Source organism: Leptopilina boulardi, unplaced genomic scaffold, assembly GCF_019393585.1.
Source record: "Leptopilina boulardi isolate dan_hultmark-lab unplaced genomic scaffold, ZJU_Lbou_2.1 LbouV2_335, whole genome shotgun sequence".
In the NCBI taxonomy this organism is placed as follows: domain Eukaryota; kingdom Metazoa; phylum Arthropoda; class Insecta; order Hymenoptera; family Figitidae; genus Leptopilina; species Leptopilina boulardi.
The window spans coordinates 987,702-1,059,790 of record NW_026137902.1 but is presented as its reverse complement, the minus strand read 5'-3'; the positions used below and the strand labels follow the sequence as shown (position 1 = coordinate 1,059,790).

The window sequence follows — 72,089 nt, the reverse complement described above, 5'->3', positions numbered from 1 at the left end:
CAGCCGCCCACCAATTAATCTTGATTAATTTAAAATTTCAATTTCGACTGGCAATTTGCACAATTTCACAATTGGACGCTTAAGAATACTATTAGCCGTTATAACAGTTACGACCCTAACCTTTCCGTCTGCACCGCGGTGCGATTTTACAATTTTTCCCAAACGAGGCGAGTTGGAGTCACAAATTAGAACAACGTCGTTGATTTTTAAATTCTCAGTATCACAGGTCCATTTTGTTCTCTGTTGCAATGAAGTGAAATATTCTTGTTTCTAGCAAATTCAAAAATCTTGGGTAATACGCTGGTTTACCTGCCACCGATTTAATTGATTCATGGGAACTTCTTGATGTCAGGATCAGGCAAGTTGGTGAGCGGTTCCCCGATTAGGAAATGAGCTGGCGTTAAAGGCTGTAAATCAAATAGCGTTGAAGGCAATGAATACAAAGGTCGTGAGTTTATGCAAGCTTCGATTTGCTCCAGAACGGTGCATAATTCCTCGAACGTGAGAAGAGTCAATCCGATCATTCGTTTCAAATTGAATTTACATGATTTCACTCCCGCCTCCCAAAGTCCTCCCATGTGTGGAGCTAAAGGTGGAATGAAACTCCAATCTATTTTCCGAACGCTGCAAAAGTCATTGATGGAATTATGAGACTCAGTTTCTAGCAACTGGTATAATTCCAGCAACTCATTATTTGCTCCCTGAAAATTCGTGGCATTGTGGCTAAACAATTACGTTGGACAACCACGTCTCCCTACGAAACGCCGAAGAGTGACAATAAATTATTCAGCTGTAAGGTCGCCAACAACCTCCAGATGAATGGCCTTGGTTGAAAAGCAATCAAACACGGCGATGTAGGACTTGTTGGTCTTCCTTCCTCGACCCTTGTTTACGAGTGTGGTTATAGGCCCAGCAAAGTCGACCCCTGAAACTGAAAATGCTCGCTGAGGCTTCACTCTATCTGGTGGTAAGTCACCCATGATTTGAGTAAGATGCTTAGGATTATTGCGAAAACAACGAGTGCACTTATTCACAGTTGATCGTGCAAAATTTTTCCCACGAATGGGCCAAAATTTTTCGCGAATTGAATAGAGCAGTGCATGAGGACCGGCATGCGCGAGTTGATGATGCTCTCTTTTAAACAACAGCTGGTTAACTCTGTTATTGCTCGGTAGGTCAATGGAGTGCTTTACATCATATTCTCACGGAAGAGTGGCTCAATCTGCCGCCCAACCTGATCAATCCTGAAACGTCAAGAAAAGGTTTTAAACACGATAATGGACTCTTAATATTGATTTTACCTTCGGACTTCAGATCCTGAATCTCCTTGCAAAAATGAATGTTCTAGATGTTCTTCAGAATGCACTGTCTCGATTGAGAAATTTCAGCAACTAAAAGCTCTGAAAAGGCTCGATTGGACGAATCTTTACGGAAGTTTGATATAAATCTCAGGCAATAGGCTATTACCCTTTCGATTTTAGTTAATGAAGAGAAATGATTAATGACTTTATCAAGATAGAGGATGGAATTTTGAAAGCAATGAGTTATTGTGGTTCTGATTTTAATTCTGATCGGATTATTTCAAGGTCTTGTACAGAAAGATTAAAGTTTGTGGGCATCATTGACAAATATTTAGAAGAGTCTGATATTATTGAATGTCCTGATCACCATAAGGAATTGTCTTTTAGCTTTTCGAAACTCGTACCTCGCGATACCAAATCGGCAGGATTATCCTCGCCTTTGATGTGATGCCAATGAGAGGCAGATATTGATGCAGTTATTTTCGTCACTCGATTTAAAACGAACGTTTTTTTGTTTGTTGATGTCTACTGAAATCCACGCAAGAACTATTGTTGAATCAGTCCAAGCGTTAAGTGAATGAATTTTAATCCGTAGAGTATTTTTTACCTTGGTCACCAATCTCACCAACAAGACTGCACCACAAATTTCGAAAGTCTTCACAGCACCAATATCGTCGACGATTTTGCGCGAAATCGTTGACTCACTGGACTCACTTAAAAAAGAAATTAATTCTTTTTTATTAGATCGCCATTTATGCAACTCTAATTTTCCATTAATTAACAAATTTTGGAGTTCATTGATCAACGACTTCGCCTCGGGTAAACTATCAACACCTGTCAGAATCCTTTCGAACATGAAGACAAGTCAAAGCAGAAGCAACTGACGAATTCATCGATCGATTTCCATTAGTTTTTGACGTAACTGGACCCGATACGATCCAACCTAGTTTTGTGTTCTGCAAGATAGGCAAATTCGTTCCAAGCTCAATTTTTCCTTCATCTAGCAACTAAACGAAAAACTCTCCGCCAAGAAGCATATTAATGTGACCAGGGTCAGAGAAAATTGGATCTGCTAATTTTACTGAATTTGAAACTGATAATGCTCTTGTATCGACAGGGGCACTAGGTAAATCTTTTGTTATTTTTGGGACCACAAGGCATTGAACATTTAATTGACAATTTGTAACACGAGAATTTAACGTTATTTCGCAACTATGAGTTATTTTGCATGACATGTTATTTAATCCCGAGATTGATTTACCAAATTCTAAAAGCTTTGTTCCCGTTTTATTGCATGCTGAGATAGTAATGTTTGCCTCACTTGCGCTGTCTAAAAGTACGCGTAATTGGTGGACGGAACCGTTTACGTGTTTTACATTGACGATTGCGGTAGACAATAAAATATACTTATCTATCCCTGAATTGACGATATGATGAACTGCTGGAATGTTCGCCTGGTTGACTTCATTGTTCACCGTGGGTTCCTTTGATAAATCCGTTTTTTTGACCGATGTGTGACACAAGGTATTGTGCCGACCTCCACAATCACGGCAAGAGCTATATTTGCATGACTTCACGAAGTGATCGTTCGTCAAGCAATTCAAACAAAGTTTGAGTCGCTTGGCTTCAAGAATCCTTTTTTCGGCACTAAGGTTTAAAAATTCCTCGCACGAATAGATGAAATGTGGACCCTGGCACATGTAGCACCTTCCACCCGCTTGAGATGTTGAGACAAAAGCAACTGGTCTGTTGGCTTGATTTCCCTTGCGTATTTTTGATGATTCTGTCGAATTGTTGATTTTGACTTTGGAGTTTGACGCTGCGTCTTAAGTAATAAATCCACTGGATGATGCTCTTCTGTCCAACAGTTGACATCGTCGTTGAAGGAAATCTATCATTATATAAACAGACACTTCTTCCTTTCCCTCGAGAAATTCCTCCCAATGACGTCTTGTTAGTTTGTCAATTTTCTCTTCTATCATGTACAACAATAGATCGTCCCACTTGTCAGTTGGGAGTTTAATGCGTTTCAAAACTCTAAGATGTTTTTGTATGTTTTGTATGTGATCTATCAAGTTTTGAATCCCAGTAGATGATTCGACGTCAACCTGTGGTATCTCGAACAAGCATTGTATGTGACGTTTGCAAATAGTTTTGTCGTTGTCAAAACGATCGTTTAACAATTTCCAAGCGACTTCACAGTTTGTCACGGAAATCTCAATCGTTATTTTTGCTGCGGCTCCTGATAGGGCACTGATCAGATACTGGTGTTTTTGCACATTTGGCAATTCGCTCTCGTGAATTAATGTTCTGAAAGTGTCCGAGAATCGCTTCCAATTCTCAATCTTGCCGTCAAAATTAGGTAAGTTTATGACGGGCAATCTTACGTGAGAACTTGAATTTGAGGTTGAAAGTCTCTCATTGGTTGATTGATTTGAAATTTGTAGAAGAATCTCTGCTTGTTGTTGAAGCATCCGTTCTAACGCACTCGCACCTGTATTGACGTTTTCACTTGTTGTTTGGCGTGGCTTTAACAACTCTTGCCATCGCATTAGCAAAACCTTCACTTCTGCATATTGAGATTCGAACTTGTCTTCTTCAGTTGCATCTTCGCTTAATAATTCATACTTATCATTGCACTCACGAATATGTTACATGAAATCTTGAAATTCTTGTCCAAATGCGTCGACTTTATCTAGCCGCAACAATATGTGTTCGTCCTCGGGTCGAATCTTTTTGGTCCTTACATCCTCGACAAAAGTAGACATACGTGTCAACCTTCTTATCACGTATCCTCTCCTGCCCCAAAGCTTATCGATATTCATTGTAAATGATATAAAATTGAAATGTACACAACACTTGAAACACTTTTGCAACGTTTAAATAAATAACACTCGATTGACTTTTACCCAATTGTTCCTTTTACACTGTTAACGAATAAAACAAAAGACAAAGATGGCCGCTAATCGACGATTGATGCGTTCATAAAATATACTTGAATTTCTAGACAAATTGGATTTTGCGCATCTCTTGTCAGATCCGGCTCGAAGGACAAATGTACAGGATAATAATTGAACTCGTATTCTAAACTAAAACAATTTATTTACTATAAAAAGAAATTATATCAAACAAAAATGATTACAGTGGTTTCTTGGTGAACTTTATCGAAATACTACCACACTTAGTCGAGTTCTCATGCAGCTTCGTTTGCGATACCACGAGGCGATGATCTACACTAATCTCAAATAGTACAAAATTCAAATTGAATACACGTACAGAGATATTCAGAAATTTTACTAATAGAAAGTGGTAGTAGTCTATAAACAATTTGCTTCAGTCTACAATTGAATGCATACTTTGAGTAACATCAATGTTTCTTTAGCTTCTAACAGAATTTTAGTAACTATCGATTGTAAAATTAAATAACAGTAAGAAATAAGAAAGATTATAAAGTATTTAGAAAATTTGCTTTATGGAGAGTGGTATCAGTCTATAAACAATTTGCATTATTCAACAAGTAAATGCTTACTTTGAGTACCATTAATGTTTCTTTTGCTTTTATCAGAATTTTAGTAACTGTCTATTGATAAAGAAATTAAACAGACTAAAACGAATATGGTCAGAAGATTTTTTGAATATTTTTTACTGAAAGTAGTAACCGAATATAAACAATTTACATAAGTCAATAAATAAATGCAAACTTTGAGTACCATCAATGTTTCTTTTGCTTCTATCAGAATTTTAGAAACTAGCGATTGATTAGGGTTTTAAACAGGGTGAAATGAATTTAACGTATTAAGAAAATTTGTTTCATGGAAAGTGGTTGCAGTCTATAAACATTTTGCTTATTTAAGAAGTAAATGCATACTTTGGGTACCATCAATGTTTCTTTTGCTTCTATCAGAATTTTAGTAACTAGCGATTGATTAGGGAATTTAAAAGGGTAAAATGATTATGGTCAGAAGATTATTAGAATTTTTGTTACTAAAAGTAGTAGCTGAATATAAACAATTTATATAAGTCAACAATTAAATGCATACATTAGGTACCATCAATGTTTCTTTTGCTTCTGCCAAAATTTCAGTTACTAGCGATTTATTAGGGTATTAAACAGGGTGAAATGAATATGATAGGAAAATTATTAAAATTTCTGTTACTGAAAGTAGTAACCGAATATAAAGAATTTTTATAAGTCAACCATTATATGCATACTTTGGGTACCTACAATTGTTCTTTTACTTCTGTCAGAATTTCAATAACTGGCAATTAATTAGGGTTTTAAACAAGGTGAAATAAATTTAACATATTAAGAAAATTTGTTTCATGGAAAGTGGTAGCAGTCTATAAACAATTTGCTTATTCAAGAAGTAAATGCATACTTTGGGTACCATCAATGTTTCTTTTTCTTCTGTCAGAATTTCAGTAACTGGCTATTGATTAGGGAATTTAAAAGGGTAAAATGATTTTGGTCAGAAGATTATTAGAAATTTTGTTACTAGAAGTAGTAGCCGAATATAAACAATTTATATATGTCAACAATTAAATGCATACTTTGGGTACCATCAATGTTTCTTTTGCTTCTGTCAGAATTTCAGTAACTGGCAATTGATTAGGGTTTTAAACATGGTGAAATGAATTTAACGTATTAAGAAAATTTGTTTCATGGAAAGTGGTAACAGTCTATAAACAATTTGCATATTCAAGAAGTAAATACATACTTTGAGTACCATCAATGTTTCTTTTCCTTCTGTCGGAATTTCAGTAACTGGCAATTGATTAGGGTTTTAAACAGGGTGAAATGAATTTAACGTATTAAGAAAATTTGTTTCATGGAAAGTGGTAACAGTCTATAAACAATTTGCATATTCAAGAAGTAAATGCATACTTTGGGTACCATCAATGTATCTTTTCCTTCTGTCAGAATTTCAGTAACTGGCAATTGATTAGGGTTTTAAACAGGGTGAATTGAATTTAACGTATTAAAAAAATTTGTTTCATGGAAAGTGGTAACAGTCTATAAACAATTTGCATATTCAAGAAGTAAATACATACTTTGGGTACCATCAATGTTTCTTTTCCTTCTGTCAGAATTTCAGTAACTGGCGATTATTAAATTAATTAACAGTAAGTAATAATGAGAAGGATTATAACGTATTATGAAATTTTGTCTCATGGAAAGTAGTAGCCGAATATAAACAATTTATATAAGTCAACAATTAAATGCATACTTTGGGTACCATCAATTTTTCATTTGCTTCTGTCAGAATTTAAGTAACTGGCAATTGATTAGGGTTTTAAACAGGGTGAAATGAATTTAACGTATTAAGAAAATTTGTTTCATGGAAAGTGGTAGCAGTCTATAAACAATTTGCTTACTCAAGAAGTAAATGCATACTTTGGGTACCATCAATGTTTCTTTTCCTTCTGTCAGAATTTCAGTAACTGGCTATTGATTAGGGAATTTAGAAGGGTAAAATGATTTTGGTCAGAAGATTATTAGAAATTTTGTTACTAGAAGTAGTAGCCGAATATAAACAATTTATATATGTCAACAATTAAATGCATACTTTGGGTACCATCAATTTTTCTTTTGCTTCTGTCAGAATTTCAGTAACTGGCAATTGATTAGGGTTTTAAACATGGTGAAATGAATTTAACGTATTAAGAAAATTTGTTTCATGGAAAGTGGTAACAGTCTATAAACAATTTGCATATTCAAGAAGTAAATACATACTTTGAGTACCATCAATGTTTCTTTTCCTTCTGTCGGAATTTCAGTAACTGGCAGATGATTAGGGTTTTAAACAGGGTGAAATGAATTTAACGTATTAAGAAAATTTGTTTCATGGAAAGTGGTAACAGTCTATAAACAATTTGCATATTTAAGAAGTAATTGCATACTTTGGGTACCATCAATCTTTCTTTTGCTTCTGCCAGAATTACAGTAACTGGCTATTGATTAGGGTTTTTAACAGGGTGAAATAAATATAATAAGAAAATTATTAGAATTTCTGTTACTGGAAGTAGTAACCGAATATAATAACAATTTACATGAGTCAACAATTAAATGCATACTTTGAGTACCATAATGTATCATTTTCTTCTATCAGAATTTTGGTAACTTGCGATTATTAAATGAATTTACAGTATGTAATAATGAAAAGGAATATAACGTATTAAGAAAATTTGTTTCATGGAAAGTGGTAGCAGTCTATAAACACTATGCTTATTCAACAAGTAAATGCATACTTTGGGTACCATGAATGTTTCTTTTGCTTCTGTCAGAACTTCGGTAAGTGGCAATTGATTAAGGTTTTAAACGGGGCAATATGAATTTAACGTATTAATAAAATTTCTCTTATGGAAAGTTGTAGCCGTCTATAAACACTTTGCTTATTCAACAAGTAAATGCATACTTTGGATACTATCAATGTTTCTTTTGCTTCTGTCAGAATTTCAGTAACTGGCTATTGACTAGGGTTTTAAACAGGGCAAAATGAATTTAACGTATTAAAAAATTTGTTTCATCGAAAGTGGTAGCAATCTATAAACAATTTGCTTATTCAAGAATAAAATGCATACTTTGAGTACCATCAATGTTTCTTTTGCTTCTATCAGAATTTTAGAAACTAGAGATTGATTAGGGAATTTAAAAGTTTAAAATGATTATGGTCAGAAGATTATTAGAATTTTTGTCACTAAAAGTAGTAGCTGAATATAAACAATTTATATAAGTCAACAATTAAATGCATACTTTAGGTACGATCAATGTTTCTTTTGCTTATGCCAAACTTTCAGTTACTAGCGATTTATTAGGGTATTAAAGAGGGTGAAATGAATATGATAGGAAAATTATTAAAATTTCTGTTACTGAAAGTAGTAACCGAATATAAACAATTTTTATAAGTCAACCATTAAATGCATACTTTGAGTACCATCAATGTTTCTTTTCCTTCTGTCAGAATTTCAGTAACTGGCTATTGATTAGGGAATTTAGAAGGGTAAAATGATTTTGGTCAGAAGATTATTAGAAATTTTGTTACTAGAAGTAGTAGCCGAATATAAACAATTTATTTATGTCAACAATTAAATGCATACTTTGGGTACCATCAATTTTTCTTTTGCTTCTGTCAGAATTTCAGTAACTGGCAATTGATTAGGGTTTTAAACATGGTGAAATAAATTTAACGTATTAAGAAAATTTGATTCATAGAAAGTGGTAACAGTCTATAAACAATTTGCATATTCAAGAAGTAAATACATACTTTGAATACCATCAATGTTTCTTTTCCTTCTGTCGGAATTTCAGTAACTGGCAATTGATTAGGGTTTTAAACAGGGTGAAATGAATTTAACGCATTAAGAAAATTTGTTTCATGGAAAGTGGTAACAATCTATAAACAATTTGCATATTCAAGAAGTAAATACATACTTTGGGTACCATCAATGTTTCTTTTCCTTCTGTCAGAATTTTAGTAACTGGCAATTGATTAGGGTTTTAAACAGGGTGAAATGAATTTAACGTATTAAGAAAATTTGTTTCATGGAAAGTGGTAACAGTCTATTAACAATTTGCATATTTAAGAAGTAATTGCATACTTTGGGTACCATCAATGTTTCTTTTCCTTCTGTCAGAATTTCAGTAACTGGCTATTGATTAGGGAATTTAACAGGGTGAAATGAATTTAACGTATTAAGAAAATTTGTTTCATGGAAAGTGGTAACAGTTTATTAACAATTTGCATATTTAAGAAGTAATTGCATACTTTGGTTACCATCAATCTTTCTTTTGCTTCTGCCAGAATTACAGTAACTGGCAATTGATTAGGGTTTTAAACAGGGTGAAATGAATTTAACGTATTAAGAAAATTTGTTTCATGGAAAGTGGTAACAGTCTATAAACAATTTGCATATTCAAGAAGTAAATACATACTTTGGGTACCATCAATGTTTCTTTTCCTTCTGTCAGAATTTCAGTAACTGGCAATTGATTAGGGTTTTAAACAGGGTGAAATGAATTTAACGTATTAAGAAAATCTGTTTCATGGAAAGTGGTAACAGTCTATAAACAATTTGCTTATTCAAGATGTAAATACATACTTTGGGTACCATCAATTTTTCTTTTGCTTCTGTCAGAATTTCAGTAACTGGCAATTGATTAGGGTTTTAAACAGGGTGAAATGAATTTAACGTATTAAGAAAATTTGTTTCATGGAAAGTGGTAACAGTCTATTAACAATTTGCATATTTAAGAAGTAATTGCATACTTTGGGTACCATCAATGTTTCTTTTCCTCCTGTCAGAATTTCAGTAACTGGCTATTGATTAGGGAATTCAACAGGGTAAAATGATTTGGGTCAGAACATTATTAGAATTTTTGTTACTAGAAGTAGTAGCCGAATATAAACAATTTATATATGTGAACAATTAAATGCATACTTTGGGTACCATCAATTTTTCTTTTGCTTCTGTCAGAATTTCAGTAACTGGCAATTGATTAGGGTTTTAAACAAGGTGAAATGAATTTAACGTATTAAGAAAATTTGTTTCATGGAAAGTGGTAACAGTCTATAAACAATTTGCATATTCAAGAAGTAAATACATACTTTGAGTACCATCAATGTTTCTTTTTCTTCTGTCGGAATTTCAGTAACTGGCAATTGATTAGGGTTTTAAACAGGGTGAAATGAATTTAACGTATTAAGAAAATTTGTTTCATGGAAAGTGGTAACAGTCTATAAACAATTTGCATATTCAAGAAGTAAATACATACTTTGGGTACCATCAATGTTTCTTTTCCTTCTGTCAGAATTTCAGTAACTGGCAATTGATTAGGGTTTTAAACAGGGTGAAATGAATTTAACGTATTAAGAAAATTTGTTTCATGGAAAGTGGTAACAGTCTATTAACAATTTGCATATTTAAGAAGTAATTGCATACTTTGGGTACCATCAATGTTTCTTTTCCTTCTGTCAGAATTTCAGTAACTGGCTATTGATTAGAGAATTTAGAAGGGTAAAATGATTTTGGTCAAAAGATTATTAGAAATTTTGTTACTAGAAGTAGTAGCCGAATATAAACAATTTATTTATGTCAACAATTAAATGCATACTTTGGGTACCATCAATTTTTCTTTTGCTTCTGTCAGAATTTCAGTAACTGGCAATTGATTAGGGTTTTAAACATGGTGAAATGAATTTAACGTATTAAGAAAATTTAATTCATGGAAAGTGGTAACAGTCTATAAACAATTTGCATATTCAAGAAGTAAATACATACTTTGAGTACCATCAATGTTTCTTTTCCTTCTGTCGGAATTTCAGTAACTGGCAGATGATTAGGGTTTTAAACAGGGTGAAATGAATTTAACGTATTAAGAAAATTTGTTTCATGGAAAGTGGTAACAGTCTATAAACAATTTGCATATTCAAGAAGTAAATACATACTTTGGGTACCATCAATGTTTCTTTTCCTTCTGTCAGAATTTCAGTAACTGGCAATTGATTAGGGTTTTAAACAGGGTGAAATGAATTTAACGTATTAAGAAAATTTGTTTCATGGAAAGTGGTAACAGTCTATTAACAATTTGCATATTTAAGAAGTAATTGCATACTTTGGGTACCATCAATCTTTCTTTTGCTTCTGCCAGAATTACAGTAACTGGCTATTGATTAGGGTTTTTAACAGGGTGAAATAAATATGATAAGAAAATTATTAGAATTTCTGTTACTGGAAGTAGTAAACGAATATAATAACAATTTACATGAGTCAACAATTAAATGCATACTTTGAGTACCATAATGTATCATTTCCTTCTATCAGAATTTTGGTAACTTGCGATTATTAAATGAATTTACAGTATGTAATAATGAAAAGGAATATAACGTATTAAGAAAATTTGTTTCATGGAAAGTGGTAGCAGTCTATAAACACTATGCTTATTCAACAAGTAAATGCATACTTTGGGTACCATGAATGTTTCTTTTGCTTCTGTCAGAACTTCAGTAAGTGGCAATTGATTAGGGTTTTAAACGGGGTGAAATGAATTTAACGTATTAAGAAAATTTGTTTCATGGAAAGTGGTAACAGTCTATTAACAACTTGCATATTTAAGAAGTAATTGCATACTTTGGTTACCATCAATCTTTCTTTTGCTTCTGCCAGAATTACAGTAACTGGCAATTGATTAGGGTTTTAAACAGGGTGAAATGAATTTAACTTATTAAGAAAATTTGTTTCATGGAAAGTGGTAACAGTCTATAAACAATTTGCATATTCAAGAAGTAAATACATACTTTGGGTACCATCAATGTTTCTTTTCCTTCTGTCAGAATTTCAGTAACTGGCAATTGATTAGGGTTTTAAATAGGGTAAAATGAATTTAACGTATTAAGAAAATCTGTTTCATGGAAAGTGGTAACAGTCTATAAACAATTTGCATATTCAAGAAGTAAATACATACTTTGGGTACCATCAATGTTTCTTTTCCTTCTGTCAGAATTTCAGTAACTGGCAATTGATTAGGGTTTTAAACAGGGTGAAATGAATTTAACGTATTAAGAAAATTTGTTTCATGGAAAGTGGTAACAGTCTGTTAACAATTTGCATATTTAAGAAGTAATTGCATACTTTGGGTACCATCAATGTTTCTTTTCCTTCTGTCAGAATTTCAGTAACTGGCTATTGATTAGAGAATTTAGAAGGGTAAAATGATTTTGGTCAAAAGATTATTAGAAATTTTGTTACTAGAAGTAGTAGCCGAATATAAACAATTTATTTATGTCAACAATTAAATGCATACTTTGGGTACCATCAATTTTTCTTTTGCTTCTGTCAGAATTTCAGTAACTGGCAATTGATTAGGGTTTTAAACATGGTGAAATAAATTTAACGTATTAAGAAAATTTGATTCATGGAAAGTGGTAACAATCTATAAACAATTTGCATATTCAAGAAGTAAATACATACTTTGAATACCATCAATGTTTCTTTTCCTTCTGTCGGAATTTCAGTAACTGGCAATTGATTAGGGTTTTAAACAGGGTGAAATGAATTTAACGTATTAAGAAAATTTGTTTCATGGAAAGTGGTAACAGTCTATTAACAATTAGCATATTTAAGAAGTAATTGCATACTTTGGGTACCATCAATCTTTCTTTTGCTTCTGCCAGAATTACAGTAACTGGCTATTGATTAGGGTTTTTAACAGGGTGAAATAAATATGATAAGAAAATTATTAGAATTTCTGTTACTGGAAGTAGTAAACGAATATAATAACAATTTACATGAGTCAACAATTAAATGCATACTTTGAGTACCATAATGTATCATTTCCTTCTATCAGAATTTTGGTAACTTGCGATTATTAAATGAATTTACAGTATGTAATAATGAAAAGGAATATAACGTATTAAGAAAATTTGTTTCATGGAAAGTGGTAGCAGTCTATAAACACTATGCTTATTCAACAAGTAAATGCATACTTTGGGTACCATGAATGTTTCTTTTGCTTCTGTCAGAACTTCAGTAAGTGGCAATTGATTAGGGTTTTAAACGGGGTGAAATGAATTTAACGTATTAAGAAAATTTGTTTCATGGAAAGTGGTAACAGTCTATTAACAATTTGCATATTTAAGAAGTAATTGCATACTTTGGTTACCATCAATCTTTCTTTTGCTTCTGCCAGAATTACAGTAACTGGCAATTGATTAGGGTTTTAAACAGGGTGAAATGAATTTAACGTATTAAGAAAATTTGTTTCATGGAAAGTGGTAACAGTCTATAAACAATTTGCATATTCAAGAAGTAAATACATACTTTGGGTACCATCAATTTTTCTTTTGCTTCTGTCAGAATTTCAGTAACTGGCAATTGATTAGGGTTTTAAACAGGGTGAAATGAATTTAACGTATTAAGAAAATTTGTTTCATGGAAAGTGGTAACAGTCTATTAACAATTTGCATATTTAAGAAGTAATTGCATACTTTGGGTACCATCAATGTTTCTTTTCCTCCTGTCAGAATTTCAGTAACTGGCTATTGATTAGGGAATTTAACAGGGTAAAATGATTTTGGTCAGAAGATTATTAGAATTTTTGTTACTAGAAGTAGTAGCCGAATATAAACAATTTATATATGTGAACAATTAAATGCATATTTTGGGTACCATCAATTTTTCTTTTGCTTCTGTCAGAATTTCAATAACTGGCAATTAATTAGGGTTTTAAACAAGGTGAAATAAATTTAACGTATTAAGAAAATTTGTTTCATGGAAAGTGGTAGCAGTCTATAAACATTTTGCTTATTCAAGAAGTAAATACATACTTTGAGTACCATCAATGTTTCTTTTCCTTCTGTCGGAATTTCAGTAACTGGCAATTGATTAGGGTTTTAAACAGGGTGAAATGAATTTAACGTATTAAGAAAATTTGTTTCATGGAAAGTGGTAACAGTCTATAAACAATTTGCATATTCAAGAAGTAAATACATACTTTAGGTACCATCAATGTTTCTTTTCCTTCTGTCAGAATTTCAGTAACTGGCAATTGATTAGGGTTTTAAACAGGGTGAAATGAATTTAACGTATTAAGAAAATTTGTTTCATGGAAAGTGGTAACAGTCTATTAACAATTTGCATATTTAAGAAGTAATTGCATACTTTGGGTACCATCAATGCTTCTTTTCCTTCTGTCAGAATTTCAGTAACTGGCTATTGATTAGAGAATTTAGAAGGGTAAAATGATTTTGGTCAAAAGATTATTAGAAATTTTGTTACTAGAAGTAGTAGCCGAATATAAACAATTTATTTATGTCAACAATTAAATGCATACTTTGGGTACCATCAATTTTTCTTTTGCTTCTGTCAGAATTTCAGTAACTGGCAATTGATTAGGGTTTTAAACATGGTGAAATAAATTTAACGTATTAAGAAAATTTGATTCATGGAAAGTGGTAACAATCTATAAACAATTTGCATATTCAAGAAGTAAATACATACTTTGAATACCATCAATGTTTCTTTTCCTTCTGTCGGAATTTCAGTAACTGGCAATTGATTAGGGTTTTAAACAGGGTGAAATGAATTTAACGTATTAAGAAAATTTGTTTCATGGAAAGTGGTAACAGTCTATTAACAATTAGCATATTTAAGAAGTAATTGCATACTTTGGGTACCATCAATCTTTCTTTTGCTTCTGCCAGAATTACAGTAACTGGCTATTGATTAGGGTTTTTAACAGGGTGAAATAAATATGATAAGAAAATTATTAGAATTTCTGTTACTGGAAGTAGTAAACGAATATAATAACAATTTACATGAGTCAACAATTAAATGCATACTTTGAGTACCATAATGTATCATTTCCTTCTATCAGAATTTTGGTAACTTGCGATTATTAAATGAATTTACAGTATGTAATAATGAAAAGGAATATAACGTATTAAGAAAATTTGTTTCATGGAAAGTGGTAGCAGTCTATAAACACTATGCTTATTCAACAAGTAAATGCATACTTTGGGTACCATGAATGTTTCTTTTGCTTCTGTCAGAACTTCAGTAAGTGGCAATTGATTAGGGTTTTAAACGGGGTGAAATGAATTTAACGTATTAAGAAAATTTGTTTCATGGAAAGTGGTAACAGTCTATTAACAATTTGCATATTTAAGAAGTAATTGCATACTTTGGTTACCATCAATCTTTCTTTTGCTTCTGCCAGAATTACAGTAACTGGCAATTGATTAGGGTTTTAAACAGGGTGAAATGAATTTAACGTATTAAGAAAATTTGTTTCATGGAAAGTGGTAACAGTCTATAAACAATTTGCATATTCAAGAAGTAAATACATACTTTGGGTACCATCAATTTTTCTTTTGCTTCTGTCAGAATTTCAGTAACTGGCAATTGATTAGGGTTTTAAACAGGGTGAAATGAATTTAACGTATTAAGAAAATTTGTTTCATGGAAAGTGGTAACAGTCTATTAACAATTTGCATATTTAAGAAGTAATTGCATACTTTGGGTACCATCAATGTTTCTTTTCCTCCTGTCAGAATTTCAGTAACTGGCTATTGATTAGGGAATTTAACAGGGTAAAATGATTTTGGTCAGAAGATTATTAGAATTTTTGTTACTAGAAGTAGTAGCCGAATATAAACAATTTATATATGTGAACAATTAAATGCATATTTTGGGTACCATCAATTTTTCTTTTGCTTCTGTCAGAATTTCAATAACTGGCAATTAATTAGGGTTTTAAACAAGGTGAAATAAATTTAACGTATTAAGAAAATTTGTTTCATGGAAAGTGGTAGCAGTCTATAAACATTTTGCTTATTCAAGAAGTAAATACATACTTTGAGTACCATCAATGTTTCTTTTCCTTCTGTCGGAATTTCAGTAACTGGCAATTGATTAGGGTTTTAAACAGGGTGAAATGAATTTAACGTATTAAGAAAATTTGTTTCATGGAAAGTGGTAACAGTCTATAAACAATTTGCATATTCAAGAAGTAAATACATACTTTAGGTACCATCAATGTTTCTTTTCCTTCTGTCAGAATTTCAGTAACTGGCAATTGATTAGGGTTTTAAACAGGGTGAAATGAATTTAACGTATTAAGAAAATTTGTTTCATGGAAAGTGGTAACAGTCTATTAACAATTTGCATATTTAAGAAGTAATTGCATACTTTGGGTACCATCAATGCTTCTTTTCCTTCTGTCAGAATTTCAGTAACTGGCTATTGATTAGAGAATTTAGAAGGGTAAAATGATTTTGGTCAAAAGATTATTAGAAATTTTGTTACTAGAAGTAGTAGCCGAATATAAACAATTTATTTATGTCAACAATTAAATGCATACTTTGGGTACCATCAATTTTTCTTTTGCTTCTGTCAGAATTTCAGTAACTGGCAATTGATTAGGGTTTTAAACATGGTGAAATAAATTTAACGTATTAAGAAAATTTGATTCATGGAAAGTGGTAACAATCTATAAACAATTTGCATATTCAAGAAGTAAATACATACTTTGAATACCATCAATGTTTCTTTTCCTTCTGTCGGAATTTCAGTAACTGGCAATTGATTAGGGTTTTAAACAGGGTGAAATGAATTTAACGTATTAAGAAAATTTGTTTCATGGAAAGTGGTAACAGTCTATTAACAATTAGCATATTTAAGAAGTAATTGCATACTTTGGGTACCATCAATCTTTCTTTTGCTTCTGCCAGAATTACAGTAACTGGCTATTGATTAGGGTCTTTAACAGGGTGAAATAAATATGATAAGAAAATTATTAGAATTTCTGTTACTGGAAGTAGTAAACGAATATAATAACAATTTACATGAGTCAACAATTAAATGCATACTTTGAGTACCATAATGTATCATTTCCTTCTATCAGAATTTTGGTAACTTGCGATTATTAAATGAATTTACAGTATGTAATAATGAAAAGGAATATAACGTATTAAGAAAATTTGTTTCATGGAAAGTGGTAGCAGTCTATAAACAATTTGCATATTTAAGAAGTAATTGCATACTTTGAATACCATCAATGTTTCTTTTCCTTCTGTCGGAATTTCAGTAACTGGCAATTGATTAGGGTTTTAAACAGGGTGAAATGAATTTAACGTATTAAGAAAATTTGTTTCATGGAAAGTGGTAACAGTCTATAAACAATTTGCATATTCAAGAAGTAAATACATACTTTGGGTACCATCAATGTTTCTTTTCCTTCTGTCAGAATTTCAGTAACTGGCAATTGATTAGGGTTTTAAACAGGGTGAAATTAATTTAACGTATTAAGAAAATTTGTTTCATGGAAAGTGGTAACAGTCTATTAACAATTAGCATATTTAAGAAGTAATTGCATACTTTGGGTACCATCAATCTTTCTTTTGCTTCTGCCAGAATTACAGTAACTGGCTATTGATTAGGGTTTTTAACAGGGTGAAATAAATATGATAAGAAAATTATTAGAATTTCTGTTACTGGAAGTAGTAAACGAATATAATAACAATTTACATGAGTCAACAATTAAATGCATACTTTGAGTACCATAATGTATCATTTCCTTCTATCAGAATTTTGGTAACTTGCGATTATTAAATGAATTTACAGTATGTAATAATGAAAAGGAATATAACGTATTAAGAAAATTTGTTTCATGGAAAGTGGTAGCAGTCTATTAACAATTTGCATATTTAAGAAGTAATTGCATACTTTGGTTACCATCAATCTTTCTTTTGCTTCTGCCAGAATTACAGTAACTGGCAATTGATTAGGGTTTTAAACAGGGTGAAATGAATTTAACGTATTAAGAAAATTTGTTTCATGGAAAGTGGTAACAGTCTATAAACAATTTGCATATTCAAGAAGTAAATATATACTTTGGGTACCATCAATGTTTCTTTTCCTTCTGTCAGAATTTCAGTAACTGGCAATTGATTAGGGTTTTAAATAGGGTGAAATGAATTTAACGTATTAAGAAAATCTATTTCATGGAAAGTGGTAACAGTCTATAAACAATTTGCATATTCAAGAAGTAAATACATACTTTGGGTACCATCAATGTTTCTTTTCCTTCTGTCAGAATTTCAGTAACTGGCAATTGATTAGGGTTTTAAACAGGGTGAAATGAATTTAACGTATTAAGAAAATTTGTTTCATGGAAAGTGGTAGCAGTCTATAAACAATTTGCTTATTCAAGAAGTAAATGCATATTTTGGGTACCATCAATGTTTCTTTTCCTTCTGTCAGAATTTCAGTAACTGGCTATTGATTAGGAAATTTAACAGGGTAAAATGATTTTGGTCAGAGAATTATTAGAATTTTTGTTACTAGAAGTAGTAGCCGAATATAAACAATTTATATATGTCAACAAGTAAATGCATACTTTGGGTACCATCAATTTTTCTTTTGCTTCTGTCAGAATTTCAGTAACTGGCAATTGATTAGGGTTTTAATCAGGGTGAATTGAATTTAACGTATTAAAAAAATTTGTTTCATGGAAAGTGGTAACAGTCTATAAACAATTTGCATATTCAAGAAGTAAATACATACTTTGGGTACCATCAATGTTTCTTTTCCTTCTGTCAGAATTTCAGTAACTGGCGATTATTAAATTAATTAACAGTAAGTAATAATGAGAAGGATTATAACGTATTATGAAATTTTGTTTCATGGAAAGTAGTAGCCGAATATAAACAATTTATATATGTCAACAAGTAAATGCATACTTTGGGTACCATCAATGTTTCTTTTCATTCTGTCAGAATTTTAGTATCTGGCTATTGTTTAGAATATTAAATAGGGTGAAATGAATATAATAAGAAAATTATTAGAATATCTGTAACTGAAAATAGTAACCGTATATAAACAATTTACATATGTCAACAATTAAGTGCATACTTTGAGTACCATCAATGTTTCTTTTGCTTCTGTCAGAATTTCAGTAACTGGCAATTGATTAGGGTTTTAAACAGGGTAAAATGAATTTAACGAATTAAAAAAATTTTTTCTCATGGAAAGTGGTAGCATTCTATAAACAATTTGTTTATTTAACATGTTATTGCATACTTTGGGTACCATCTATGGTTCTTTTGCTTCTATCAGAATTTTATTAACTAGCGATTGAATTGGGTATTAAACAGGGTGAAATGAGTATAGGAAGAAAATTATTAGAATTTTTGTTACTGAAAGTAGTAACCGAAAATAAACAATTTTTATAAGTCAACAATAAAATGCATACTTTGGGTACCATCATGTATCATTTCCTTCTATCAGAATTGTGGTAACTAGCGATTATTAAATTAATTAACAGTAACTAATAATGAGAAGGATTATAACGTAATAAGAAAATTTGTTTCATTGAAAGTGGTAGCAGTCTATAAACAATTCGGTTATTTAACAAGTAAATTTATACTTTGGGTACCATCATGTATCATTTCCTTCTATCAGAATTGTGGTAACTAGCGATTATTAAATTAATTAAAAGTAAGTAATAATGAAAAGGATTATAACGTATTAAAAAAAATTTTCTCATGAAAAGTGGTAGCATTCTATAAACAATTTGCTTATTTAACAAGTAAATGCATACTTTGGGTACCATCAATGTTTCTTTTGCTTCTGTCAGAATTTTAGTAAACGGCTATTGATTAGGGTTTCAAACAGGGTAAAATGAATTTAACCTATTAAGAATATTTGTTTTATGGAAAGTGGTAGCAGTCTATAAACAATTTGCTTATTCCAGAAGTAAATGCATACTTTCGGTACCATCAATGTTTCTTTTCCTTCTGACAGAATTTCAGTAACTGGCTATTGATTAAGGAATTTAATAAGGTAAAATGATTTTGGTCAAAAGATTATTAGAATTTTTGTTACTAGAAGTAGTAGCCGTATATAAACAATTTACATATGTCAACAATTAAGTGCATACTTTGAGTACCATCAATGTTTCTTTTGCTTCTGTCAGAATTTTATTAACTAGCGATTGATTAGGGAATTTAACGGGGGAAAATGATTATGGTCAGAAGAATATTAGAATTTTTGTTACTAAAAGTAGTAGCTGAATATAAACAATTTATATAAATTAACAATTAAATGCATACTTTAGGTACCATCAATGTTTCTTTTGCTTCTGTCAGAATTTCAGTATCCAGCGATTGATTAGGGTATTAAACAGGGTGAAATGAATATGATAGGAAAATTATTAGAATTTCTGTTACTGAAAGTAGTAACCGAATATAAACAATTTTTATAAGTCAACCATTAAATTCATACTTTGAGTACCATCATGTATCATTTCCTTCTATCAGAATTGTGGTAACTAGCGATTATTAAATTAATTAACAGTAAGTAATAATGAGAAGGATTATAACGTATTAAAAAAAATTTTCTCATGGAAAGTGGTAGCATTCTATAAACAATTTGCTTATTTAACAAGTAAATGCATACTTTGGGTACCATCAATGTTTCTTTTCCTTCTGACAGAATTTCGGTAACTGGCTATTGATTAGGGAATTTAACAAGGTAAAATGATTAAGGTCAGAAGATTATTAGAATTTTCGTTACTAGAAGTAGTAGCCGCATATAAACAATTTACATATGTGAACAATTAAGTGCATATTTTGAGTACCATCAATGTTTCTTTTGCTTCTGTCAGAATTTCAGTAACTGGCAATTGATTAGGGTTGTAAACAGGGTGAAATAAATTTAACTTATTAAGAAAATTTGTTTCATGGAAAGTGGTAACAGTCTATAAACAATTTACGAATGTCAACAATTAAGTGCATACTCTGAGTACCATCAATGTTTCTTTTGCTTCTATCAGAATTTTATTAACTAGCGATTGATTAGGGAATTTAACAGGGTAAAATGATTATTGTCAGAAGATTATTAGAATTTTTGTTACTAAAAGTAGTAGCTTAATATAAACAATTTATATAAGACAACAATTAAATGCATACTTTGGGGAACATCAATGTTTCTTTTGCTTCTATCAGAATTTTATTAACTAGCGATTGATTAGGGAATTTAACAGGGTAAAATGATTATGGTCAGAAGAATAGTAGAATTTTTGTTACTAAAAGTAGTAGCTGAATATAAACAATTTATATAAATTAACAATTAAATGCATACTTTAGGTACCATCAAAGTTTCTTTTGCTTCTATTAGAATTTTATTAACTAGCGATTGATTAGGGTATTAAACAGGGTAAAATGAGTATAGTAAGAAAATTATTAGAATTTTTGTTACTGAAAGTAGTAACCGAAAATAAACAATTTTTATAAGTCAACAATAAAATGCATACTTTGGGTACCATCATGTATCATTTCCTTCTATCAGATTTTTAATAAGTAGCGATTGATTAGGGAATTTAACAGGGGATAATGATTATGGTCAGAAGAATATTAGAATTTCTGTAACTGAAAGTAGTAACCGAATATAAACAATTTTTATAAGTCAACCATTAAATGCATACTTTGAGTACCATAATGTATCATTTCCTTCTCTCAGAATTGTGGTAACTAGCGATTATTAAATTAATTAACAGTAAGTAATAATGAGAAGGATTATAACGTATTAAAAAAATTTTCTCATGGAAAGAGGTAGCATTTTATAAACAATTTGCTTATTTAACAAGTAAATGCATACTTTGGGTACCATCAAAGTTTCTTTTGCTTCTGTCAGAATTTCAGTAACTGGCAATTGATTAGGGTTTTAAACAGGGTGAAATGAGTTTAACGTATTAAGAAAATTTGTTTCATGGAAAGTGGTAACAGTCTATTAACAATTTGTACATTTAAGAAGTAAATGCATACTTAGGGAACCATCAATGTTTCTTTTGCTTCTATCAGAATTTTAGTAACTAGCGATTGATTAGGGAATTTAACAGGGTAAAATGATTATTGTCAGAAGATGATTAGAATTTTTGTAACTAAAAGTAGTAGCTGAATATAAACAATTTATATAAGACAACAAATAAATGCATACTTTGGGTACCATCAATGGTTCTTTTGCTTCTATCAGAATTTTATTAACCAGCGATTGATTTAGGTATTAAACAGGGTGAAATGAGTATAGTAAGAAAATTATTAGCATTTTTGTTACAGAAAGTAGTAACCGAAAATAAACAATTTTTATAAGTCAACAATAAAATGCATACTTTGGGTACCGTCATGTATCACTTCCTTCCATCAGAATTGTGGTAACTAGCGATTATTAAATTAATTAACAGTAAGTATTAATGAGAAGGATTATAACGTATTAAAAAAATTTTCTCATGGAAAGAGGTAGCATTTTATAAACAATTTGCTTATTTAACAAATAAATGCATACTTTGGGTACCATCAATGTTTCTTTTCCTTCTGTCAGAATTTCAGTAACTGGCTATTGTTTAGAATATTAAATAGGTGGAAATGAATATGATAAGAAAATTATTAGAATATCTGTAACTGAAAGTAGTAACCGTATATAAACAATTTACATATGTGAACAATTAAGTGCATACTTTGAGTACCATCAATGTTTCTTTTGCTTCTGTCAGAATTTTAGTAACTGGCAATTGATTAGGGTTTTAAACAGGGTAAAATGAATTTAACGTATTAAGAAAATTTGTTTCATGGAAAGTGTAACAGTCTATTAACAGTTTGCATATTTAAGAAGTAAATGCATACTTTGTGTACCATCAATGTTACTTTTGCTTCTATCAGAATTTTAGTCACTAGCGATTGATTAGGGATTTTAACAGGGGAAAATGATTATGGTCAGAAGAATATTAGAATTTTTGTTACTAAAAGTAGTAGCTGAATATAAACAATTTATATAAGACAACAATCAAATGCATACTTTGGGTACCATCAATGGTTCTTTTGCTTCTATCAGAATTTTATTAACCAGCGATTGATTTAGGTATTAAACAGGGTGAAATGAGTATAGTAAGAAAATTATTAGCATTTTTGTTACAGATAGTAGTAACCGAAAATAAACAATTTTTATAAGTCAACAATAAAATGCATACTTTGGGTACCGTCATGTATCACTTCCTTCCATCAGAATTGTGGTAACTAGCGATTATTAAATTAATTAACAGTAAGTATTAATGAGAAGGATTATAACGTATTAAAAAAATTTTCTCATGGAAAGAGGTAGCATTTTATAAACAATTTGCTTATTTAACAAATAAATGCATACTTTGGGTACCATCAATGTTTCTTTTCCTTCTGTCAGAATTTCAGTAACTGGCTATTGTTTAGAATATTAAATAGGTGGAAATGAATATGATAAGAAAATTATTAGAATATCTGTAACTGAAAGTAGTAACCGTATATAAACAATTTACATATGTGAACAATTAAGTGCATACTTTGAGTACCATCAATGTTTCTTTTGCTTCTGTCAGAATTTTAGTAACTGGCAATTGATTAGGGTTTTAAACAGGGTAAAATGAATTTAACGTATTAAGAAAATTTGTTTCATGGAAAGTGTAACAGTCTATTAACAGTTTGCATATTTAAGAAGTAAATGCATACTTTGTGTACCATCAATGTTACTTTTGCTTCTATCAGAATTTTAGTCACTAGCGATTGATTAGGGATTTTAACAGGGGAAAATGATTATGGTCAGAAGAATATTAGAATTTTTGTTACTAAAAGTAGTAGCTGAATATAAACAATTTTTATAAGTCAACCATTAAATGCATACTTTGAGTACCATAATGTTTTATTTCCTTCTATCAGAATTTTGGTAACTAGGGAATATTCAATTAATTAACAGTATGTAAAAATAAAAAGGAATATAACGTAGTAAGAAAATTTTGTCTTCTAGAAAGTGGTAGCCGTCTATAAACAATTTGCTAATTCAAGAAGTAAATGCATAATTTTGTAACCATCAATGTTTCTTTTGCTTCTATCAGAGTTTTAGAAACTAGGGATTGATTAGGGAATTTAACAAGGTAAAATGATTTTGGTCAGAAGATTATTAGAATTTTTGTTACTAGATGAAGTAGCCGAATATAAACAATTTATATATGTCAACAATTAAATGCATACTTAGGTACCATCAATGTTTCTTTTGCTTCTGCCAGAATTTCAGTAACTGGCTATTGATTAGGGTTTTAAAGAGGGTGAAATGAATTTAACGTATCAAGAAAATTTGTATTATGGAAAGTGGTAGCAGTCTATAAACAATTTGCCTATTCAAAACGTACATGCATACTTTGGGTACCATCAATGTTTGTTTTCCTTCTGTCAGAATTTCAGTAACTGGCTATTGATTAGAATATTAAACAGGGTGAAATGAATATGATAAGAAAATTATTAGAATTTCTGTAACTGAAAGTAGTAACCGTATATAAACAATTTACATATATCAACAATTAAATGCATACTTTGAGTACCATCATGTATCATTTCCTTCTATCAGAATTTTGGTAACTAGTGATTGATTAGGGAATTTAACAGGGTAAAATGATTATGGTCAGAAGAATATTAGAATTTTTGTTACTAAAAGTAGTAACCGAATATAAACAATTTTTATAAGTCAACCATTAAATGCATACTTTGAGTACCATCAATGTTTCTTTTGCTTTTATCTGAATTTTATAATCAGGCGATTGTTAATGTAATTAACAACTATTAATTACGGAACTTAACAGGTAAAATAAATATGGTCAAATGATTATTAGAACTTTTGTTACTAAAAGTAGTGGCCGAATCTAACAATTTATATATGTCAACCCTTAAATGCATACTTTAAGTACCATCAATGTTTCTTTTGATTTTAACTGAATTTTAGTAACTTTTGATTGATTAGGGCATTAGTCAGGGTAAAATGATTATAGTCAGAAGATTATTAGAACTTTGTTACTAAAAGTAGTAGCCGAATATAAACAATATATATAAGTCATCCATTAAATGCATACACTACCGTCCGAAATTGTGCGAACTCTGCTTTTTCAACAACTATAAAATTGTTCAAATCTTCAAAAATATTAAAACTAACATTTTTTCCTCTTTATTTTATTAAAGCTAATAAAATTCTAAAAGAAATGACACCTTGACAAAGAGAATATGTTAATTTTTCAATTAGATATCTAAGAAAAACCCAATTTTCAATGTTTTTACTATTTTTTTTATTTCTCTGGCAAAAATTAATATTTTTAAACGTTCTTAGGCTCATTGAAATCGTATTTTGTTATGCAATTTAAATTATATAAAACAATTCATGTACACATTCTTCCCTAGCGTATGCAAACCGTGAAAGTTGGCTCATAAAATGTCAAAAAATTTAAATTTAATTATACAATAAAATATAATGTTTTAAAATCAAGTAAATATATCATTCTAAACTTCTCTGATTTATGTAAATAAATTTAAGATTTATACATTTTACTGATCATTTTTTGTCATATAAATATTAATCACAATTTTTTGACATTTTATGAGCCAACTTTCACGGTTTGCATACGCTAGGGAAGAATGTGTACATGAATTTTTTTATATAATTTGAATTGCATAACAAAATACGATTTCAATGAGCCTAAGAACGTTTAAAAATATTAATTTTTGCCAGAGAAATAAAAAAAATAGTAAAAACATTGAAAATTGGGTTTTTCTTAGATATCTAATTGAAAAATTAACATATTCTCTTTGTCAAGGTGTCATTTCTTTCAGAATTTTATTAGCTTTAATAAAATAAAGAGGAAAAAATGTTAGTTTTAATATTTTTGAAGATTTGAACAATTTTATAGTTGTTGAAAAAGCAGAGTTCGCACAATTTCGGACGGTAGTGTACTTTAAGTACCATCAATTTTTTTTTAAATTCTATTAGAAATTTTCTTACCATCGGTTGTTAATGTAATTAACAGGATGTAATGAGTAAGAATATAAGTTATTCAGAAAATTTGCTTTACGGAAAATAGTAGCAGTCTATAAACAATTTTTCAATCAAGTTAAATAAAATCACAATTTAAAAATTCATTCACATTTTTCTTTTCCTTTACAATAAATTACGCATACGCACAATTTTAACTAATACTTTAATCTTTCTGGTTTTTTACTAATTCGTCCGCTTTTCGTCGTTACAATTTTATCTAAACCAGAATGATCATCATTTAAATTAACACTCTCAATGCTCTTATTGGAATTTTCTTTTGCTTCCAATAAGTTGTCCATTCGCTCGATCAACGGCACGCATTCGTTTAAATCCCTGACAAATTCATCGCTCGCAGATAATTCTAACGAGTAAATTCTCTGTACTGGTCGTTTGAATAACCCATTTTTTGTTTTAATTAAACAAACTCTAACTTGTCCGTCACAACCCTCGATAATTTCATCATTTCGCCCGAGAGGCCAATCCATCCTTTTCTGGTTATCGCTACCAATCAAAACAACATCTCCTGTTTTGATTTTTCGCGTCTCTTTCTTACCGCCTCGTAACAACAGCTGACTCAAATACTCGACTCGAAAACGTTCTCTCAGATCTTTCAAAGTCTGTTGTCGGTGTCTCAATTTTTTATTTAATTTTTCTTTAGAGAGCACATCTAAATCTGGAACTCCTATTTCTCGCGTTTCTTGTAAAAACATCGACGGACTGAGTGTTTTTAAATCGTTCGCATCGTCCGAAACGTAAGTTAAGGGTCGCCAATTTATGATTGCTTTTGCATCGCACAGGGCAGTCGTTAAGCTTTCATAAAAGAGACAAGCTCTGCCCAGAACCTTTTTCAATATGGTTTTCATAACCCCCACCAACCTCCCCACCAAGGAGCTGCTGTCGGATTAAAATGCCATTCGATTTCCAGCGCTGAAATATATCTACAAATTTTCTCCCACTTTATAGTTTTCAACGCGTTAGCTTTTCCACAAAAATTCGTTCCATTGTCACTATATATATTTTGAGGCCTCCCCCATCTTGCGATAAATCGTCGAAGACATTCTATGAATTCTTCTGTTGATAGGGAAGATGCAAGTTCCAAATGAACCGCTCGGTACACGGCGCACGGGAAAATACAAATCCAGCCCTTTTTCCACCTTTTATAAAAACTGGTCCCTCAAAATCTATCCCTGTTGACTCAAACGCTACCGCGTGGCAGACTCGATTTGTTGGAAGGGGAGGGGATTCACATTCAACGCGCTTGACTTTTTGCTGTTGACATACGACGCAACTAGACGTAATAGTTATGATTTGTCGCAGCGAGATTATCCAGAATTTTTCCCTCAAGGTATTCATTACAAATTGTGTCTCCATATGACCACATCTTTCGTGTGTCTCGAATTAATAAATTTACAATGTCATGTCTATCTAAAACTATCGAACATAAGAACAAATTAGAATCGTCGCGATTAACTATTCCGGTTTTGAGAATGATTAGGCCTTCATCATTTCTCAAAGTCCTGAATGACGACAATTTGTCTTTACCCGGTCTATCAAACATGACTTTTTGCAAATGTTTAAGCAAATTTCTTTCTGCTTCTTTAATTTCTCGAAAAGATTTTTTGCTTCAACCAACGTATGTGGTATTTGTGAGATTTCTTTATTTTCTCGCCATTGTTCTAAAATTGCTCTTCGATTTCGTAAAAATCTACGCATCCAGGCAATAAATCTCACGAGCATTGTAAAGGAGGAAAACAATGTACTCGCTTTTAAATCCAACTCTTTCGTGGCTATCGTATTCACTATAGCGCTTTTCTTGATTTCACTACAGATCTCCCCCTCATTAACACTATTCTCCCCGGAAGGCCAGTTAATTTTGCTCTCGCGCAACCAACCTGGCCCCTCCCACCACTTGGAATCTCGTAACTGGGAAGGAGAACACCCGCGTGATGGCAAATCAACAGGGTTCATACTACTCGGTACGTATTTCCAATCATTGACGTCGCTCAAGGTTCTAATTTCTTTAAATCGATTTTGTACGAATGTTCCCCACTGCGTATCTCGCTTCAGATAAGCCAAAACAGTGGTGCAATCGGACTAAAAATTGATCTTTTCGATAGGACGAGTCAAAGATTTTGCGATTGAATTCACGAGCCTAGCAGTTATTGATGCCGCCATTAACTATAGACGAGGTATTGAGGATTTTTCAGGTGCTATTCGACTTATGCTTATTAGACTTAGCGCCCAACAATTGAACTCCTATTGAATTTTCAGTAACAATACGCGCGAATACAACTGCAGCATAAGCTAGTTTGCTAGCATCTCCGAAAGCGTGTAAGGACAAACTTCCTTCCCCAATTTCTCGACTGATTTCAATCTCTTTTGTTAATGGCATATCCATCACATCAGGATTAATTTAAATCGTATCTTTACTCTTATTCCAAAAAATTCCTAAAACAAGTGCTACTTTATTTTCCGAAATTTCTCCTGAATTTTCCCATCCACGCAATTCAAACCCACCCGCAGCCATGACAGCAGTGGCTTCTTTCCTAAAAACTTGCAATTCTTCTAAAGAATCTACGCTTGTTACGCAGTTATCGACGTATAATGAATCTTTCAATTTTTTAACTGATTTTTGCGTCCTTAAAATTCATCGCCAGATTGCACTTTTTGCAGAGATCGATCCAGTAGTAACGCAATAACCGCTGATAACAAAAAAGGACTACTGGATAGACCAAACACTACGCGGCAATGACAGAACACAACGATTTTTCCATCTACTTCCCACAGAAAACACAAGTGATCTCTGTCAGACTCATTAACTTCAACTTGCAAAAACGCGCCTTTTATATCTGAGATAACGCCCACTTTTCTCTCTCGAAATCTATTTAACGCGGACGGGACAAGTTCCATTAGATAGGGACCTTTTTCTAAACAATCATTTAATGATGGATGCCCTTTTTTCTTAGCTGATGTGTCAAATACCGGTCTAATTTTTGTTGTACTGTTCATTTTTATGACAGGTAGGTGTGAAAGGTAATGGCCTATATGGGAAACATCTTTTTCGGAAATTTTCTCAATTATGTTTTCTGCTAACCACGTTTCAAAAACTTCGCTATAAGCACGAAGTAAACCTGGATTATTCAATTTCTTTACAGTCTTTACTAAACGTTGACGTTCGATGTACAAATTCGTTGGTATATATAATTCTCCTTCCACGGTAATCTAACTTGGTACCGCCCCTTAGGCACGGTGTGCCTTAACCAGACTCAACCCAAAAGTCTTTGCTCAGTAAAAAGTCTTTTTTCTCGTGAAAGTATATGGAAAATAGAAACTTTTCTCACAAAAATCGAAAAGAAGTTTATTATTGTATTACAGTATCAGACGTGGATCCAGGGGGCACATATACATGCCCCCCCCAAAAAAACATAGTGGGTAGTTTAGGGGTTAAAACCTCCACCCCCGTGAAATTTTGAATTTCTTTGACAAATCTAAGCAAACATAAAATCTTTTCTGAAACTTTTTTTTTCTTACACCCCTGAAACAAACAAATGAACTTATAATAATTATCAATTATAATATAATTGATAGTTACAATAATAACTATCAAGGCCTCGATGGCTCTGCGGTTAGTGCGTTAGGTTCGTAATATGCGTTTAGCGTTAAGTTAGGGTCTTAGAATCTCGGCGTCGGTTAGGATTTTTTAAAATATGCGAGTTGTGCGTTCAATTGCGTTTAAGGCAGGGAAAAAAATCATGTATGTGGAATCTACAGAAATTAAAAAGTAACACTAATTTAAACTTAATAAATTTAATAAATTTTTTTTTATATTATTTTTTTTAATTTAATGATGGAATCCAATATTGGATCGAGGTTAAATTTCAGTATCGGGCCAATCTCGAATTCCAATGTTGTAACAGTGTAGGAAAATAGTATCGGTCCGATCTTACATTCTAACACCTTTCGATACCGAAACAGTACCGAATATCAGGATCGAGACGACATTGGTATGTCGAAATCCGACATCGGTCCGATACTGATCCGGTATCAGAACCCTTCTTGGGTTCATATTGTATGCGAGTGTGAATTAAGAAAATATTAAAAATGTCTAAAGATCATGGGTTTACGCATGCACTGTATAAAGTATTAAAGAATTTTAACTGTTTGAAAGAGGGAGCGATTATAACCCACTTTTAATGTATCACTTTTACTTAACCCATATAGGACCGAACAAACTGTTCGACTAGTCAAACACTATTTTTTACATTGCAAATAAAATATTAGAATATCGTACATTATTATGCAACTACATTTTTAACATCGACAAGTAGTTTACTTTCAAATTTTTAAAGAACAAAAATTAATAAACAATTACAATAATTATGCCACTTACATTTGTAAGTGCGACTGGAATTGTAGTGTTTGACTAGTGGAACAGCTGTCCGATATGGGTTAAACAAATGATTGTACCATATTAAAAATATCAATATTCCTTGATTTGGTAAAAAGAAAATTCCCACCTTCCAGATAATTGCTATTTTAAACACGGTAAGTTTACGTTCGGCAATAAGAATTTTCCCATCTGCTGTAATGTCTCAGTCATTAGTTTTTTTGCTACATTAAAAGTTAGTACTATTATTACCTACATTGAAAGTGTTAAAATCATCGGAGATTTGATAATTATTTAGAATGGGAAAATTACAAAATTCTATGTTTTTCATTTTAGATTCTGTATTTTTGCCGCATTATAAGAACTGCTATTACCAACGATTTTGTAGATTAAAATCTCTATCAGTGATAGTGAAAAAAAATTCAGGAAAATTCCCTTATGACTTTTTACAGTGAGATGAAAGTCGTTTAAAAGTGAATTTATTATGCTTTTGCAAGATAAAAGAGATGTTTCCATTAACGGAAACACTAAAATTTTAGTCCTATAATATTTTCTTAATTCACACTCGTATACAAAACGATTATTATTTCGTTGGGAAAATAAATTTGACAAACAGAGAAGTTGTCAAAAAAAATTATTATAAGTTCATTTGTTTGTTTCAAGGGCGTAAGAAAAAAAAAGTTTTAGAAAAGATTTTATGTTTGCTTAGATTTGTTAAAGAAATTCAAAATTTCACGGGGGTGGAGGTTTTAACCCCAAAACTACCCACTATGTTTTTGGGGGGGCATGTATATGTGCCCCCTGGATCCACGTCTGATACTGTAATACAATAATAAACTTCTTTTCGCTATTTTCATTAAAAAAAATGTACTTTTAATGGCGAAAATATTCAATGGGACCGTTCTTAAAAACGGCTCCACAGATTATTTTGATTTTTGTGAGAAAAGTTTCTATTTTCCATATACTTTCACGAGAAAAAAGAATTTTTACTGAGCAAAGACTTTTGGGTTGAGTCTGGTTAAGGCACACCGTGCAGGAGTAAACTTAGATGTGCTCACTATAAATTTCCGTACGTTTTCGTTACGCTTCGTTTCACATTCGTTTTCAATAGGATCTGTAATACCGAGTATGTCTAATCGCCATAACTCGGATGGATTCGCCTCTTGACCAAGTAGCGTCGTTAACATATTAACTGTCTCCGACAACAGATTTTCATTTTTTTTATTTCTGAGACCGCATGGGGTGATTCTTATAGGTTTTTCGACGCTGAACACGAATCCGTAATCAGAATTGCTCCATCACCCTAGGTTTTCGAGAAATTTGACCTTGAAAATTGAAAAAATGCCGTTTTTAGGGTACTTTTTGATTTTTTATTACGGTACCAAAATTTTTTCTGAGGTTTTCATGATATGCATATGAAAGCTGATATCCTCCTTAACATTTTCCAATTTTGATCTTTCAAAAATATTTTTTTTTGGATGAGTTATCCTCATTCGAAATTCGCGTTGCAACGTGAATCGGGATCACAGTGCAGGAGGCGTATTAAAAAATGGTCCAAAATTCAAATGTATTTTAAATGGTCTGAAACTTGTTACTTGGAGGTTTTCGGGGTCGCTGATTACGAATTTGAGGTCAGTTTTCGAAAAGTCAAAATGGCGGATCCAATGTGGCGGACGACTTTTTCTAAACTCGATCGAAATGGCCTGTAACTTGTTACTCGGGGGTTTTTGGGGTAGCTGATTAAAAATTCGAGGTCCGTTTTTGAAAATTCAAAATGGCGGATCCAATATGGCAGAGGACTTCTTCAAAACTCGATCCAAATGGCCTGTAAGTGATTATTAAGGAGTTTTTGGGGTTAGATATAAATATAAATAAAAACAAATAAATCAAAGTTTCGCAAAAATTAGTGAGCAAAAAAAGTCGTCCGCCATATTGGATCCGCCATTTTGAATTTTCAAAAACGGACATCGAATTCGTAATCAGCGACCCCGAAAACCCCCGAGTAACAAGTTACAGGCCATTTAAAATACATTTGGATTTTGGATTATTTTATACGCCTCCTGCACTGTGATCCCGTTTCACGTTGCAACGCGAATTTCAAATGAGGATAACTCATCCAAAAAAAAATATTTTTGAAAGATCAAAATTGGAAAATGTTAAGGAGGATATCAGCTTTCATATGCATATCATGAAAACCTCAGAAAAAATTTTGGTACCGTAATAAAAAATCAAAAAGTACCCTAAAAACGGCATTTTTTCAATTTTCAAGGTCAAATTTCTCGAAAACCTAGGGTGATGGAGCAATTCTGATTACGGATTCGTGTTCAGCGTCGAAAAACCTATAAGAATCACCCCATGCGGTCTCAGAAATAAAAATGCTGTTGCACTGTGTAATTTTCCGGCAATATCAGCCCCAATGAGTACATCGATAGAACACCTTTGGTACCCCGCGTCAGTTAAATGAATGTTTTCTTTACGTAAGTCATTAAGCCAGGATTCTTTTTTTATGGATGGTATTGTCTCACAAATTGTTTCCTGACTCAGTACAGAAAAATTACATGCATACTTTTTATCTAAATTTTTTACTTTTATTTTAAATATATCATGCTTTTTTGCTTTTGAGGTAACCCCTCCAAACAATGAATGTGACACTTCAATCTCTGCGTGAGGTGTGTATCCCAACTTTTTCACTATATCTGCTCGAATGTATGAACGTTGCGAGGCTGTATCAATAATTTCTTTAACTATCATTTCACCCGAGTCAGAATACACTAATACACGGAGAGTTTGCAGATACACTTCAGGCGCAGCACAAATTGTGGCCAAAACATTTTCAACTTCTCGCTTACTGTCATCTTTTGAAACTAAATTGTCTTTAGATGATAAACCTGGACATAATAGTAATTCGTGACGTCTAGAACACCAATTACATTTTACTTTTACCCGACACCATTTCGCGGAATGACCTCGCCTCAGACAAACAAAACAATCACCTTCTTTCTTAACATATTCTTTTCTTTCACTCAAATCCATTTTTCGTGAAACCTCACATTCTTTACTCTCATGAGCAGACTTACAAAAAATACACGATACCTGTTTACATTTCTAATAATTTGGTCAGCTTGTCCCTTGTCATATTATGCCCCTCATTTTCTATGGTGCGATACTGCCCATTGCGCTGCCAAGCACGTAGAATTTCTTCCGGGAGAGCAGACTCAACCAGCGGATATAACATTGACGCACATTTCTCCGTCGTTACTCTTAGAGTGTCTAGAGCACGGATGTATGCTTCCAATTTATCATAGTTTGCAGAAAGTGTTGCCTTTGGACCTCCTTTAAGTTCATTTTGGAGAACCAATCCCAACAGTTCACGAACATAATATTTAACTACAATATCGTCTTGGCCGAATCGACTCTTGAGACTTGCTATCGCCTTATCATAGTTGTCAGCTGTTGGGGGGAAACTGCGAACCAGTTCACGTGCCCTCGAATCCGGTGATGTAGCTTGAATGAGATATTGAAATTTATCCTCACGCCTAATTGAGTTGTCTTCGTGGATCTTTTTGAAAATACTCCAGAACAACAGCCACTCTTTAACATGACACTTAAATTTTGGTAACTCAATTTGTGGTAACTTCAATGACCCCTTAGTTGCTCCGGGCAAGTTGTCTGATAACACGGATTGGATGTTTTCAGTTCGTACTTCCTGTAAATCATCAGCCATCATTTTTGCATTCAGAAATGCCACAGTGTATTCGTCTACATCTTCTAATTCTTTGGCGATTTCATCTTCAGTGGCCTCTGATTCGAAGAGAAATTTGTTGCAAATAGCGTACACCGCTTCCAACTCCTTCGTCTTGGTTTGTAACAACTGAAATGCCACCATATTGTCATCTCGAGAGCACGTGCCTTTGAGTTTGGCCGAAAACGAATTGTATGTTTTCGTAAAGGCCATACCCAGACTCTTCCTTTGTCGCATTGCTGCTTCCATTTTTTAGTTTTCACTCACTCACAGTTCACTTGTGTGTACACTTTATCAATAATCCCGAATTTAAGAATGTCCGGTCACGGTCGCCAATTGTTCAGGATTCTAAGCACTAATTAATAAAACGCAACAAAACACTGTTTAGTACATAATAGAGAAAAACCAAATTTATTAAATTATTTAAAATACTTGTCCAATATTAAACATATAAAACAGTCTGTCACGACTTCCATTAAGGATCGAAAAAAGGGAAGCCGTTCCGGACAGTTCCGAGTCGTCGTTATCTCTACTCAAAGACCTCTCTCACTTCTCCATGCTATAATTCTTTACTCTTACAAATAACTACAGAAGTCACTGAATACTTCCTGAAATTTTTAAATTATATAACTTTCTAACAGTAGTATCCGAATCTAATAATTTATATAAGTCAACCATTAAATGCATACTTTGAGAACCATCAAAGTTTCTTTTGCTTCTATCAGAATTTTAGTAACTGGCGATTATTAAATTAATTAACAGTATGTAAAAACGAAAAGGAATATAACGTATTAAGAAAATTTGTTTCATGGAAAGTGGTAGCAGTCTATAAACAATTTGCTTATTCAACAAATAAATACATACTTTGGGTACCATAAATGTTTCTTTTTCTTCTATCAGAATTTTAGTAACCTTCGATTGATTAGGGAATTAAATAGGTAAAATGAATATGGTCAGAAGATTATTAGAATTTATGTTACTGAAAGTAGTAGCCGAATAAAACAATTTATATAAGTCAGCCATTATATGCATACTTTAAGTACCATCAATGTCTCTTTTGCTTCTATCAGAATTACAGTAACTAGCGATTAATTAGGGAATTTAACAGGTAAAATGAATATGGTCAGAAGATTATTAGAACTTTTGTTACTGAAAGTAGTAGCCGAATATAAACAATTTATACAAGTTAACCATTAAATGCATACTTTAAGTACCATCAATGTTTCGTTTGCTTCTATCAGAATTTTAGTAACTAGCAATTGATTAGGGAATTATACAGGGTAAAATGAATGTGGTTAGAAGATTATTAGAATTTTTGTTACTCAAAATTGTAGCAGTCTATAAACAATTTGCTTATTCAACAAGTAAATTCAAACTTTGGGTACCAACAGTGTTTCTTTTGCTTCTATAAGAATTTTAGTAACTTGCGATTGATTAGGGCATTAAACAGGGTAAAATGATTATAGTCAGAAAATTCTTAGAATTTTTGTAGCTAAAAGTAGTAGACGAATATAAACAATTTACGTAAGTCAACCATTAAATGATTACTTTCAGTACCATTAATGTTTCTTTTGCTTTTATCTGAATTTTAGTATCTAGCGATTGTTGCTGTAATTAACACGATGTAATGAGTTAGAATAGAAGTTATTCAGAAAATTTGCTTTATGGAAAATAGTATCAGTCTATAAACAATTTGCTTATTCAACAAATAAATACATACTTTGGGTACCACCAATGTCTCATTTGCTTCTATCAGAGTTTTACGAACTATCAATTGATTAATGAAATATACAAAGTAAAATGAATATGGTCTGAAGATTATTAGAACTTTTGTTACTGAAAGTAGTAGCCGAATCTAACAATTCATATAAGTCAACCATGAAATGCAAACTTTGAGTACCATCAATGTTTCTGTTGCTTTTATCTGAATTTTAGTATCTAGCGATTGTTAATGTAATTAACAACTATTAATTACGGAACTTAACAGGTAAAATGAATATGGTCAGATGATTATTAGAACTTTTGTTACTAAAAGTAGTGGCCGAATCTAACAATTTATATAAGTCCAACCCTTAAATGCATACTTTAAGTACCATCAATGTTTCTTTTGATTTTAACTGAATTTTAGTAACGTCTGATTGATTAGGGCATTAGTCAGGGTAAAATGATTATAGTCAGAAGATTATTAGAATTTTTGTAACTGAAAGTAGTAGACGAATATAAACAATTTATATAAGTCAACCATTAAATGCATACTTTAAGTACCATATATTTTTATTTTTATTATATCAGAATTTTTGTTACCATCGGTTGTTAATGTAATTAACAGGATGTAATGAGTAAGAATATAAGTTGTTCAGAAAATTTGCTTTATGGAAAATGGTAGCAGTCTACAAACAATTTGCATTATTCAATAAGTAAATGCATACTTTTGGTACCATCAATTTTTCTTTTGCTTCTTTTAGTATTTTAGTAACTGTCTAATGATTAATGAATTAAACCTGGTGAAATAAATATGGTCAGAAGATTATTAGAATTTTTGTTACTGGAAGTTGCAGCAGTCTATAAACAATTTGCTTATTCAACAAGTAAATGCATACTTTGGGTACCATTAATGTTTCTTTTGCTTTTTTTAGAATTTTACTAACTAGCGATTGATTAGGGAATTAAACAGGGTAAATTGAATATGGTCAGAAGATTATCATAATTTTTGTTACTAAAAGTAGTAGCCGAAGATAAACAATTTATATAAGTCAACCATTAAGTGCATACTTTGAGTACCATCAATGTTTTTTTTGATTTTATCAGAATACAGATGTGACTAATTGTCACTGGTCAAGTGCAGTAAAGCCAAGATCAATCTCCAAGGAAAAATCTTCTTTCTCCCTATTTACTTTATTAACCCTTGAGAGGGAAACCCTTATAAATGCACATTTTGAAGATCTTTTTTACAAAAGAGTAGTAAAGTTTATTGAATTGAAATAAAGCATACTTTAAAGTGTTTAATATAAGCTATGTAAAAAATTTTTTAAATAAAAATAGTGAAAAATGGCGGCGTTACAGGCGTTTAAAGTTGGATCTTTGGTTTTTTCGCCATGCAGTCTGCAGGTCTCAAATCTCCACCAAAATTAAGAAATGAAATTTTTACCTTTAAACTACACAAATACGCTTTGCATGACGAAGAGAAAATTAATTTTTTTTTAAATTCGGGTTCATTTAAAAAAAAACATTTCTTTTAAACAATCTACCAAAAAAATTGTTAAAATTTTTTTTAAAAAAGTAGCTCGTCATGTAAAAGCCAGTAAGTTAAAGAAGATTTCTTGTTAGTTTCATGAAAATAGGTGAAATATTTTCTGAGCTGCATTGCACGGCACGCGAACACGTTTTAGTTGTGTTTTAACTATTGCCTTGAAGACGTTATGTATTGGAAAATATCTATTGCACTAAAACCAAGATTTACTATCACTTTCTCATGTAAAATTAACATGAAATTCGTTTAGAATTTCTTCGATTTTCGGGCAAATTATTTTTTCCTGTCATGGATATTTACAACTAACTTTATAAAAGCGTTAGAAGTCAATTTCTCTAAAACTGTGCATACAAGTAATCCATCGAAAAAAATTGACCCCTATTTTTTAGTTTTTCCCCAAAAAACAGTTTTAAAAATAGTAAAAACCTGTATAAGTTTTATACTTAAAACGTTATAGCTAAAAATAAAAAAGGAGTGTTTACAACTATCTGGAGCCTACCTATCTCAGCAAACGATTTTGGAATTATGTTAAAACAACTTTCTTAAAATTGTGCACCCAGTTGGCAAAAAACCATGTTCGTTCTAAAAACGTTTTAAGGACATATTGTTTGATAAAATTGTGCTCAAAATATGAGTTTGGTATATAAAATTGAAATTTACTTATAAAATGTTTATAACTTATAATCAAAACATACATTGTACATATGAAAGATGTACAAAGCAACGTATGTTTTGAGGGCATTATCGATTAACAGATTTTTATGTCCGCAAGTGTAACATACTTTATGGACATATTGATTGATAAAATGGTACTCAAAATATGCGTTTGGTATATAAAGTTGAAATTTACTTATGAAATGTTTATATAACTTATAATCAAAACATACGTTATACATATGAAAGATGTACAAATAGAACGTATGAGTTGAGGACATTATCGATTAACAGATTTTTATGTCCTCAAATGTAACACATACTTTATGGACATATTGATTGATAAAATGGTGCTCTAAATATGCGTTGGTAAATAAAATTAAAATTTACTTGTTAAATGTTTATATAACTTATACTCAAAACATACGTTGAATATATGAAAGATGTACAAATAAAACGTATGATTTGAGGACATTATCGATTCACAAATTTTTATGTTCTTAAATCTAACGCATACTTTAAGGACATATTGATTGATAAAATGGTGCTTAAATGATGTGGTTTGTGTATAAATTCGACCTCAAACTATGCAGAATTTATATAACTTGTTCCTCAAAACATGCGTTGTATATATGAAAGACGTATAAGTGCAACGTTTGATTTGAGGACATTATCTATTCTCAAATTTTTATATTCGCAAATGTAACGCATACTTTAAGGACATATTGATTCTTAAAATTGTACTTAAATCATGCGTTGTAAATATGAAAGACGTCTAAGTGCAACGCATACTTTAAGGACATATTGATTCTTAAAATTGTACTTAAATCATGCGTTGTACATATGAAAGACGTCTAAGTGCAACGCATGATTTGAGGACATTATCTATTTACAAATTTATGTCTTTTAATGTAACGCATACTTTGAGGACAGATGGTTTCTTAAAATTGTACTCAAATCATGCGGTGGTTATATATTTTGGTACTTAAATCATGCGTTGCGTATATAATTTGGTTCTCAAAACATGCATTGTACATATAAAAGACGTACATGTACAACGCATGATTTGAGAACATTGCGATATACACAATTTTTGTGTCCTCAAAATATGCTTTGCATACTTTATTGTCGATTTAAACTTATTAATTTTGAGTGTATATCAATAATTTTTTAATGCTTTTGCTATTTAGGGCATCAGGAACCTATATATACACGAAAAAACATGGGTCCCCAAATCATGCTTTGTACATATATATATATATATATATATATATATATCCTGTCTGTTCAGAGGTTATACTGTCGCTGCCATATTGGCCATCACTAATAAACACGATTTTCAAGAATGTTTTAAAAATAATTTTATGCAAAATTTTTTATTTTTGGGAGCACAGCGGAATTCTATAGGCCCTCCTCTATCATCCCATACAAGTTTCATCCCAAAATATTAATTTTCTTAAGAGAAAATTCGAAAGTTGGAAGACGCATTTTGGGGTGGATTTCTCCCACATGGCCTTAAAAGGTTTATTTCAATTTTTCCGAATAATTATTTCACCCACAGGTACATTTTTAGGGTTTCGTGGCCCATGGCCGAAAGCCTTATAGTTTCACTTTGGCGTCCGTCTGTCCGTAGTATATTTTGGGGCACCACAGCTCCCAAAATCAAATTTTAGGGCACAGATCCCAAATTAAAATTTTGGGGCACTACAGATCCCAAATTAAAATTTTGGGGCCCCACAGATCCCAAATTAAACTTTTGGGGCACCACAGATCCCAAATTCGAATTTTGTGGCACCATAGCTCCCAAATTCGAATTTTTGGGCCCCACAGATCCCAAATTCGAATTTTGGGCAAACATAGCTTACAAATTCGAATTTTGGGGCACCACAGATCCCAAATTCAAATTTTGGGGCACCATAGCTCCCAAATTCAAATTTTGGGGCCCCACAGATCCCAAATCTCCATTTACTGAATGGACATTTTCCCGAATGGACATTACATGAATTGACCTGTCTCAGTAATTGACATGTCCCAATAGTTGACATGTCCATATAGTTGACATGTCCCAGTAGTTGACATGTCCCTATAGTTGACATGTCCAAGAGTTGACATGTCTTAATAGTGGACATTATCGAATGGACATTTTACCTAATGTTTTTGTTTGTGAATCAAAAAAGATAAATGATAGAAGAAAGACCTCCACTCCACAGCCACTCTTTCTTTTTTCTTTCATTTACCTTTTTGAATTTTGATTTTGCCAATTTTTGATTTTCTTCGAATGCCATTTTTTTAAAATTTTGCGGTAAAGTTTTTGTTTGTCAATCAAAAGAGATTAATGATAGAAGAAAGACCTCCACTCCACAGCCACTCTTTCTTTTTTCTTTCATTTACCTTTTTTATCAATTTTGATTTTTGACAATTTTTGATTTTCTTTGATTGCCATTTTTTAATAATTTTGCAATTAATTTTTTTTTATAATAAAAATTTTGCTAAATAAATAAAATTTATAAAATAAATTTTATTATTTATTTTTAAATTATTTATTTTTGATTTATTTTTTTTTAATTAAAATTTAAAACGCCACGAAACCCTAGATGTAGGCGCAATTGCGCCTAGTTCTTTTCCTATTTTTTATTTATTTTATGAATAAAATTGCTTTATAATTGAAAAAAGGATTAAAATTTTCTGCCTATTTTTTTCTGGTTTAACAAACAACATTTTAATATAAAGAAATTAATAAAATATTAGGTTTATTTCAATATTTACGAATTATTATTTTACCCACAGACATATTTTCAATTTACAAAAAAAATGAAATTATGAGAGTAAGAATTTATGAAACGTGTCACATAAAATTGAAAAAATTTATTTTTTGTTGAAATGTTATTTTTTTATAGTGTTTTATATGCACAATCACCCCCTAAAACGATTTTGCAAAAAAAAAATTTTTTGTTATTAACAATTTAATATTTTTGACCATTTTAAAAAAAAATTAATTTCAAAGAAATTTATTGATCGATTTTAGTGATTTTCAAAATTCCTTTGGAACTTCCATTTCTTATATCCAATACTACAATTTTACAAAATTATAGACAATCCAAAGACCCCTTGCAAATCGTGATATTTCTGACGTAGTCTTACCCAATAGTAAAATTAATAATAATATGTAAACCCAAATTTGAAACATTCTTTTTGAAACAACATTTGAAAATTATAATTTAATAATAAAATGAATTTTTCCACAGATTTTGTAGAATAGAATACCTACATTAGAGTTCTAGCGGAACGTAGCGCGGCGCCTGTCACTGACTACGTACTACATGCGCCATGCGCGATGTCAAAAATGTTTAAATAAACCAATTGTCGAATGCGTGCCATTTTTTTCTTGACGGAATATTATTCAGAAGGGTTTTAAGTATATGAAGCTATTTTTTCATTTTGAAATTCGATTGTTTTCATGGTTTTTTACTATTTGTTTATAAATAAACAACTTTTTGCAATAAAAATCAATATTTTTGCACCAAAAAAATATCAATAAAAGTATGGTTCAAGACAAGAAAAATGCCGTTTAGATCACTAAAATCCATCAATAAATTTCTTTAAAATTAATTTTTTTAAAAAAATGGTCAAAAATATTAAATTGTTAATAACAAAAATTTTTTTTTTGCAAAAAGAAGAAAAATAACTTTTTAACGAAAAATAAATTTTTTCAGGTTTAGGTAGCACGTTTCAGAATTTCTACTCATGAGCATAATTTTTTCTAGTTTAACAAGCCCCATTTCATATGAAGAAGTTAACAAAATATTTTTAATAGGTTTATTTCAATATTTACAAATTATTATTTCACCCACAGACATATTTGTAACTAATTTTTTGAACAAAAAATTAAAATTGGGGGATTAATTTCAATAGTAAATCCAAGAAAATTGCGACCTTTTAATGCAAATGCTCAAAAAATGAAGTGCTGTTTTCGCAGTTTTTAGTTATAAAAAATTATAAACAATTAAATTCTTAAGATTTTAATAATAATTATTCCACTGGAGTGCATTTTTCAGTAACATACGTGCAAACAACAAAGGTTAAAATGTCAATTACATTATTTGCAATCAGGGGCATTGTAAAAAATTACAAATTTTACAATCCGCCTTTGTGCCCTTTGGGAACAATAAATAATTGTTTAAAAACTCTTACAAAAAAATATTATAGTGACATGACTATTCTTCATTGTTTGCAAAATTTTAAAAACAATTTTTTTTATTTATGATTTAAAAGCTCGCGGGTAAGTTATGCATCATGGACACAGTTAGGTAACTTGGTTTTGGTTGGTTGACTTTTTATCTACATAAATGGCGAAACAACCTGTGTGATTAGATCAAGCTTAAGCTTTAATGCTCTCTGCTTTGCTTTCATGTGCTGCATTGCGATATTGTACTGTATTTTACTGTGATATTGCTCTTGTTGAGATATTGATTTTGAAACAAAAAACTCTTTAGTGCCGGAATTTGTGTAAAGTGTGATAAGAAAAGTTTTAACGATCGTGAGTTTTCCAATTTTTAGTGTAAGTGGGTGAGTGGTGCCTGTTGCGGATCTTATTCGGCGTGGGTCGCAGTCAGTTGGTGGGAACGGGACTACTACTGCCCTAACCTTACTTTCTGGACAACGGAAAACTCGCACACAATGTAAGTTCTTTTATGATGTCTTATTTTTATTTTATCGTGAATTTTTTTATATTATACAACTTATTTCTACAAAATCAAAAATTTTCCATACGAGCTGCATGATTAAAAATCAATTAGTTAGATCTTTTAATTTCATAACTTTTATTATTTATAATAATTTTTTAAATGAATTTTCAATTTTCAAATTTTGCCAAATTTTTTTTCTAATTTTTACCTCACAGTATTTTTAGATGCCTAACTATTTTTTATCAAATTTTTTTTTACACAACTTTTTTTGTTAAAAACATTCTAAAAATAATGAAATAATAATTATATAGTAAATCGATTGTTCTGCCTCAATAGAAAAAGGCTTGATTGTTTTTTAATAAAACTGACATTTTATTATTAAGAGTGAAGGAGAATAATTTTGATATTGATTTTACCCTTAATTAACACATTTATTTAATTTCAAAGACAAAATACATGGAGTAAGTTTCTGACAAAATTAAATCTCTACGTCTATTCTTTTCGGAAGTCGACCGAGTTCTGATCTCAGGTCCTGTTTAGGTACAGGGCCCTTACTCGAAGTACAGGCTAAATTTGGCAACGTCGCATTTAGATTTTGAAAAAGTGAAAGTGGCAACGTTGGAATTTGAAGATAGAAGGATAAATTTTGTACATAGATTTTGAGAAATAGTACAAATTGCCTATTGCCATCTTGACCGTTCTACTCAGGTACCTAGGGTTATAACCCAGTACCGCAATAAAATCATTTTCTCTACATACCGAAGATTTTGAAAGATTCAGAGGCTTACAAACTAACATTTTACTAAAAATATTTGTTCGAGAAATATTCGTTTTAAAATGTTTGTATTAAAAAGAATGACAAAAATATTTTTAATTGTTAAATATTGTTACTACGTAACATTCTGCCCCCCTTTGAATGCGTAGCTTTCAAAGAAATAACAATGTTTTTTAATGTCACTAACCACCACTGAAACACATTTGTTTTGTCTCTAATTGTTATAAATTGGTAGTGGATAGACACTTTTTAGCGAACGCTTATATACTCCAGTTGAACCTTGAACATTCACTGTTCGAATAATGCCATCTTGCCCTGGGAAGATAGCGGATATTCGGCCAAGTCTCCATGACAAGGGCGGCAAGTTGTCCTCCTTAAGCACGACAAGTGTGCCTATTTTGATGTCGTCTTGGTTTGAAGCTGCCTTCCATTTCGAGCGGGAGATTAGCTCATTGAGATATTCTTTGCTCCATCTATCCCAAAAATGATGACGCAGCTGCTGAGCGTGTTCCCAGCAATTCAGACGGTTTGCCGAAACATTTCGCAAATCTTTGTGTGGAAAAGTTGTCATGGGTGCCCCAATCAAAAAGTGACCAGGAGTCAGAGGAAGGAGATCATTTGGATCGGAAGAAAGTGGTGTAAGAGGTCTTGAATTGAGTATAGCTTCAATTTCAACTACATATGTATGTAGTTGTTCATAAGTTAAAAGAGTGTTGCCTGCGATGCTTGTGAAATGCTTTTTGAACGATTTCACCGCAGCTTCCCAGAGACCTCCAAAATGAGGTGTCCGGGGTGGAATAAAATACCAGCTAATCTTTTTCTGAACTAAAAAAGTTTTGAACTCTTCACCTTCTTCAAGAGTCTGAATTTCTTTATATAATTCTTTTAATTCGTTTTTAGCTCCAATGAAATTGGTAGCATTGTCAGAGGAGATGGTATGTGCCAACCCTCTCCGAGCAAATAATCGCTTCAAACAATTCAGAAAGGCCTCGGTAGTCAAATCACTTGCCAATTCCAAATGAACTGCCTTAGTGGCCATGCAAACAAAGACGCATACATATGTTTTTACTTTAGTTAGATTTCGATGACGTCGTTCTTTTATGAAGAACGGTCCGCAATAGTCAACCCCCACATTTAAAAATGGACGAGAGGAAGACAATCTGTTATGGGGTAAATTTCCCATTATATAATTGAGTTCTCGCGTTTTCGCTCGAAAACATTGAACGCATTGTTTGATTGTGTGCCTAGTAGCGTTGCGACCGTCAATAGGCCAGAATTTCTCTCTAACCCCGTACAGAGTAGCATTAGTCCCTGCATGCATGCGTGAAATGTGCTCGTCTCGAATAATAAGCTTTGTTAAAGCATGATTTTTCGGGAGGACTATAGGATGTTTTTGACTGTAGGATAGATCAGATTGGGAAAGCCTTCCGCCTACCTTTATCAAATTTGATTCAAAAAATGGATGTAGACTCACAAGACTACTTTTTGGATGAATGTTTTCCTGTTTTGAAAGAGCTTGAAATTCGCGTGGAAATGATTCTTGTTGCGCGAGTGAAATTAGTTTTTCGAGCGCTGCGTCGTATTCATCGAGGGATATTTTACCTGTGATTTTATTGCTATCCTTTTTGCGCTTGACTATTGATAACCATCGGAGACAGTACGCCATAACGTTTACGCAGGTTCTCAACTTACTGTGGTTTCGAACAATATTGCTGGGCCCATGAGTCTCTCCCTTTGCGATCAGAGAGATTGGTGAGGGAGTTTTGACTTCAGGTATGTCTCGTTTTTCCAACTTAAACACAGGCCAGCAATTTTCGTCTTGGCTTAACCACGCAGGACCTTGAATCCATTGCCTGTTATTCACAAACTCAAGAGGAGCTTGGCCTCGAGAAATTATGTCAGCAGGATTGTCTTGCGTGGGTACATGTCTCCAATCGTGATTTTGAGAATTAGATTGAATCTCAGAAATTCTATTAGCCACAAATGTTTTTAACTTATAGGATGGAGTATTTATCCAATTAAGCACAATTGTTGAATCAGACCAAAAGAATTTTTTATTGATTTGAAACTGAAATGCTTCGACTGTTGATTTGTACAACTTTATTAATAGATTTGCTGCACACAATTCAAGTCGAGGTAAGGTGGTAGCTTTTAAAGGGGCCACCTTAGATTTTGCACAGATAAGAGCACAATGGTGCTGTCCTTGGCTATTAGTAACCCTGAAATAAAGACATGCCCCATAGGCCTTTTCACTGGCATCAGCGAAACCATGGATTTGAAGTTCAGTGTGATCAGGAGATAAGATATATCGTTTGAATTTTATCTCGTTTAAACATTGTAATTGGTTTCTGTAATTATTCCAGAAATTTTGAATGTCTAATGAGACCGGAGTGTCCCATGAAAGTTTTTCTTTCCAGAGATGCTGTATAAGAATTTTTGCGGACACAATTACTGGAGCAACCAAACCATATGGATCATAAATCGTGGAAGCTTCAGACAAAATAGACCTTTTTGTGGCAAGTCCTTTTGTTGAAGAGAAATTTACTGCATAAAAAATTGAATCACTAGATGGGTGCCAATGCAATCCCAATGCTTTTACTGATTTTGTAGGATCTAGAGACATAAAATCTTCTGGATTACTATTTGCTAAATCGTTAATTAGATCAGGGTGATTTGATGTCCATTTTCGTAAATTGAACCCACCGCGATTAAGAAGAACAATTAAGTCATCTCGTAATTCACGCGCTTCTTCTAATGTTTGCCTACCAGTTTGAAGGTCATCGACGTAAAAGTCATCTTTTAGAACTTCTGAGGCGATTGGAAAGTTTTTGGACTCGTCTTCTGCGAGTTGAGAAAGAGTGCGAGTTGCTAAAAAGGGAGCGCAGGAGGTTCCGAAGGTGACTGTTTTCAATCTATAGATTTTGATTGGCTCTTTAGGCGAATCTCGCCATAGAATTTTCTGAAAAAGACTATCTTCATTTGTGACACGAATCTGTCTATACATTTGTTCAATGTCTGCAGTCAGTACGTATTGAAAGCATCTAAATCGTAGGAGTATAGAAATGAGATTGTCTTGTACTGTAGGTCCCACCATTAGTGTGTCATTAAGAGAGATACCTGAGGTTGTCTTTGCTGAGCCGTCAAAGACAACTCTTACCTTTGTGGTTAAACTCGATGTTTTTACCACTGCTTGATGTGGAAGATAATACCCGTGATCGAGGGGTTCTTCGGGCGGAACAAGTGACATGTGACCAAGTTTGAGATACCCGTTAATGCATTCGGTATATTGATCCTTTAAAGAAGGATTCTTTTCGAATTTTCGTTCCAGTGCATAAAAACGCTGGAAAGCAGTGTTTCGAGAATTGCTCAATAATTCCCTTTTTTCGTTAAAAGGAAGTTTTACGCAATACGCGCCCGATTCAAGTCTAGAGACATTGTCTTTATAGTGTTTTTCGCACGCAACGTCATCTGCCGATTGAATTTTTTCATTAGATTCCGTATCTATATCCCATAGAATAGGTAGATCGCGAAATTTAATAAGATTACAAGAGATTTTTGAGCTGTTTGAACAGATCGGATTCGAAATTGAGCCGGTTAAAATCCAACCGAGAAGAGTTTCTTGAAATACAGCAGATTGTCCCTTGACGCACATTTGACCGGTTTGTAATAGTTGAAAGAAGAATTCAGCACCAATCAATAGATTAATTTCAGCGGGTTTGTGGAATTCTGGATCCGCTAGTTTTATACCATCCGGTATATTAATCCATTTTTTATCGATCGCTAGATTCGGCATGAGATCTGAAATCTCTTTGAAGATGAGACAAGACAATTCAAGTTTTGTGTTTGAATAACGCGACTTGATTTTAACGACGGTACTGTACTTCACGGAAGAGCTAATGTTTTGAGCACCATGTAATTTAATGTTTACACTTCTTTTTTGTAATCCCAAGAATGATGCGAATTTTTCTGATATAGAATTGCATTGAGATCCCGAATCGAGTAGTACGCGACAAGGTTTAAATTCACCTTTGCTATTTGAAATATCAACCACAGCAGTCCCTAGAACAATTTGTGAGGTGATTTGCGCATGAAAACCTTGATATTGTGTTGATTGCGAAGTAGAAGGATCACCTATACCTGAGTCTGTTGCAGTGACGTCAGAATTATTGACTTGGTTATTAGAACTTCTTTTTTCAAAATGAAGAAGAGTATTGTGTTTCTCGTTACATTTTTGACAATTAGACGCTTTGCAATCAATGGTTCGATGAGGACCGTTTAAACAATTGCGACAAAGAGAGGTCTTTTTAATCTCGTTATATCGTTCTGATGGTGACAATTTTAAAAATGTTGGACAGGCGTAAGGCTTGTGTTTTTCTTGACAAACAGGACAAGAATTAGAATATTTCTTTGATGACGCGTCAATTGTAGTTTTCATGCAGGATTGAGATTGCTTAGAATTCGATTGAGACTTATTGCCGTTTTTATTCGAGGCACATTTTTGAGAGGAATTCTGGTTTTGATTCAAATGCGAAGATTCGATAATCGCGCGTTGTTCTAGAAACCGAGTAAAATCATCCATAGTCGGCACTCTGGTAGAAATTAAACTTTCCTCCCATTTTTCGCGATTGTGATTGTTGAGATTGCTTTTAACTAAGTAAATCAGCATTATATCCCTTTGAGCATTGGGTGTAAGCAATGCATCAAGAGCTCGCATACGTTTTTGCAAATTATCTAATAAACCGCGAATAGATGAATTTTTTAAATTGCATGAGATTTCGAATAAAGATTTGACATGACTATCAACAATTACTCTTTGATTATCGTACCTTTGATTGAGAGCGTCCCAAGCTACTTTATAATTTTCAGCAGTGATTTCGAGCGAATCAATAACTTCCGCCGCTTCAGATTTTAAACAGGCCTTCAGGTAATAAAATTTGTGAAGTTCTGGAATAGAGGGATTATTGTGACACATTGATTTGAACGCATCACGGAATGTAAGCCATGTTTCGCAAGAACCCTCGAATGTAGGAGTCTGAAGTTTAGGAAGTTCAAATCGCGATTTTGGAAATTGAGATATATCAACATTTTCAGTGCTAACCGGAACAGTGTTTTGAGGGACTGATGCTAACGACGTCATCGAAATTGTTCTTAAATGCCTTTTAGTTAAGCCGCTAACAGTATAAAATCTTTTTTCAAAGGATTCCCTTTCTGAATCATTTGTCGCCCTTTCTGTCTCATCAGTTATCAAATTATCAATTTTATCTTGCACATTGCTGAAAGCATCCCATAAACTGAGATGTCTTTGCAATCTACCATCTAAATCAAGAGACTCTAGATCTGTTTCATCATTGATTTCTTTTAAAACATTTTCAAAATTTGTTAGGTTACGTTTTATGCTACCGCGTAACTTTTTTAGTTCAGAAATAGTAGCCATTTTGTAAAATATTTTAATTTAGACTAAATTGGATTGTGAAGGACAGGATTTGAACACCTTTTGAATTAGAACAAGCGTGAAACTCACCACTTTAGAGATTGCGATAATTTCTGCAATGTTGACCACCGAAGATGTATTATGTTACACTCTGGTATCTCTGGATGTGGACCCTCTCACGTTGACTCAGGAACCTTTAAGCCTCGACTGGACCTCAGACTCGTTCAGTGATAAGTTTTGGCTTGGAAACCTCGTCTTGATAGAAAGGACGATGTGGAATGGATGTAGAATTCCACTAGTGCTGGCTGGCTTGCAGGTTTTGTTGTGGTGATTGCATCGAACTGACCGATAAAGATTGGAACTTTATATCAGTCTGCTGTCACTCACAAATCACAACTTCTCTCGTGTACAGTTCGAACAGAGATGCGTTTTCTTTAATGGATATAGAAAACGTTTTTGAATGGATAGTTTGTATTTAAACACTCACTTTGCACACGGATTACTTAACTGCAAGTCCATAATTAACGCGAACTAGTTTTGATAAGACATATCCGGTGTATCCGGCTCGAAGGACCAAATTTTGTTCTGCCTCAATAGAAAAAGGCTTGATTGTTTTTTAATAAAACTGACATTTTATTATTAAGAGTGAAGGAGAATAATTTTGATATTGATTTTACCCTTAATTAACACATTTATTTAATTTCAAAGACAAAATACATGGAGTAAGTTTCTGACAAAATTAAATCTCTACGTCTATTCTTTTCGGAAGTCGACCGAGTTCTGATCTCAGGTCCTGTTTAGGTACAGGGCCCTTACTCGAAGTACAGGCTAAATTTGGCAACGTCGCATTTAGATTTTGAAAAAGTGAAAGTGGCAACGTTGGAATTTGAAGATGGAAGGATAAATTTTGTACATAGATTTTGAGAAATAGTACAAATTGCCTATTGCCATCTTGACCGTTCTACTCAGGTACCTAGGGTTATAACCCAGTACCGCAATAAAATCATTTTCTCTACATACCGAAGATTTTGAAAGATTCAGAGGCTTACAAACTAACATTTTACTAAAAATATTTGTTCGAGAAATATTCGTTTTAAAATGTTTGTATTAAAAAGAATGACAAAAATATTTTTAATTGTTAAATATTGTTACTACGTAACATCGATCATTATTTTCATTATTATTTTTAAATAAATGTTTATTTTTATTGAATAATTGTTAGTTGCGGGCATTAAATTTGTATTTATTTCATATGCGGAAATTGTTGGCTCAAATACAATTTATTTAATTCAAATAAAGCAATTCAAATAAATGACAATAATAATATTAATAATAATCTATTTTTTCTAATTATACTCTTAAAATTCGGAAATCATTGTTCTTCATTTAGTAAATGAATAATGAAATAATCATTTCATATTAATTATTAGTATTTATATTTATTATTTGTATTAGATTTTTTCCACATTATTCTTTAAAATATTTTTATGTCATGCGTATATTTATGATATAAATATACATATTAATTAATTATTATTTCATAATTGTTTCCTGATATATACACGGAAAAGAATCTTCACCTTGAATAACGAAATGTTACTGTCAAAAACAGTGAAAATTTTTTCTATTGTGGAGAAACATATCGCTGTTTCAGATAAAGAATTTTTCATGTATATATTATAAATATACATAATACATATAAATAATGTCTACAAATAATTTTATTGGTAATAATAAATACTTATAGTTAATACTACATTTTTTATTTTAAATAATAACTATAATAATCTTGGTATTCATTTATTCATTCACTCATTCCGTCCGGACCCCTGCTAGGTTTTTGGTGACAGAGAGAAGAACAAGTTATGGAGAGAGAAAGATATATCTTTATTTTGCAAAATGAGGGTTCGCTTGACCTTCAATCTGTTAAAGAGGATTAATTAATAACTGTGAGGACCCAGGTAATTATTTCTTTCTCCCTTTATAACGTGAAAAAGCTATAAAGAAAGTCTAAAACTGAATAGGTAACGCATACCTTTCTTTCTTACACCAAGGAATATAACATACGTACTTCTTTGTTTAACATTGCGTTTCTCTATCTAGACGATTGAAAATGGCATAAGAACATCATCGTCTAAAATCTTAATCTTCTTCCTTTTTGATTTAAAAATAAAAAAAAATATTCATATATATGTATGTAGGGGAGAGTGACAAACAGTGGGACACTTTTTTTCAAAGACATATTAATATGTCAATTTTATATATTTTTGGACATATTTGGTATTACCATAAAGTTTGAACTCTTTTCTACATAATGCATAAATATTCTATTTAAATTATATTGTGATTAAATAGAAAAATTTCAAGTTTTTGGAACTTGATACATTTTTCTTGTTTTGAAGGTATGTGTTAAACAGTGGGACACCTATTATTAAATAATGAATAATTGTTTCAATAATAATATTCTGCTTCATACTTTGTAAATATATATATTTTGTATTAAATAACGTTAACAAATGTTGCAAAAGACTCATAATTTAATAATATTTTACATTTTTATAATACGATGTCAAGTTTTATATGAAAAATTGCTATTATTTCTTTTTACGTTTACAGTACTGCTGATCATACGTCATAATTTGGTCATAACCTAAAAACAATTTGGAGGAAAATTTTAATAGTCGTTCTCTTATCATGTGTTATTTTTGAATTGTTACCTCTAGATAGAGAAGTGCAATATTAAATGAAAATGTTTATATGTTATATTCCTTGATGTGAGAAAGAAATATATACATTATGTCACGTCCCGAGCTAAGGTAGAGTTTATTTATTATTTATAATAATAAAAGGGAGATAAGTTGCTGATTAATCAGGTTGGTAAAGCCTGATATTTATTTTTAATGTAGGATCGTGTCACTTTGTCAAAACTAAGGGTTTTGTGTCAAGCGATTAAAGAAAAATATTCCTTTTTATGATTTGCAATTTATTAATAACAATATATAATTACAATAGTACTTACAATTGATTCGTTGAAACTTAGTAATGTAACAAGCGGCAATCAGGATTACAAATATGTGTTTCTGGATGCGTTGTTATAGAAATCATAAATTGTTACACTTACACAATTTAGATTTTATACGACAATTAAGAATTATTTAACTCGAACAAAAGATTTATATTGTATAAAATAAAGAGAAACTTGTTTCTCTTGTACAAAACTTTTGTAAAACTCACTAAACTCGCGGGTTTAAATAACGAAGTTTAAACAATTACAAAACTGAAGGGCCGATTCTCAGACACTGTTCGGGCAGAAGCTCGTCCGATTAACTGACATTTTGCAATAGAAAAACTGGGGTTTATATACTACATGATCTTTGTTCATTGGGGTAGAATTGTCACGTATAATTTGCAGACAGCGCAATTATCACGTACAATTTTCATTTAGCGCAAAAGTCACGTACATTATTTATTAATAGAATTATAATAATATCTTAATTAATTTATTAAAATTTTAGTTTATTGATTATTAATTAGTTGATTGCAGTCATTTAGGATGTATAGTGATCGACAATTGGTATTATGAAAAATAATATTAATATCGAGTAATGATCAATAATCTTATTGAATTCTTTAATTTACTATATATATATATATAACACATCTGCTTTATGCGAGTCTTCCGCATTCAGAGGTGTTATATTACATCTATCTTTCACTATTAACATCGTGAATGACTCATATGTATGTAATGACCTTTATTTAAAAGAGATAATTTAATTTGTTCATGATCCATCTTTTAAGAATTTTTTGGTACCGGGATGTAACACATTACCTCTTCAGTTATTGACCTTTATCTTTATATTTCCATGTGATAACACACGGAAAACATTTCGAGACGTCAGACGTGCCGATGTCAATGTAAACCTACAGTACATTTCATTATGTACTCAGAGTTAATCTTCATTAACAAAGGTTCTATTGTCCAATGGTTGGTTTTTTGTGGTATTTGTTCCGGGGTTTTAATACAGGTATAAATATGTATATATGAATACCCGGATCAAATAACTCGACCGACGCTCGGACGCACGCTCTAATGGTAGTCGGGTAGCAGTGAGCCGCCCACAGGCTGTCACTGCTACTTGACTGGTAATAGAGCGTTCGTCCGAGCGTCGGTCGAGTTATTTGATCCGGGTATTCATATGTTATTTATAATGAACTACTGATTACTCATATAAGAGTGTCCTTTTTGCATTTATTGGCTGATCAGTATTCATAGTTACTCATAGTTCTCTCATTCTTTTGGATATTTGGTAGTTTTATTGGGTAAAAGGCAAAATTGGTTATATTGGATTAAAGTAAGAATTGGATATATTGAATTAAAGGAAAAATTGGTTATATTTAGTAAAAGGTAAAATTAGTTGTATGGGACGCATGATTTGCACCCAAAATCCATTACATTAAATTGTCAAAGCATCGAGATTTATTACATTGACTCTCCAATACATGGATTCTTCAAAACGTCGACTGACCAAAACATCGACTTGTAAAATTATCGACTCCTCAAAACATCGAATTTCCAACTGGTCGAATTTCAAAATGATCGATTTTTAACAACGTCGATTCTTCAATGCATACATTTACCATCACATATCCTTATTAAAACATCGAATTGTTAATGTTCATTGTTCATTGAATTTCCAAAACATGGAATTTTCATAGCTTTGAATTACCAAAGCATCGACTTGTTATAACGTCGATTTGTCAAAAAATGAATTTTTTAATGCATCGATTTACAAAAACACTGATATTATAAAACGTCGACTCGCAAAAGCATCGACTTTTGTTTACATTGATTTTTCAAAGCACCGATTTTCCAAATTATCGACTAACCAAATCATCCATTTATCAAAATATAGATTTGCTAAAACATTACATTTTCAATACATCAATTTAGTAAAACACTGATTTTCTAAAACTTCGACTCGCATAAACGTCGATTTTTCATTACATTAATTTTTCAAAACATCAATAAATCAAAACATCGACTTTCCAATACACCGATTTTTTAAAACGTCGAATAATCATAGCACCTATTTTTTAATACACAAATTTTTTAAAACATTAATTTATTAAAACATTGAATTTTTAATACAGCGATTCTCCAAATTATCGACTAACCAAATCATCCATTTGTCAAAATATAGATTTGCTAAAACATTACATTTGCAATACATCAATTTAGCAAAACACTGATTTTCTAAAACTTTGACTCGCCAAAGCACTGACTTTTTAATACATTACCTCGTCAAAAGAACGAATTTTCAAATCATCGATTTTCTAATGCACTAACCTGCAAAAGCATCAAATTTCCAATACCTCGACTTCCGAGTACATCGATTTTTTAAAACATTAACCTGTCATAACATCAACTTTCCAATACATCTACTCGTCAATGCATCGAATTGTCAAAGCATAGAATTTTTAATACATATCCCTACTGAAAATTCCGAGCCCGTAAACGACGTCGGATACTATACCGAATACTATGTCGTATCCGATACCGGACCCGTCGTCGGATACTGCTCAGGATCGTAGATCGGAAACGGTATCGGTTCCTGCGCCGGAAATTGGCATAGTTTCTGGGACCGGATCCGGCCCCGGAAACGGTCCGGATTTTTATACTTTATTTAAAGCATTCCAGAAGTATTAATTTAATTTTTAAACTTTTTTTTAGTCAATATATAGCTTTATTTATTTTTCTTATTATAATTTATAATAAGTGTTATTACACAGTAAAAAGTAAATCTTATTTTAAGATGAGTCTTAAATTCAGCAGTGCTAGCCATAATGTAATTAAATTCAAATTGCATGTAAATCCATTGCTTAAATTCAGCAAGGGCTGCTTTAAAAATATTGCGTCTTAAAATAAGATACCTTTTCTGCCTTAAAATATGACTTTTTTTTTACTGTGTATTGTAAACTTAAAAAAAATAATATTTACAAAATCTTTATAGTTTTCTCTTTGCACTACAATTAGTTATTTAGAAAATGGGATTTTGTCAAACTTCAAAAAATTATGTCAAATAAATAACTACTTAAATTGTGTCTATCTTAAAGATAGACACTCTTTTTAGTTGGAATTATTTTGAGAGAGACTGGTTTAAAAGTAAATGTAATATATGATAGAATAAATTAATATTATTGACATAAAAGCTTGTGCCTTCTAGTTTTAAACTCAAATGCGTAATAATGTGTTAATATAATGAAATCATTCATATAATGAAAAGTTTCTCACATATTTAATCCTTTTTCTTAAGCTGAGGTTTAATCAGAATAAAAACTCTTGTAAAATAAGAAATAGTTCCATAAGATAAGTTTTGGAACCAAACATTTTTTAATGTTTTTATAATCAAAATTCGAAAGCTTATAAATCGTAAGTTTTATCTTATAATTTTAATGTAAAAGTATTTGAAAGCACACGAAAAACACTATTTCATCAAACATTTTTTAAATCGTTTTATTTTTATCTTTATTAAGGATTGTAGAAAGAAACGTAATGAATTTTATAATAATTTGTTTTATTGAACATATATTATAAACACATATGTATTTTAGCATTTAAACATTTTCGAAGAATATAGTGACCATCGTTTGAGGACTGTTGCGACTTTGTATTTTAAAAAATTTAGTTTTAAAATATTTGAAACTTGGTAATTTTCAGAGTTCATTAAACATGTCATTATATTACTTAAAGATAATCGAATTTTAATTTTTTTCATAAACTAAATTTCACAGTTTTGTGAAGCTTTATATTCTTTTTTGCGAAATATCTTCAAAAATAAGTTTTTACAAACATTTGAGTATTGATATATTTATTATTAAAATTTGTTGTAGGTGTTTTGATCGAGAAAGAGCAGATGATGTAAAATTCTTGAATGATTAAAATTAAGTTTTTTTAATAAAAACTTTTTCAACTTAATATTTTTAATTGAAAATATTACTTTTTTTAAATTTTAATGTCAAACAAAAATATTATAGTAACATTAAAATTTTTAGGAGCTTTGACAAATAAGTTTCAAGTTTCAAAAGGATGTGAAATTTTTAAAGGACAAAATTTTCAATGTTGATTATTTTAAATTAATATAACTTTACATAGTAATACTCTATTTACGCAACAGTCCTGAAACGAAAGTCAGTGAATTGGTACTTAGATAATGTATAAAAGTAATCTCAAAATCATTCGAACGCAACAAAGCATTTTCACAAGAATTTTTAGAAACAGTTTTGAACAAAAATTTAAATTAGTAATAAAAAACGAACATAATTATAAAGAATCAAATTTATCAATCATTTCGAATCTGAGTGATAAATAACACATCACTCAATAAGTCCCGGTCCTATAAGTATTAAAAAAGTACTGTTTTGAAAGATTGAATGATAAATGAGTTAAAGAATTATTTCAACATTTTTAATGTTTCAATCCCTTCTTTGAAAAAGACTATGTTAATAAATAAAGTAAATTTTGTGCAAGAAAAAAATTTTCTTTAATAGCCAGGCCCAGGACTTATTGAGTGATGTGTTATGAAAATAATATACGTAATGAATAAAATTTATACAATGTATAAATAATATACTTTCTTTTAAGAAATTTGGAATTTCTTAATTATCTATTTCCGTTTGCAATCATATATCTTGCTGGAAATATAACTTCCAACAGACTTCATTCTAACAGCTTTAGCTCTTGGATTTGGTTTATCTCCTTGATTTGTAATAATTTTATAATTTAAGGCATCTGAAAAAAATATAATTAATTTGTTATTAAGCTTTTTAGCATTTCAACTTACAAAAAAGCTCAATAAATGTTTAACACTCAGGGAACATTCATAAATATCAATGGGTCCTAAATGAAAACTTATTTGTGAGAGCAAATAGAAAGAAGGTTGAGATTAAATTGTGATATTTCTAACGTGGACTGCATGGGAATATCTAAATTTGGAGTTGGACCAAGATATCTGAAAAAATCGATGTTGAAAAAATAAAGAGCCTCGGCAAGCCCCATGCAAAAAATGCCCCTTTTTCGTACCTCGAATTTTGAAACTTTTTTTATGACAAATGGTTACATATGATGACCCAATAATCCCTGCAAAATTTCAAGATGAGCATGTTCCCCCTTTCCGAAATACAGGGGGTCAAAGGGGGCCATGTCCAAAATTAGAATATGCAATATAATCGAATAATAATGTTAAAAAAAATCAGTCCAATTGGTTCCCTTAAGATTTTCGTCTGCTGATTACGAATCTAAAGTCCGTTTTTAAAAATTCAAAATGGCGGATCCAATATGGCGGACGACATTTTTAAAAATCGATCCAATTGACTTGAAAATCGTTACTCGGGGGTTTTTGGGGTCGCTGATTACGAATATAATGTCCGTTATCAAAAATTCAAAATGGCGGATCCAATATGGCGGACGACATTTTTGAAAATCGATCCAATTGACTTGAAACTTGTTACTCGGGGGTTTTTGGGGTCGCTGATTACGAATATGATGTCCGTTTTTAAAAATTCAAAATGTCGGATCTAATATAACGAATAAAGGCAAGATTTAAGGCTAAATTCAGCTTGCAAAGGCCAGATGTAATAATTACAAAACCATCTAAAGTAAGATGTAATATTCCAATCAACAAAGATAAGAAGTAGTATCCCAACCAATGAAGGCTGTAATCGACAACCCGAACAGCAAAGATAAGAGATAATAATCCAACCAACAAAGGTAAGATGAAGTTATCCAACCAATGAAGGCAAGATGTAATCGACAACCCGATCAATAAAGATAAGGGATTAGAATCCAACCAACAAAGGTATGATGAAGTTATCTAACCAATGATTTTTTTCAACTCAATTGGATCAATTTTTAAAATTGTCGTCCGCCATATTGGATCCGCCATTTTGAATTTTTAAAAACGGACATCATACTCGTAATCAGAGACCCCAAAAACCCCCGAGTAACAAGTTTTAAGTCAATTGGATCGATTTTTAAAAATGTCGTCCGCCATATTGGATCCGCCATTTTGAATTTTTAAAAACGGACTTTAGATTCGTAATCAGCAGTAGAAAATCTTAAGGGAACCATTTGGTCTGATTTTTTTTAACATTATTATTCGATTATATTGCATATTCTAATTTTGGACATGGCCCCCTTTGACCCCCTGTATTTCGGAAAGGGGGCACATGCTCATCTTGAAATTTTGCAGGGATTATTGGGTCATCATATGTAACCATTTGGCATAAAAAAAGTTTCAAAATTCGAGGTACGAAAAAGGGGCACTTTTTGCCGAGGCTCTTTAATTATCACTGCCTTAGTTAGAATGTTAAGCCAAATCTTCTTTCTCGTATTAAAAAAAAGTCTACACTATCGGGGGGGAATTCTGCGACCTCTGCTTTTTTTATGATTGTAAGAAAATTTAAAACTTAAAAAATATATATAATCAGGCATCACAGCCCCTTTTATCCTCAAAAGACGGGAAAAAGGAAATTTTTTCCTGAAAAAAGGGGACAAATATGTGTCAAAAAATATACCAAACAACAAATTTAAACATGTTAAAAGTCATATCAATAATATATTAATACTCAAATTTCTTACAGTTTTGGACTCTTTGATAGAAATTAAAAAATAGCTTTAATATTAAGAAAATTATTGAATATCTACATCACCATGACCACATTAAAATCGGAGAAATTCTGACTTACCTCCAATCGGAAAAAAGTTTTGGCCCATTCAAAGAAATTTTTTTTTAGACTTATTTTTTTGATTTAAAGTAAAATTTTTTTATTCAAAGAAAATTTATTTGTTCCAAAGAAAATTATCTTTATTTTAAAGAAATTTTTATTTTTAAATTCAAGAAATATTTTCTTTACCCTATGTCAATGCTAGAATTTCTGTGATTTAAAGAACAAATTTTTCGATTCAAGGTAAATTTATTTTGAACAAAACAAAACAAGTCAAAAAATTAGATTTCTTTAAATTCAACAAACTCTGATTGTTTTGAGTAAATTTAAGATTTGCACATTTTACTGATCACTTTTTACCATTTAAATATTAATAATAATATTTCGACTTTCTTTTACCCAACATGTCTTGCATAGTCTAATCAAGAACTTGCACATAAATTGTTTCAAATAATTTGAATTGTATAACAAAATACGATTCCGATAAATCTAAGAACCTTAAAAAATGTTCATTTTTAGCAGAGATATAAAAAAAAGTAAAAGCACTAAAAATTGGATTTTTCTTCGATAATTAATTAAAAAATTAACTTATTCTCTTCGTCAATATGCTATTTCTTTCGGAATTTTATTACTTTTTAGAAAATAAAGGGAAAAAAATTCAAGGTTTTAAAGAAAAATGAAGGCCAATTCATGGTTTTTTCAAGGTTTGACAAAATTCATGTCCAATTCATGGTTTTCAAAATTTCAAGGTCCGGTGGCCACTAGGAACATAAAAAAATGTTAATTTTTGCCAGAGATATAAAGAAAATAGTAAAAACACTTGCTCTATTTCTGAAGATATTTTACCAAATGTAATTTTAGTTTTTTGTGCAAATGTCTACCAATAAAATAATAAAATATAGTGTATGACATCGTTAATTGAAACATTTTTGATAATTTGATTTGCGATTGTTGCAGAAAACAACCTTTGTCATTATTATTATATTTTAAGTCAATATCAAGTATCAAAATAAAGTATTTTAATGATATAAAGCCAATTTATCATTATATGAACATTTAAAATATTTAAAATTTTCATAATTTATTTACACTTTAAAAATAAACATCAATTAAAATTTTAACATAGCTTTCAAAAAAGTGTCATTTTGAATATGTAAAACGTTTTCTACTTTTGCTTTCGTGAGTTTTCTATCCGCTCTCGCGAATAGCGTGTTTTCATTTAGGACCCATCGTTATGTGCCCTTCTACGATGCGTCGGTTCAAATGTAATCAAGTAATCTAATTAAAATGATTGATTCAAATGAGATTTTAAAACAAATATGCCAAATACCTTTCACAAGTTGGTACTTTTCTGGGGTTAAAAGACTAACGTTTGTGTCGTTACTCTTCTTTTCTAAGCACCTTGTTCGAAGTTTATCTTTTCCCCAATAAGTTTCGCACATTTCGCGCACAAATACAGAATCTTTTTTTGTCATCATTAGCTCCCACGTATCTTGATAAATTTTCCATTCTCTTGCTTGGAAACTGCCAACATACACCTGTTGAGTAGAAAATTATAAATTGCTTTGTTTATTTTATAAATTCATTATATTATTAATTATTACATTATTAATTATATAATTATTATATTCTAAATTGATTATATTATTACCATATTGTTTTCAACAGTAAAGCGTCTCGGTGAAATTTCACGTCTGATTGGCACAGATCGTTCAATAGTTCTTGAACTACGACGTTGGCGTCGTCTTAGATCCTCTGTTTCGTCATTTTCTGAATTGGAACGATCCATTGATCGTGATCGACGTACCAGTAATCTTTGACGCTCTGCTAATCGTCGACGATCTGCTAATTTCCGGCGTTCCACTGAAGAAAGGCGTTTTCTATAATTTCGGCGTTCCACTGATGAATGGCGTTCACCAGAATTTCCGCCTTCCACTGATGATTCTCGCCCTTTAGAATTTCGGGGGTTTACTGATGAATGGTGTTCATCAGAATTTCCGCCTTCGACTGATGATTGTCGTTCTTCAGAATTTCGGGGTTCCACTGATGAATGGCGTTCATCAGAATTTCCGCCTTCGACTGATGATTGTCGTTCTTCAGAATTTCGGGGTTCCACTGATGAATGGCGTTCATCAGAATTTCCGCCTTCGACTGATGATTGTCGTTCTTCAGAATTTCGGGGTTCCACTGATGAATGGCGTTCATCAGAATTTCCGCCTTCGACTGATGATTGTCGTTCTTCAGAATTTCGGGGTTCCACTGATGAATGGCGTTCATCAGAATTTCCGCCTTCGACTGATGATTGTCGTTCTTCAGAATTTCGGGGTTCCACTGATGAATGGCGTTCATCAGAATTTCCGCCTTCGACTGATGATTGTCGTTCTTTAGAATTTGGGGGTTCCACTGATGGCTGCCTTTCTTTAGAATTTCGGCGATCTACTGATCGCTGGAGTTCTTTCGAATTTTGACCTTCTGCTGAATGTCGGTGATTTGTCGGTGGTTGATGTCCTGTAAAAATTTATATATAAGTATATAAATCCACGATACTTATATTATATATAAGTATATAAGTCCACGAGTATGGGGACGCGACTATTTTCATGAGAGAAAAAAATCTTTAATCCTGAAAACTAAACAGAACAAAAATTTCTCTTATTTTTTTCCTGAAACCTGATGAAATTACAAAACAAATGACACCTGATCGAAGGGATTCTGTTAAGCTTTCTGTGAGATATATTAAAAAATGTGAATTTTGTATGCTTTTCTTAATTTTTTAATTTCTCGGAAACTAATTAACTTTCTTTAACCCTTCGGGGTCACACCTTTTTTTCGAACGCGGAGGTCACACTGGGTGGTTGTCACCCATCATCATTTTTAAGTAACTATAATTTGGAAATAGTTAATTTTACAGAAACAGCAAAATTTGTGGTTACAATTCAATGTTTAAATAACCTTATTCAATTGGTTTTGATCAAAAATATAAAAGCTGTATAATCGAAAAAAAATCAAGCATATGGTAAGAAAAACGACGCTTTTTTAAAATGTCAAATTTTGCCTGGGTGGCAACCACCCAGTGTGACCCCGAAGGGTGACGTTCGTAGACTTATTTTAATCGTTATATTATACAGAATAAAATTATCTACTGATATTTTGATATCAAAAAGTTTTCCAGCCGTAAGAGTGGGATAAAAAATTTCGAAAAATGGAAATTTTTAATTTTAAAAATAATTTTTTTAAATCAAATAAATAAAAAATCATAAAGTATTATCGAATTTTAATGCATCTATTAAATGTACATATTTTACGCAGACATTTTTGACACTTTAATATTACAGGTTAAATTTTTGAATTATTTTATCCAACTTTCACAGGGAAGTTGGAATTTTTATGGAAAAATGAATATCAAAATGCCAGTAAATAATTCAAATTTTGTATTAAATAGTGATTAAAGTAAGTCCAAGAACTTTAAAAAACGTTACTTAGTTTCGGAGAAATTAAAAAATTAAGAAAAGCATGCAAAATCCACATTTTGTTATACGTATATCTCTTACAGAAAACTTAACAGAAACTCTTCGATCAGTTATCATTCTTTTCAAAATTTCATCAACTTTCAGAAAAAAATAGAAAATATTTTTAGTTTTTATATTTTCTATGTTTGAAGCTTTTTTTATTAATGAAAATGGGCTGTCCCCATACTCGTGGATGGTAGTGTATTTGTATAGAATTACAAATCGAGAATCGTTTACAAATTTATTTGTAAAATATAGGAGAATAACATTGTTTCTTTTATGAAGTTACATGAGCCTAGAAATTACAAAAAATCAATTTTTCTTTTTTAATTAGTACAGTACTGTTCATACAAGCCTGTCAAATCGCATCGTGTCGCACTCATATGTTGCCATGGAAACATACGAGTGCGACACGATGCGATTTGACAGTCATGTATGAACACCACTGTACAGTACTATACTTTCGTCTTTGAGACCCGTGTAACCTCTTAGTTAACTTAATTTTTTTATTAAAAAAGAATGTCAAAACCTCGACAACCCACACAGCACCGAAACTTTCCTAAATATTTCCTAAAGATTTATTGCAATTTTTGAAATATTGAATGTAATGTTTAGTGAAAGTTGTGTAAAGATTTAAATGTCCGCATTTAAATAAATGTTTAGCGCCAAACTTTTCTGAACATTTCCTGAACATTTAAATTACATTTTCGTGTTAGTATAATAATTATATTAATGCGAAAATTGCATTAAATCTTTAGGAAATGTTCAGGAAAGTTTTGCGCTAAACATTTATTTAAATACGGACATTTAAATCTTTACACAACTTTCACTAAACATTACATTCAATATGTCGAAAATTGCAATAAATCTTTAGGAAATATTTAAGAAAGTTTCGGTGCTGTGTGGGAACAAGAATGCGAAAGAAGCATTTTATAACTGTATTATTAAAAATATTTCAAGTAGTACATTTCACTTTATGTTTTCCAGAAAATAAAGTCTTAATTTTCATAATAATCCACAATGTATACTCGTACCTGCAGTTGAAAATCGTCGAATTTTTCGAACATCATTTTCTTCAAAAGATGATACATTTTCAGTTTCCATTGTTGCAGTATTTGAATCTATGATAAGAATAACAAAATCCAGTAATTACTTTATAAAAGTGAAATTCAGAGTGACAGTCCGCAGTTCATCTCGTTTGAAGTTGTTACTTTAAAAACTTGATGCTTTTACCAAATAATAGAACACTTTTTTAAAGTAAAAATTATTTTTAAAATATTTTAAATAAATTTAATGTGATCATACATTACTTATTTTTTATACAAATAACTATAAATTTTTATCTTATAAAATTATAGGTATAAATTACACATTAAATTATCATATAATAATTATATTTTATATACAATGATTTTTTCGAATTTCATAATCGATTGTTTATGAAATGTATCTGCATTTTGTCTAATTAAAAAACTGTACTTAATTGAAAACTAAAAAAATAGGCTATCTGTTTTTATTCTAAAAGCGTGCATTCATATTTCAGGAGCATTATTTTTTTATAAATTTTTAATAATGCAAGAATTTTAATAGAAATAATTAAAAGGATGATATCGATCACTCCGAGTCAGGAGTAATCGGTATCATCATTTTAATTATTAAATGCAACATAGTGATAGAATCAAAATAATATTATTTAATAGAAATAGTTTCAAGATGATGGACTTACCTTCTTCACTTGAGTCATCTGACATAATTGTTTTCCTACTAGTCATTAATTTCATCCTTTTTACTTCGAAGTCGTCTTCATCGCTATCATGTAATAATTTTCTCCTTGCTTGTGAGACCTGAAAAGAAAAATGCGGCAATAGAAAATCGTCGGTTTTTTAATGTATTCAACATAAGACTAAATCCACTTAAATCGCAGACAGGCGGTTTTTTGGTCAATGTTGCGACAATGCCCGGTCCATTTTGGGCAATGTTGAAATGCGAAAAATTTTTTAATGAAAAATAATTTTTAATAGAAGTAAATACTTAAGCATCTTTTGAAACTGAATAATTCGATAATATAATCAATTTAACATTGTTTACTAAATTCTCAAGTGTCTAAATGTACTAAATGGATAATGTAAATAGAAGTTAATATTATTATGTTTACAATCTAGTATCTAAATCTATTGCAACCAGACTAATCAATGCAAACTTAGATTATATTGATTAGTTCGAAATTGATTGTCTCCTGTGAAAGATTCGAATTTCAATCTAATAAAAGCTTAATTTTATAAATTTGGAATTTCAATGAACATTAATATATTTTATATATATTTTTATAAATTTTTTTATTCAAAATTATCGGAATGAAGTTAATATCGATTTAAAAAAAATTTATTTAATTAATTTAAAAATTAAAAATTTATATAACTAATATAAGGGGTCACCCACATATTACGTAATTTTATGTATATTTATTTTTTAGTACAATTTGTGCAATTTAAAGAGATGACAGATATTTTAAAGTACTGTAACAAAATGGTGATAAAAAGTAAAGGAAATTCTTTTTAATCGCGGAACATAAAAATTAGTTATTAGCCTCCACGATTTGTAACGAATTCTTCATTTGAATTGTTATTTAAACTTACTGATTTTTCGGATGCCTTGTTAATTCTTCCTGCAGTCTCCTTCTCGTTGCCGAAACTTTGTTGTCTTTTATTTGGAAAAGTCAATCTTTTATTTTTATTAGTTTCCTCTAAGTTTTCTTTACTAGCTGAAAAATATGTAAACGAAAGATAAGAAAAAGAGTGAAAAAAACACTACATTTACTATGATAAGAAAATATAATATAGTTAATCATATAATTGCAAGGAATAAAAGTTTATGTCCATTGTCGACATAAGTCTGTCAAAATAAACAATAATGAATTATTTCTCAAAAGAAGAAATTCAGTCGAATTGAAATGAATTAATTTTTATTTCTTGACTATTAAGTTACAAAACTCAATGGCTGTAAATATCACATCAATTAAATGAATTTTATTCGATCAGTCCATATACACAAAGGTCAGTCATTTTATTGACACAATTTTTGAAATTTTATTCTTGAGTAAATTGATTTTTTAAATTGTATTCGATGAAAGCAAGAATTCTTTCAACTCAATAATATTATTTTAAATATTGGACTCGAAAATTTTTCGAGAATTGGTCTTAAAAATTGTTTTCCTTATTTGAAAATTTTTCTACATGATTTATACTCAACTTCCTATAATTATTAAATAGCTGTGTTTTTGTTGAATTATATAAAATATATTTAGATATTTCTAATCAAAAATACTTTTGTTTAATTAAGTTATAATTGAATTATATTTTTAATTGTATTTGTTCCTTGAAAATTTAATTAGCCCAAAAAGTTTGATTTTCTTTAATGAATAAATTTTTCCGAATGTCTGAATTAAAATAAATGTCTTTAAAAAAATTTCTAACTAGAATGAAAATTTTTTACATATCTGTCGTACTCATGGTTACTTTCATTAAAAGGCGAACTTTAAATTAGCTATATAATTATGAATATATAATATAATTAAATTTTTTGGTAATTAGTGAAATAATTCATTTTTCTTCTTATTTCGCCAAACGTCGAAATAATCTAACGAAATCAGGTCAAGCAGATCACATTTTTATAACTGAGATTTTCTGAGTGTGAACAACATATACATATACCCACCGTACCACGTTATTCGGACCTGGGCGAAATAGAAACATTTATAGAAGTATAATAAGCAGATACTTACTTCCCAAACGCAGAATATAAGCGTACTCGTATTTGCATTCTTTATCAACGAAACACTTATATTTTAAATTGCGATCAAAATCTTTTGCATTTTTTGGGTTGAAATTCTCTATATCCGACACGAGAACAATGTCTGGAGTTGATGAACGTGATAATATAAATAGAACTGAAGCATGCGTAAATCTGTCAGGTGTCACTTGACTATTATTTACTGATCCAGATGACATGTTTTTAAAACATATAGACACTTATTAATTTAAACGAAATTATTAAATTTTATTGCTTCGTACGAACCAGAGCAATCACCATGCGGCCGGCTGCGATGTAAAACTAAGTTTATTGGTCACGTGATTCTTGGCGCTTTTTCAAAACACCAATAAAGGCCGTCGCATAATAACTTCTGAAACGAACTCAGTAGAATGTAAGGGTGAAATCACATGGAAACGTAATAGCAACCAATGGCACTGAATGGCAACACGTATTTACCAACGATTTCTTGAAATTATTGTGTCTTGGCCTTTATTTCTCTATTTCAGCAGGTTCTTGCATTCATAGAACCGTATCATGGTTATGTGTCTGATGCAAGGTGAAAATGTCAAACACTGCGTTATTTAAAAAATGAAAGTTCACGTGTTGTTTTATATTGAACATAAAATCAGGAAGATGTCTGACGAAGAAGAAAATCAATATCAGGTAAGTAAATATACTAATGTTATAATAATTTAAAAAAAAACTTTCAATTTTTTGAAGAAATTTGTTTCACACCATGTGCGATTTATTTTTCAATATTATTTTTTCAACACAAATTTATCATAATACTAAAACGGTTGACTATAAGTTCTGTAGAAGTCTAAATTTTAATGAATATGAACTGCAAAAGGAATATGATATTTGTCAAAACAATTATAATACAATACTTAGAAACTATATATTAGAAAATTTAAGGTTAGGTTTGAATTTTCTAATAATTTTGAATGCTTTGTATTATAATAATTATTTAAACAAATTTTAACACTTTTAAACGTTACTGCAAATCCTCAATATATTTTTGACGAAAGTTTTAATTCAATCCATTATTTAAAAACATTTTCTCACGTTTATTTTCATTTATGCACTTAATTCAACCGTTTCTTTTTGACGTGAATAATTTTACGAATATTTAATGAATCTGTACACTTACATTATAAATGTAAATAATTATTGTTTGAGAATTATGTATATATATATATAAAATTATATACAGTTTCTATTTTTAAAATTTTTTTATTAATTTTTTTAAATTTCTAATTTAAATTCCTTTTTTATAGCACCTTGCGTCAAAAAGTCGTCTAAAGTGCAGTCTTTTAAGCACTAATGCGTAAAAAGTACTTTTTACGCACGCTAGTGCTTAAAAAACTTCACTTTAATGAAGATTTTAGCGCAAAATGTTATAAGAAATTATGTATGGTGCATGGACGGAAATAGGGGAATCACGTGATTGTCACACGAGCGAAGGGAAACCACACGAGTCTCGATTCCCCTACTTTTTGCGCTCTTGCCACATAAATAACTATTAAAATACCGTTTACAAAGCATACTATACTGAAGAATAATAAATTATACATCATAAAATAAGTTTTCTAATTGCCAAGTCGTTTCTTCTTTTTTTTGAAAAATTTTAGTATATCTATATAAAATAGATATTTACTGAAAGCAAAAAATAAACAGAAAAAATTATAAAGTAAGTTTCACTGCTTTATAAACTAAAAAGTAAACTGTCTGAAATTTTTATCAACATTTAATATTCAAAAATAAAAGCTACTATGTAATTAGAAATATTATACATATTGATAATCCGTATAACTTTTTTGAAATTATAGTAAACTTTATTCAGAATGTAGTAAAATTTTACAGAAATGTCGGACAGTTAATTATTTACTTGTTCATTTATTTAAAGTATTTTTATACAAGAAGGTGAAAATTTAAAGGATTGAGAAAGTCCTTTCAACAGTAGATAATCGTTTATATTTTGAAAAATTTGAGTTGTAGAATATTCATTCACCCAAAATAACATTATTTTATTGTCAGCTATTCTCGCGAATAAAAGTAATTTTTTAAGATCGAGAAGTATAATCTACAACAATTATCGAATTAAATTAATATCTGCATTAAATATGTAAATAACACTTTTTTGTCTAAATAACAGCAAGTAATTGTCACAAATACTTGTAATTTTTAACTTCTAAAAAATGGTAAATATTAAATATTTACTTATTACCATAACGACAAATAATTATTTTTTAAAAAATATGTATTTTATAAAGTGCTTCAGTAATTGTTGCAATCGGTTATATTCACAGTAAATAATTGAATGATCGATAATAGTACAAATTTAGAGAGAAACTGTTTAAGCTTAGTACATATCGCTTGTTATTTTATTATTTTTTTTTTATTTATTTTGGAATGTGGGCATAAAATTTAGCATAAAATGTGCTGAAATATATATTATTATTATTATAAAATCTAAGAATTCTTAAATGAATAAATTATTAAAAAAAATTTATTCTTTTCATTTTCATAAGTTGATTACTCATATCATATTAATGTCACGATACTTGAGTCTGATCCTACAATTTGATAATAAAAGGTTGAATTAAAATTTTTAACTAGACTTTAAGAAAATTAAAATTTATTTATTGTAGTGAGATCTCTCCTGTTTTAAAGCAAAATTTCATTTTTATTTTGATATTTAGGCAATATTGACTTAATATTGCTGCCTCAATATTTTAATTTAATATTTAATGTAATTTTGGTACATATATTTCTTATCCCAACATTTTTCTAATTGCACAGATATGTATTTCATAAGCCAGTAGTGCACTAGTTGAATAACTAATTTCTAAATTTCCCTGACGAGTTTAAAATTGTATTGCCATTAATTGTATTTTCTGATAATGAATACCATTATAGCAAAATTATATTAATATTTGATTTATTTTATTAATAGAATCTTGAAGAGATTGATACTTCTCGGTCATATAAAAACTATGTAAAAGATGGATCACAAGCATCAATTCCTTCATCAACCTGGTACCGTCACCAAAGAATTCGTAGAGAGCAAGTAAGAAATAAAAAAATTAACATTTAATATTAATATACCGTAAGAAAACCATCATGCTGAAAATAGGCAACATGCGTTTCGCATAAGGCTGTCTCTCTCGCACTCACGGGCGGTGGTCAGCAAGATAGTTTTCTTACTGTACTACAATATTTCATCTAACATATCCAGGATTCTTACAAGGAATCCTTAAAGGAAATTTTCGGCAGTTTCCAACTGTATCTATTGGTAAAAATGTTCTAAATAAATTTATCATTAAAAAATTAATACAAAGAATGGACTAGTATTATGTTAGTATTATATAAATAGTAAAAAAAGTAAATATATGCAGAGTCGAATTTACACTTTAGGGGGCCCTAAGTAGTGGAAAGTAGTTACCAAAAAGGGGCCTTGAGCACACAGCCAATTTTGATATTACTCAAAATCAAGCGAATAGCGTAACAAGCATAGCAAGCAATATGCAAAGAATTTTAATTATATTGATCAAAAACATTTTTTTCTGATTACTTATACTTTAAAATAAGATATTAAAGTCCATGTGTGACATAACAGCTGTATGCCCACTCAAAATTCACAATAAAAGTTTAAATTTTGAAAGAAAAAAACTGAAAAGCATTAGCCATATAGGTAAATTGGAGGCCCTAGGCAAGCCGGGGCCCTAAGCAACTGCTTATTTTGCTTACATATAAATCCGACCCTGAATATATGTATTAGTTGACATACAATCAGCTTGTTAATTATTACTTCTATTCTATTATAGATTTATTAAAAAGTAGATAAAAATGCACGTGACAATACTGTTTATTTTATGTGGCAGGAATGTGAGACCTACAACGACCCATGTTCTTCTATGGACATTGACTGCCAAAATGTACTTCAAGAGGAAAGTTCTCACCAAGAAATCTCAAATATAGATTTTGTGCCATCTAATACAAGTGAGTCATCATCATCCATAAAGGAGAAGGGGTTATACAGTACAAATTTCAGTGTGTTAGATGAAGAAATGGATTTTTTGGAAGAAACAAGAGACTCAAACATTGAATTGGTAAGCCGTTAGTAATTATTTTCTGCTTCAAATCCATTATACAATCAGATAAATAAATATTTAAATCCACAATTAAAAGATACCACTATTTATATCTCAGTCTAAAAAAAGTGATTAATCCTCCTAATCCAAGTACTTGAGAAAAAGGCTTTAAAAGTAAACAGATTGAAAGGGTTTTAAGTTATTATGTTCTTTTGAAGTAAAATAAATAGTAACTAATAAGTAAAATTAATACATAAGAAAGAAATTTAGGATTTATTTTATTAAAAGGAGTGTATAATTTTATCTTTCGATTTTTCTAATAATGGGTGGTTTATCGCAGATCAGGATATATATCTATTTTAGCGAGTACTTAATGAAAATCATATTTTAATTAGACATTTTATTTAAAAATTATTTAAAATATGGGAGAATGTATTTTTAAAAAGTGAATCGGGTTAGTGAAAAAAAGTACCTAACTAATTTTTAAACCCAATGAACAACTTTCAACCAAGTTTGCTTGTGCAGAGTGCGAACGTCAACTTTTGAGAATTATATGTAGTAAATGAAGTTCTTTAGATATATAAATATTCATATTTTATTCACTAGAACATGGATGATTCTTCAGAAAAACTCATTTTGCCTGTCCTCAATATTTTCTAAATAATTATAATAATCATTTAGGAAAGCATCAAGTTATATTTCATTATTTTATTACTTTTTCTAAACATCGTGCAAGAAAAAATTGTAAATTTTTATTGTTTAATGTGTTTTTTCTAATTTTAACACCTAACAGCTAGGTTATCTAACATGTCCCCAAACTATTTTCCATTCTTTTATCACGCAAAACATTATTTACAATATATAAATTGATTAGCATAATTATTTCTAATACTTCTACCAGTTCAGATCAGTCTGATGCAAGTGATAAATTATTTTATCATAATATAGCAATAAGTTTTTTGCTCCACGGTGCTCCGATCCCCTTTCTACCCATGATAAAAATAAAGGTAAATAGTTACAAATTCATTTAAAACGAAATTTAGCTGCTACTATTTGCAACTTTGTTCTGTAACCCTAACTGAGTGACAGTAAATGCGCGAAAACGAATAAAAATGCAAAAATATGTATAAAAATTCCATAATACATTTAAAGATGCACATTGATCACTGTACAAGGGTTTTTGGAGCCCAGAATTACGAATCTGAAGTCAATTTTAAAAAGTTTTAAATGGCCGTTATAAAATTTAAAAAGTTTATAGATTTTATTGAAACTTGTTTCTCGGAGGATTTTGATGTCGTTGATTACAAAATTTAAAGTATTATTTCAAAGATTTCAAAATGGCGGCTCCAATATGGTGGACATGAAGGTTAAAAGATTAACAGCATGTGACTAGTAGGTCACGTGATCGCCACAATGCTAATTTGTCGGCCACTTTACTCTTAAATTATTGAATGGATTGAGCTAATATTTCGTGGAAATGTCTAAAATATGATGAGGAAGGGCAGTAAAGTGCAAAAGTTTTTATATTTTGAAAATGAACTATTCTAAAACACTTGGAAATTGTTAGAAAATTCGAACACTCCTAACCTCATTATTTCTATGAATTTCCAAGTGTTCTATAATAGTTCATTTTAAAAATATAAAAACTTTTGCACATCACTGCCCTTCCTCATCATATTTTAGACATTTCCACAAAATATCAGCTCAATCCATTCAATAATTTAAGAATAAAGTAACCGTCAAATTAGCATTGTGGCGATCACGTGACCTACCAGTCACATTGCTGTTAATGGATTTTAATGAAACACGGTATTCAGAGGTTTTTTTGGTTTGCTGCAAACGAATCTGAAGTCAGTTTTCAAAAATTCAAAATGACAGATTCAATATAATATCCATTAAATTTAAAAAATTGACGTATAAAAAAATGTCGGAAATAAATTTGCCATATTACATCTAACCTTTTAAGTTAATAAAATTTTATTTTAGAAAAATTGTTTTTCAAAAGAATTATTTTATGAGAGAAAATAATTGTGTAGTAATGATTTTCATGAAAATTCATTGAACAAAACAAATAATTTTGTCCAGTTAGATTCGTTTTTCAGACTACTGAGAAGCGGGCCGGTTCAAATTCTACACATGTAAACTCTTGCTACGTTTAAACTATGCAGGTTAAACTGTATAATGTCAAATTCTACACCGCTTAAACTGTACACAATTAAATTGCACACCGCAAACTCTACACAATTAAATTGCACAATGCAAACTCTACACACATTTATTAAATAAAAGGAAAATTAATTTTTTTTAATTCTACACATTTAAATTAAACGCCGTTAAACTCTACACACGT

At 30.9% G+C, this 72,089-nt stretch overlaps 5 protein-coding genes across 5 annotated transcripts; all 5 read right to left on the bottom strand.

Moving 5' to 3' along the window:
• Positions 1-329: 329 nt before the first annotated feature.
• On the bottom strand, positions 330-980 carry LOC127285595 (uncharacterized). Its single transcript, XM_051311691.1, has 2 exons — positions 810-980; positions 330-701 (listed from the first exon to the last, which is right to left on the bottom strand). Exons 1-2 carry the CDS (start codon positions 978-980, stop codon positions 330-332), a joined length of 543 nt encoding a protein of 180 aa, XP_051167648.1.
• A 2,147-nt stretch (positions 981-3,127) lies between these two features.
• Positions 3,128-4,126, bottom strand: LOC127285594 (uncharacterized). The gene is made up of 2 exons (XM_051311690.1): positions 3,957-4,126; positions 3,128-3,914 (listed from the first exon to the last, which is right to left on the bottom strand). The coding sequence occupies exons 1-2, from the start codon at positions 4,124-4,126 to the stop codon at positions 3,128-3,130; spliced, it is 957 nt and encodes a 318-aa protein (XP_051167647.1).
• A 21,705-nt stretch (positions 4,127-25,831) lies between these two features.
• Positions 25,832-26,539, bottom strand: LOC127285593 (uncharacterized). The gene has a single exon (XM_051311689.1). It carries the CDS (start codon positions 26,537-26,539, stop codon positions 25,832-25,834), a length of 708 nt encoding a protein of 235 aa, XP_051167646.1.
• Positions 26,540-33,160: 6,621 nt separating this feature from the next.
• Positions 33,161-34,054, bottom strand: LOC127285591 (uncharacterized). Its single transcript, XM_051311688.1, has one exon. The coding sequence runs from the start codon at positions 34,052-34,054 to the stop codon at positions 33,161-33,163; it is 894 nt and encodes a 297-aa protein (XP_051167645.1).
• A 9,329-nt stretch (positions 34,055-43,383) lies between these two features.
• On the bottom strand, positions 43,384-48,603 carry LOC127285590 (uncharacterized). Its single transcript, XM_051311687.1, has one exon. It carries the CDS (start codon positions 48,601-48,603, stop codon positions 43,384-43,386), a length of 5,220 nt encoding a protein of 1,739 aa, XP_051167644.1.
• Between the last annotated feature and the right edge of the window lie 23,486 nt (positions 48,604-72,089).

Bases quoted from the DNA above. Each gene is read 5' to 3' on its own strand.
- LOC127285590 (XM_051311687.1), bottom strand. From the start codon at position 48,603: ATGGCTACTATTTCTGAACTAAAAAAGTTACGCGGTAGCATAAAACGT.
- LOC127285591 (XM_051311688.1), bottom strand. From the start codon at position 34,054: ATGGAAGCAGCAATGCGACAAAGGAAGAGTCTGGGTATGGCCTTTACG.
- LOC127285593 (XM_051311689.1), bottom strand. From the start codon at position 26,539: ATGAAAACCATATTGAAAAAGGTTCTGGGCAGAGCTTGTCTCTTTTAT.
- LOC127285595 (XM_051311691.1), bottom strand. From the start codon at position 980: ATGGGTGACTTACCACCAGATAGAGTGAAGCCTCAGCGAGCATTTTCA. The intron at 702-809 runs GTTGTTGGCGAC...ACGAATTTTCAG, and splicing joins CCAAGGCCATTCATCTGGAG to GGAGCAAATAATGAGTTGCT.
- LOC127285594 (XM_051311690.1), bottom strand. From the start codon at position 4,126: ATGAATATCGATAAGCTTTGGGGCAGGAGAGGATACGTGATAAGAAGG. The intron at 3,915-3,956 runs GTAACATATTCG...TGAATTATTAAG, and splicing joins CAAGAATTTCAAGATTTCAT to CGAAGATGCAACTGAAGAAG.